General features: G+C 48.0%; 1 protein-coding gene across 1 annotated transcript; it reads right to left on the bottom strand.

The window, feature by feature from the left end:
* Nucleotides 1-35,053: 35,053 nt before the first annotated feature.
* Nucleotides 35,054-51,149, bottom strand: LOC142584244 (sulfotransferase 1C2-like). The gene is made up of 2 exons (XM_075694392.1): nt 50,717-51,149; nt 35,054-35,707 (listed from the first exon to the last, which is right to left on the bottom strand). The coding sequence occupies exons 1-2, from the start codon at nt 51,110-51,112 to the stop codon at nt 35,132-35,134; spliced, it is 972 nt and encodes a 323-aa protein (XP_075550507.1). The 5' UTR covers nt 51,113-51,149; the 3' UTR covers nt 35,054-35,131.
* Nucleotides 51,150-72,089: the final 20,940 nt, after the last annotated feature.

The raw sequence follows: 72,089 nt of genomic DNA, 5'->3' as shown, positions 1-72,089 counted from the left end.
GAGGAATAATGGCAACCTGCTGTTCATGATCTGAGAATGCCTGCCAAACGCACCCCAGCCCATTCTTATTCTTCTGATTATTTCCGTCTCAAGATCCGCATCCGGCGTCATTGCCTGCCCTAAGTAGATGTATTCCCTTACGATTTCCAGTGCCTCACTGCCTATTGTAAATTGCTGTTCTCTTCCGAGACTGTTAAGCATTACTTTAGTTTTCTGCAGATTAATTTTTAGACCCACTCTTCTGCTTTGCCTCTCCAGGTCAGTGAGCATGCATTGCAATTTTGCAATTGGTCCCGTGAGTTACTAAGCAAGGCAATATCATCAGCGAATCGCAAGTTACTAAGGTATTCTCCATTAACTTTTATCCCCAATTCTTCCCAATCCAGGTCTCTGAATACCTCTTGTAAATACGCTGTGAATAGCATTGGAGATATCGTATCTCCCTGCCTGACGCCTTTCTTATTGGGATTTTTTTGCTTGCTTTATGGAGGACTAAGGTGGCTGTGGAGCCGCTATAGATATCTTTCAGTATTTTTACATACGGCTCTTCTACACCCTGATTCTGTAATGCCTCCATGACTGCAGAGGTTTCGACAGAATCAAACGCTTCCTCGTAATCAATGAAAGCTATATATAAGGGTTGGTTATATTCCGCACATTTCTCTATCACCTGATTGATAGTGTGAATATGATCTATTGTTGAGTAGCCTTTACGGAATCCTGCCTGGTCCTTTGCTTGACAAAAGTCTAAGGTGTTCCTGATTCTATTCGCAATTACCTTAGTAAATAGTTTGTAGGCAACGGACAGTAAGCTGATGGGTCTATAATTTTTCAAGTCTTTGGCGTCCCCTTTCTTATGGATTAGGATTATGTTAGCGTTCTTCCAAGATTCCGGTACGCTCAAGGTCGTGAGGCATTGCGTATACAGGGTGGCCAGTTTCTCTAGAACAATCTGTCCACCATCCTTCAAGAAATCTGCTGTTACCTGATCCTCCCCAGCTGCCTTCCACCTTTCCATTGCTCCCAAGGCTTTCTTTACTTCTTCCGGCGTTACTTTTGAGATTTCGAATTCCTCTAGACTATTTTCTCTTCCATTATCGTCGTGGGTGCCACTGGTACTGTATAAATCTCTACAGAACTCCTCAGCCACTTGAACTATCTCATCCATATTAGTGATGATATTGCCGGCTTTGTCTCTTAACGCATACATCTGATTCTTTCGAATTCCTTGTTTCTTCTTCACTGTTTTTAGGCTTCCTCCGTTCCTGAGGGCATGTTCAATTCTATCCATATTATACTTCCTTATGTCAGCTGTCTTACGCTTGTTGATTAACTTCGAAAGTTCTGCCAGTTCTATTCTAGCTGTAGGGTTAGATGCTTTCATACATTGGCGTTTCTTGATCAGATCTTTCGTCTCCTGCGATAGTTTGCTGGTATCCTGCCTAACGGAGTTACCACCGACTTCCATTGCATACTCCTTAATGATGCCCACAAGGTTGTCGTTCATTGCTTCAACACTAAGGTCCTCTTCCTGAGTTAAAGCCGAATACCTGTTATGTAGCTTGATCTGGAATTCCTCTATTTTCCCTCTTACCGCTAACTCATTGATCGGCTTCTTATGTACCAGTTTCTTCCGTTCCCTCCTCAGGTCTAGGCTAATTCGAGTTCTTACCATCCTGTGGTCACTGCAGCGTACCTTGCCGAGCACGTCCACATCTTGTATGATGCCAGGGTTAGCGCAGAGTATGAAGTCTATTTCATTTCTAGTCTCGCCGTTCGGGCTCCTCCACGTCCACTTTCGCCTATCCCACTTGCGGAAAAAGGTATTCATTATCCTCATATTATTCTGTTCCACAAACTCAACTAATAACTCTCCCCTGTTATTTCTAGTGCCTATGCCATATTCACCCACTGCCTTGTCTCCAGCCTGCTTCTTGCCTACCTTGGCATTAAAGTCGCCCATTAGTATAGTGTATTTAGTTTTCACGCTACCCATCGCCGATTCCACGTCTTCATAGAAGCTTTCGACTTCCTGGTCATCATGACTGGATATAGGGGCGAAGACCTGTACAATCTTCATTTTGTAGAGGCGCTCAACCTGTTTATCTTTAACGCTCACCACCATCGCTCGCACCTAGTGGGCGTGATCCCAACTGACGCGTTCCTAATGAGCAGTATACTTGCATGGGCGGTACGGATAAAACTTTCAGGGGAAATTGATAAGCCAGATACCTTTACCCGCTGCATATAGTGTGGGACATTGAACTGGTACTGCGGAGTAATAAGAAAGCACATTAGCGAAGGCTCGAGAAACTGCACTTCACGCGTACTATGCAAGAACGGAGAAGTCATTCGGGAAATAAGTATTTAAAAGAACATCTCTTACATTACTTCATTACTTTGAGGAGCGTCTCTAACAGCTTTTGGTTCAGGTGAGACCAGTGATTGCCCAGCAGAGAACACATATCAACACATACCTTCGCTCAATGATTGTCAAAAAGTTTATGATATCGTGCCTTTACTGACATAGCACAGCTCCGCTTATGATTCCAGACGTCATTTGCAGTGAAGCGCCGAGAAATGCGGTCAGTTTTTTCTTTTTCTCGGATATTTGCATTTCACTCAATGTCCGCTGCACGCTATCAATTAGAATTCACACAAACGCACCGCTACACATAAAATAACATGTATCAGATCGCTGTCCAACTTGTGAATATTTTATTGTAGGAAAGAAAATGCTCGTGAACACTAGTGAAAGGTCACGCAGTTCGTGGCCTCAAAATCAGCGCAAACTCAATGCGTCCGCCCGCATGTCGCACCAAGGGTCCATAATAACGCTAGAACAACTCGTTTTTTTCCACGATGCTGTCTTCCATACGTTGTAGCTGCTCGAGCGAGAAGTGCTTATTCCACTCTCCCCCCTTGGCGTTCCTGACAAAATGATAGAGCTTGGTGTCTCCTCCGTTGCCCACTCTCGACGAGACATCCAGGCTCTTCAGTTGCTTGTCAACCTCCGGGTCGGGATGTCCGCCGAGGTTGAACGCTGTGACTTTTCTCATGCTTTCAGCGCTACTCCTTCGGACGATAGCGTCCAATTGCGTATCCACTTTTATATCACATTCTTTAAGCATGTTTCCGTAGTGTTCGCCGATAAATTTAGCCAAATGATGCATCGCGCCTCGTATGTCTCTTTACAGTTCTTCATGCGTGAGAAAGAGAACGTTCGGTTTGCCCTTGAACAAGTAAGCGACCTCCAGGTGCTCGAAGTGGCAGCCGTAAGGACGAGTGGATCATGTCAATAAAGCCTCCGGAAAGTCGTCGAAAGGCGCTCTTGGAATTGGTAGAAGCAGAGCGAAGTCATCTGCAATTTAAAAATTCAAAACAAGCACCTTTGATTCGCAATTTCATCTGCACCTGTTTTCCAGCGTACGCATTTGATGCACTCAAAGATGAAGACTTAATTAATTATAGGATTAGCATTTTTAGGATACTTCACGCACCATCTGGCATTCATGGCTGCCTATCTCTACCCTTATTCGCGTCAAATAGAGTCACAGGGTATGTGCAACTGAACACGTGCTGCACCTCAACGAAAGAAAAAGATAAACGAAAACGAAGACATGCCAGGAAAGTCCCTCCTAGAACGATCCTAATAGGCGGCGAAATTCTTGGGCGAATCGCGGTTCCCAACAAATTTTCACCGACATCAGATGGGCTGGTTACGGGAGCAGCGATTGAAGTGCGAGTGTGTTTGGAGGAAACAAAAGTTGCAAGAGAAAAAGGAGTTTCTAATAAAGCCAGCCCCAGTTAGATTAATTAAACGAAAGTAAAATTGTAATAAATTTTACATAGGCGTAATGAAGTGTTCTCGTGCGCAACGCACAAAATGTCTTGTCTCTCGCACCGCGCGAAACGAGGCAAACACAGCAGCTAGCGCTCGACAACCTAGCAGAGGTGCGCCGAGCTATATATCGCGAGAGAAAGAAGGCGGGCCCCTCACGGATCCACAAGCTCTGGTATGCGAGAGTGCCCGGGAAGGAGTTTACCTTGCGGAGGCTAGATGGAGACTAGTGGAGGGGGCTTTACCTTGGTGGTGACGCTCGCTTCCTGAAATCATGCGTTCGGGACACTCAAATATTTACACTACTGTTATTCACGAAGTAAGTTAGAAAATTCTTGCGGTAGAAAGCTCCTCACAGAGCCCCTAAACAACTTCCAACAGTAACTAAAATTTCTTATGGTGGCCCGGCGGGGCGCCCTCTATGTCGCCGCGTCTGTTCGACATGACACCTCGAAAAGTGGCATTTCCGGAAAGAAAGAAAGCAGAAGCACTGAAGTTCTGACCGTAGTAATTGTAAAGGCAAGACGCGGTAGAAAATTACCAATAGGAGTGTTTTACTGGTTCTCTCAATTTAGCAAGAATGTGCTTCTGGGATACTCCTTATATAGTACAATATGGCATGGTCAGAAAAAGCGTGCATAGAGAAGCGAGCATAAGCGTCCATTAAGAGGGCAAAACATGAGCGATATTACAAGTCACAGGGGTGCTAGCTTAGCTGCGCCCCCAAGCTCCTACTAAAACCGAACACGTAAATGTCACTCGTGTTCTTCAAAGATGTTTTCATGACTTCCCTGCGTCACCACATAGATTCTCGCTGTTAGAAACTCTTGGGACACGTGCTTCATTCGGCTTCTATACGCGTCGAAACGCCAGCGCGATCAGCGAGCGTGCTTTTCTTTCCAGGAACGCAATTTTGCAAGGTTCAAGCCGAACAGACGTCGCTACTTAACTTCGATGTTAAGTCAGAGCTTTCGATCGCTGCTTTTGGACGCCTTTGAGACAGAAATCGGTTTGCCGTTATTAAATTAATATGCGTGTCTTCGAAATTGCTTCGAAAAGCCCAACACCATAGCCACTAAGCAAACGCGGCGGGTACCTTGGAAGCAAGGATGAGGCAATTTGGAAACAAGGGTTCGTGGTCCTGCGACGAAAGTCGTCGACACTTGTTCTTTGCTCTCCGTGAAGGTCAGCCTCTCAGGGTTGTGAGACTGGCCTTTGCCGTCATTACCGCGTTGCCAGGGAGGGCGGTGCATGCTGTCACCTTGAAGTTGTTTTTCATCAAATTCCATAGGAGGTTGAATTATCTTTCGACATTGTTGCCTAAGTTGGTACCTGCCATTCATCTCAAGCCGATTCCGTATTGGGTTAGATATTTTCGACCTCTTTCCTACGTCACCGCCTGGGAACCAATGGGTAGCGGCGCTACTGATCTGATATAACACGGACTCTCCTTACGAGTGGCGCCATTGACACCAGGAACCAACTTTGATGTTATTACCTTCCTTCATGGCGCCACACGACAGATACTTACTTCCCGTAGGCGTAAGTTTTAATGCGATTACCACTCTTTGCTACTTCCGCCATTTTGAGCTTATGAATGTGTCCAGCGTCCTATGCTTATCCAGTGGTCCAAGAGTTCTAACAGCTTGCGCTAATAGGTAGATTCATGATTACAGCTTTCTTAGGCATTAGTTTCATGATGTGACTCTCGTCATGCCAGCGTCGTCAAGCCATCGTTGTTATACAGTCATCATTCATTACTTGTCCACCGACATCTAATCATTCCATTGTCTTCACAACAGCGTTGTCATCCGAGTCGCGTCAGGTACCGCTCCTGAATAAAACTTTGGGAGGCTGCCTTCGAGCACTGCATATGTGACACCTGGTCTGCGCTAGTCTTCAATGAACCTCTTCGATGCCAACTTGAGTCCAGTAGGTGTGTACCGCTTTATAATGAAGGTCTTTGACGTCAACTTTGGTAACTAGCGACGTGCCATTGGAAAGGAGCTGCTCTGCAATGACCGAAAATCCACCTTTAAGTTTATCCGATCGTGTCCGGAATCAAGCCCCCACGACACACCGGTTTCTGAAGGACAGCAACCTGACGCTTGAGGAGAATGCGCCATGAATGCTCTGCGTAGGAAACGCTCTTCAGTGAACCTCTTACCAATTAGCACCCAGTAGCCCGTACTTCTCACTGATTACGTTACGGGTGTGTCAAATACTCCAATAGAACACACTCTTTCGTGCGTATGCGCTATCGCGTGTGCCGAACTGGGTACGGAGAGAAATACCGATGGAGCACACGCCCCATACATAGCTCGTTTCGACAGCGGCAATGCGTTGTGTCGCTTTATTGATTCAATACTAAACACGTCGAAATTCGTCGTGAGGTGCGTGTCATCGAATATTTGTAGCGTCAGCATTTATAAGGTACCTCAAGCACTTCCAGGACGCTATCTATCTATCTATCTATCTATCTATCTATCTATCTATCTATCTATCTATCTATCTATCTATCTATCTATCTATCTATCTATCTATCTATCTATCTATCTATCTATCTATCTATCTATCTATCTGTCTGTCTGTCTGTCTGTCTGTCTGTCTGTCTGTCTGTCTGTCTGTCTGTCTGTCTGTCTGTCTGTCTGTCTGTCTGTCTGTCTGTCTGTCTGTCTGTCTGTCTGTCTGTCTGTCTGTCTGTCTGTCTGTCTGTGTGTCTGTCTGTCTGTCTGTCTGTCTGTCTTTAATTTTTAATAAATTTTCTATAGACGTAATGAAGTGTTCTCGTGCGCAACGCGCAAAATGTCTTGTCTCTCGCACAGCGCGAAACGAGGCAAACACCGCAGCTAGCGCGCGACAACGCCAGCGGAGGTGCGCCGCGCAATAAAAAGCGAGAAAAAAGAAAGGCGGGCCCGTGACGTATGCCTCATGCGATCCTCAAGCTCTGGTATAGGAGAGTGCAGGGGAAGGAGTTTAGCTTGCAGAGGCTAGACGGAGACTAGAGGAGGGAGCTTTATCTTGGCGGTGACGCACATCTCCTGAAATAATGCTTTACGGACCCTCAAATATTTACATCACTGTTATTAACGAAGCAATTTAGGAAATTCTTGCGGTAGAACGCTCCTCACAGAGCCTCTAAGCAACTTCCAAAAGGTAACCAAAATTTGTTATTGTGGCCTGGCGAGGGGCCCTCTAAGTCGCCGCGTGTGTTCGACATGACAGCTTGACAAAATTGGGAAAGAAAGAAAGCAGAAGCATTAAAGTTTTGTCCGTAATAATTGTAAAGGTAAGATGCGGTAGAAAATTAGAAATAGGAGTGTTTTATTGGTTGTCTCAATTTAGCAAGAATGTGCTGCTGGGATAATTCTTATACAGTACAATATGGCATGGTCAGAAAGAGCGTGCATAGAGAAGCGAGCATAAGCGTCCATTAAGAGGGTAAAACATGAGTGATATTATTAGTCACAGCGGTGCTAGTTTAGCTGCGCCCCCAAGCTGCTACGAAAACCGAACACGTAAATGTCACCCGTGTTCTTCAAAGATATCTTTATAACTTCCGTGCGTCAACACATAGATTCTCGCTGTTAGAAACTCTTGGGACACTTGCTCCATTCGGCTTCTATGCGTGTCGAAACGCCAGCGCGATCCGCGAGCGTGCTTTTCTTTCCAGGAACGCTATTTTGCAAGGTTCATGCCGAACTGACGTCGCTACTTAACTTCGATGTTAAGTCAGAGCTTTCGATCGCTGCTTTTGGACGCCTTTGAGACAGAAATCGGTTTGCCGTTATTAAATTAATATGCGTGTCTTCGAAATTGCATTTGTCCCTATTACTCATGCGCACGTTTTGATGAAATGAAATAAAACCTTTCGTCATTTCCCAATATATTGATTGGTTGATTCATGCTTTTCTCACATATTAGGTCACTAAGCAAAAGACAGGCTAAGAGAAAGTGCCATGCAGTGGGTACGTCGTGCTTGGTTTCGACTGATCGCAATTTTATCGTGCGCCTAAACCTCTTAGGCTTTCTTTGAACAGGGGCTCCCTAAGATAGGAAGCTACTATGATTAGTGTCTCGCCAGGGCGCATGCAGCAGACCCACATGGTATTGTTGCGTGTGGAAAGACCCAGACAAAAGACGCTATTTACAGGCTATTTACACTGGAACCAGGCAGCCAGGCCGACACTCGCTCGCCAAGGGCACACAGCCACTTAGTCGTCGTTCTCGCGGCGGCTCGTTTGTTGAGCATCGCTTGATCATTCCGTAATACTACCCCTCCCCCCCCCCCCGGTGGTAAAAGCAGCGTCACGGTGCTGTTAAGTATCCAAGGCGCGTGCAGAGTTGAAGGCTTGAGTCGGACGACATGGACAATGTCACTGATTGTCACAGGGGAGGATGTAGTGGGAGTGGCTAGAGCGATTTCTTAGGTGACATCGGTCACTTTGCGGAGCACGTGATATGCACCTGTGTAACAAGAAAGGAGTTTTTCACATAGGCCAACTTTACGCGAAGGTGACCAAAGCAACACAAGGCTGCCGGGCGCAAAATGGACATCAGGGTGACGGAGGTCGTAGAGTTGCTTCTGCTTGTCTTGAGACACTTGTAGACGAGCGCGCGCAAGTTGGCGAGCGTGGTCAGCATGGGCGATTGCATCACGGGCATAATCGCTAGTTGAAGCTGTGGCGGACGGAAGCACAGTGTCCAGTGGTAGCGTTGGTTCGCGGCCATACAAGAGGTAAAACGGTGAAAAGCCAGCAGTTTCGAGACGGGAAGAGTTGTATGCAAGGGTAATGTAAGGGAGAGCCAGGGTCCCAGTCACGGTGGTCGTGGGAAATGTATTTGGATAGCATGTCTGTAAGGGTGCGGTTCAAGCGCTCTGTGAGGCCGTTCGTTTGGGGATGGTAGGAGGTGGTAAATTTATGCCGTATTGAGCATGCGCGCATGATGTCGTCGATGACTTTGGCCAAAAACGTACGGCCACAGTCTGTTAGCAATTGACGCGGAGCACCATGCATCAAAATAATATCATGTAGGAGGAAGTCCGCAACATCAGCTGCGCAACTGGCCGGAAGAGCACGGTTTACGGCGTAGCGGGTCGCGTAGTGCACCGCGACTGCAACCCACTTGTTCCCTGATGTAGATTCCGGAAATGGGCCGAGAAGGTCTAAGCCGACACGATGAAAGGGCTCAGCAGGGATGTCTAACGACTGCAGGTAACCAGCGGGGAGCTGGGAAGCCTTCTTGCGTCGTTGACAAAGCGGCCTCGGCAAGGTGGACTGCGACGGCTTCCATGTGGGGACACGCCTCGAGTGCTCATATAACTGTTAGCGCAATAAATGTAAATTACACTATCGGGTCGTAGAGTAGGCAACCATTTCATGATCTCCTCCCAGGTTCATGTTTATCGAATCGCTCTCGGCTATTTCGCTGCAACAGTATTCGGTCCTAGCAGAAAGGGTCACTCGTATTTCCGTGGTATACTTTTGCGATGAGCAACACGATCGAACGAGGAATCGGCTATGGCGGTGTCTTCGAGAGAAATTTGTTCAGCCGCTGATCACGAAATCGCCGGTTTGATCCCTGTCTGCGCAGTAATGCAAGGACGCTCTAGCATTCAGGTCTAGGCGCACGGCAAATGAACGCACACATACACGCACGCACAAAAACACCGGCACGCACGCACCCACACACGAGCGTGGGAGCACGTGCACACATACACAATTAGACAATAAGAGTTTAGGGTGCCCGGGCTACCCCGCGTTAGAGGGGTAGACCGGGCACCCTAAGCTCTCATTGTCTCATTGGCTTGCGTTAGCGATAACGCAATTTCAGTGCCCTTCCTGCAGGCGAAAAGAAAATGGAAGCATATTATGCACAAGAAAAAATAAATAAATAAAACACATGTAATATTTTACAGAATGAAAAGTATACCTGGTAGTTTCTTATTTTCGATGAGATGGCGCTGACGCGTTCTTCTTTTTTTATATATGTTCCGGGAAACGTTGAGATGACGCAAAGCAGATTTGGGGCATTTGAAGCACGCACAATATTTTTGAACTTAAGCGTTAGGTGCACCTGGAGACCCAAACGCGAGTACACTATTTGGGTCTACTGCATGCGCCCTGACGAGACACTAATCATTGTAGCTTCCTATGTTAGGGCACCCCTGTTCAAAGACAGCCTAAGAGGTTTAGAAGCACGATAAAATCGCAATCAGAGGAAACCAAGCACGACGTTCCCACTGCATGGCACTTTCTCTTGGCCTGTCTTTTGCTTTGAGACCTAATATGTGAGAAAAGCATGAATAAACGAATCAATAAATTGGGAAATGACCAAAGGGTTTATTTCATTTCCTCAAAACGTGCGCATGAGAAATAGGGACAAATTCGATTCCGAATACAAGCGTATTAATTTAATTACGGCGAAAAGATTTCCGTCTCAAAGGCGTCAAAAAGCAGCGATCGAAAGCTCTGAGTTGAGAGCGAAGTTAAGAAGCCACGTCTGTTCGGCTTGAACCTTGCAAAATTGCGTTCCTGGAAAGAAAAGCACGCTCGTTGATCGCGCTGGCGTTTCGACGCGCATACAAGCCGAATGAAGGACGTGTCCCAAGAGTTTCTAACAGCGAGAAGCTATGTGGTGACGCACGGAAGTTATAAAGATATCTTTAAGGAACACGGGTGACATTTACTTGTTCGGTTTTCGTAGCAACTTGGGGGCGCAGCTAAACTAGCACCCCTGTGAGTAGTAATATCTCTCATGTTTTACTCTCTTAATGGACGCTTATGCTCGCTTCTCTATGCACGCTTCTTCTGACCATGCCATATTGTACTATATTAGAAGTATCCCAGAAGCACATTCTTGCTAAATTTAGACAACCAGTAAAACACTCCTATTGGTAATTTTCTACCGCGTCTTGCCTTTACAATTATTACGGTCTAAACTTTAGTGCTTGTGCTTTCGTTGTTTCCGGAAATGCCATTTTTCGAGGTGTCACGTCGAACAGACTTCGAGGGCATCTCGCCAGGCCACAATAACAAATTTTGGTTACCTGTTGGAAGTTGTTTAGGGGCTCTGTGAGGAGCGTGATACCGCAAGAATTTCCCAAATTGCTTCGTTAATAACCGTGATGAAAATATTTGAGGGTCCCGAACGCATGATTTCAGGAGACGAGCGTCACCGCCAAGCTAAAGCTCTTTCCACTGGTTTCCATCTAGCCTCCGCAAGCTTAACTCCTTCCCTTGCACTCTCGCATACCAGAGCTTGAGGATCGCGTGAGGCATACGTCACGGGCCCGCCTTCTTTTTTCTCACTTTTTATTGCGCGGCGCACCTCTGCTAGGTTGTCGCGCGCTCGCTGCTGTGTTTGTCTCGTTTCGCGCAGTGCGAGAGACAAGACATTTTGCGCGTTGCGGACGGAAACACTTCATTACGCCTATATTAAATTTATTAAAATTTTATTTTCGTTGAATTATTCTAACTGGGGCTCGTTTTATTACAAATTTTTTTTGCAACTTTTGTTTCCTCCAAACACAATCGTACTTCAATCGCTAATCTCGTAACCTGCCCCTCTGATGTCGGTGAAAATTTGTTGTGAACCGCTATTCGCCCAAGAATTTCGCCGCCTATTCGGATCGTTCTAGGAGGGACTTTCTTAGTATATCTTATTTTTCGTTGAGGTACAGCAAGTGTTCAGTTGCACATACCCTGTGACTCTAGTTGACGCGAATAAGGGTAGAGATAGGCAGCCGTGAATGCCAGATGGTGCGTGAAGTATTCTAAAAATGCTAATCTCATCATTAATTAAATCTGAATCGTTGAGTGCATCAAATGCGTACGCTGGAAAACAGGCGCAGGTGAAATTGCAAATAAACGTGCTTGTTTTGAATTAATAAATAGGCAGATGACGTCGGTCAGCTTCTACCAATTCGAAGAGGGCCTTTCGACGACTTTCCGGAGGCTTTATTGACATGATCCACTCTTCCCCACGGCTGCCACTTCGAGCACCTGGAGGTCGGTTACTTGTTCAAGGGCAGACCGAACGTTCTCTTTCTCACGCATGAAGAATTGTAGAGAGACATACGAGGCGCGATGCATCATTTGGCAAAATTTATCGGTGAACACTACGGAAACATGCTCAAAGAATGTGATTTAAATGTGGATACGCAATTGGACGCTATCGTCCGAAGGAGTAGCGCTCAAAGCATGAGAAAAGTCACAGCGTTCAACCTCGGCGGGCATCCCGACCCGGAGGTTGACAAGCAGTTGAAGAGCCTGGATGTCTCGTCGAGAGTGGGCAACGGAGGAGACACCAAGCGCTATCATTTTGTCAGGAACGCCAAGTGGGGAGAGTGGAATGAACGCTTCTCGCTCGAGCAGCTACGACGTATGGAAGACAGCATCGTGGAAAAAAATGAGTTGTTCTAGCGTTATTATGGACCCTTGGGTCGACATACGGGCCGACGCATGGAGTTTATGCTGATTTTGAGGCCACGAACTGCGTGACCTTTCACTAGTGTTCACGAGCATTTTCTCTCCTGTAATAAAATATTCACAAGTTGGACAGCGATCTGATACATGTGATTTTATGTGTAGCGGTGCGTTTGTGTGAACCGTAATTGATAGCGTGCAGCGGACATTGAGTGAAATGGAAATATCCGAGAAAAAGAAAAAAACTGACCGCATTTCTCGGCGCTTCACTGCAAATGACGTCTGGAATCATATGCGGAGCTGTGCTATGTCGGTAAAGGCAAGATATAATAAACTTTTGGATAATCATTGAGCAAAGGTATGCGTTGATATGTGTTCTCTGCTGGGCAATCACTGGTCTCACCTAAACCAAAAGCTGTTAGAGACGCTCCTCAAAGAATTAAAGTCATGTAAGAGATGTTCTTTAAAATACTTATTTCCCGAATGACTTCTCCGTTCTTGCATAGTACGCGTGAAGTGCAGTTTCTCGAGCCTTCGCTAATGTGCTTTCTTATTCCTCCGCAGTACCAGTTCAACGTCCCACACTATATGCAGCGGGTAAACGTATCTGGTTTATCAATTTCCGCTGAAAGTTTTATCCGTACCGCCCATGCAAGTGTACTCATTAGGAACGCGTCAGTTGGGATCAAGCCCACTAGGTGCGAGCGATGGTGGGGAGCGCTAAAGAAAAACAGGTTGAGCGCCTCTACATTCTGCACTTACAACCGTCCCTGGAAAACAACAGCTTCCACCTGCGGGCGCTGGCAATTACGATAGGTCTGTAAGACTAAAAGAGTAAACGTTTTGAGTGCGGTATAATAGAAGGAATTGCGGTGATGAGGCGCTTGGGCTTCGAAGGAACGTAAAGGAATTTGTATGTGTAATGTACGGCAGGTCGAAGAGTTAGCGTAGGAATCAACATGCGGTCGCAGTTTTTATATATATATATATATATATATATATATATATATATATATATATATATATATATATATATATATATATATATATATATATATATATATATATACATATACATATATATATGTAAGGATTGATTCCGCGCGAAAATGCAATCGTCCATTCAGACACAAGGTAACCTTGCTAGAACTCAGCATGGGTTCCAAATCTTTAGTCAGTGATTAAAACAACATTTGAACATACTAGCTCAGAGTGATCACCTTAAGGTTATTTTTCCAGAACCACCTTGGGTAGTTTTCTGAAGATCTAGTAATCTGCATGACACGTTAGCCTCATCTAATACGAGGATTCCCGAGACTTCAGTTTGCCTACCTTGCAAAAAGACACCGTGCAAGGCTTGTGCACCATGACATCATGTATTGCCAAAAGCACTGCCTCCGCCTTCCACAATGAAAGTAAAGGCAATTTCACGTGCGACACTAACAACTGCATCTATTTGGTCGAATGTTCCGTTTGTCACCGCACCTGCAACCATGTGCGACGCGACCACATACCGTGCCGGTGAACGTGCGGGTGCTGCTCGCCTTTCTCCGAAGCCATGTGAACTAGGCTTTAAGAAGCTTTTTTTTCCTTTTCCTGCAATTAGTATCGTAATAAAGGCATTTTGTCGTTTTGTAATATAGTGGTGGTGGTGCTGGTGATGTTGCTACAGGCGGGTTTAACATTGATGGGTGTTAGTTTGGGCTAGTTTGCTTTCCATAATGTCAAGTGGTGACACCATGGAAGCCGTCTGGATCCCAGCATAATGTCAACTGATCTTTTTTTTAGCTGAATAGCCGCACGTTTCCCTGTTGCGAAAGGAATAAGATGGCTGCCGTCGATTCCTCAGGCATTGGCTACTTGTTTCTGCAAGAGAGCATGGGTTAATTTGCGTACAATAAAGCTTTTTGCATGGCCGTGTAACGTTATCGACCACTTTTGGCATGTTTATGACCTTGCTCTATCAACTCTTCTTTGCTGAGGACCCGTTTTAGCGGGATTCCTTAGCTTCCGCCGCATGCTGCCGCGATTTTTGACCAGCCACCGCAAGCTAAGTAAGGGAAAGCGTACCAGTCGGAGACGCCGGCACCACCCCTTTCATCCGGTTATCGATTTTCAGCGCGCTGACTCGGCCCCATCGAATCCCTCTCCACTTGAGCGTACTCCTCGCCTCATGTCAGCCAATTATATAAGACAATCCGCTCACTGTAGGCAATGTTACTAGTTTTTAAAGCAAATAAAAGTGACCTTCTATAAAAGAGGAGAGCGTTTGATTGGTCCTTTCAGTCAACCCTGCGGGTCAGCGCCCGATACTTGCTTCGGCAGTTACGCAAATTTGACTTCAGGAGATTGGAATAAGAACATATTGAAATACTTTTTCGTTTTAGGGCCCTATGCGACTTTCATGATAACGAAACGTTCCGGCTGAATCCTGAAGCTTTTTTGCATGCCGACGTGATCTCGTCGTTAGCGACACATTATGATGAACGACGCCAGGGCTTAATTTTGTATCACGCTGCTTTTTGTTTTTGCTGAGCGTGATTTGTTCCGTTAAAAAAACCATCGTTAAATTTTGCGGCGACGGCCGCAACGCGCAACGTTGAGCACGCTCGCCAGTTTTACATACGGCTCGCAGAATGCTTTCAATGCCGCCAAGTTTGCGCGAGGTGTGCTTATTCTTTCCTTGATAAGATATTGTGGCGCAGATGAAACGCATGTGTTAAGCCTTTGCACGTGATTGGTCTGGGGTGTCCGGGTCTTTTAATCCTTCAGCCTGTGCTATTTATTACTGTTGTATGAAGGTCTGATAATATTTTACGTTTTTAAGTCCCATGAAAGGCCAAAGTGTACGAGAGTTTTCAGTCTAGTAAAAACACATGCCTCACGGTCCAATTCTCGTTAGTGATCAGAATTTGCACGAGTCTGAGTCCAATTATGCCTTAGCAAAAAATGTGTAATTTGTGAACGAGTCAGAGTCAGTTCCGTTTATTTTGCCGACCTATGCGTACACTTACGACAAATATTTGAGGGTTATTGCTCGTGCGGGAAATTCTTACTGTTTTCAGGCCACCTGTTTACAGCAGTCCTCCGTGGCCTCATGTGGTGTTTTGTACAAGTACAATGCGCCTGAACCGTTATTGTGTCGCATTAGTGTTGATGCCGAAAGAAAATCCGCAAAGGACTGCACGCTAGTGACCATATCACTGTCGATAATTTACACGGGCAATTAAGTAGGATGTCACATGGGAGAACAGTATCAGCATGTATTGAGAAACTAGAACATATTATTGTCGCCGTTGGCGCGAGTCGGAGCACAACTGGGAAACCACAGCAGGTATTACTGGAGGAAATTACTGTAAGCATTTGGGCAACTGTTTGGATATTCATTACAAGCGCGGGAATGGCAAAGAAGTTTTTTTTTACTCCGTAACAGGGAGATAGTGGCTACAAGCAGCACAATGTTAACTTATTGGACGTATAAACGTTATAGGCGCATTTACGCAGTCGTCATCATCATTATCGGTACCACCGCTGCTATGTGGCGAGAGTTGCCATCGTTACTCATTTATGGGAGAGTGTAAGTATTTTTAGCCAAAATTTGATTGTTCAAAGGTAAAGCTTGAAAAGATGCACATTCCTGTCGTCTTCGTCCTCTCTTTCATGAAGAAAGAATACCAAAGTCACCTGCATTTTCAAATTTAGAGCCTTTTCTGATACTCTATAGGAAAAGAACGACGTTTTTCACCGATGGCTTCTGAAGTTCAATAAATTTCTACTCGCACGAGCAACGATCGATATGCGCCTTTTCCCTGTTTTAGGCCTATGCATGGTTCGAAATACACTAGCACTTGAAGTTTCAGATGCCGGATGTATGAGAAGCATTTCCAAAATTTGTTTGAAGATTGCGACATGGAGCCCTTTACTGTATAGTCATAAAGTTCAAGATTTCGTCCTTGTCGCGCTGTTTCTCATACCGGACCCCATGTTAAGAATTTTGGAGTTCATTTTATTGTGTCTCGCCTTTGCACATATAGGGCACATTGCAGCCCTAAAGCCGTGTCGGCGAAACCTTGGCTTTAAGGTCCTTCTTCCAACAACACAAAGAGCTTACTCATCTTTCGAGAAAGGCCATATCACGATTTCTTATGACGTGTGGCAACACTCTGATATCTGTGGCGTTAAAGCGGTTTTAGTTATAGCGTTCGATCGCAGCTTTATTCGCCGTCAGCGCTCAACGATCCATACAGGCGCCAATCTGCCACAGCTGTCAGCCAGCGAGAGTACTGCGAAAGTTGCAAAGAAATAGCGAGGCGCATTGAAGCAAAAGAAAGCGTGTCTGGCAGCTTTATTTGAAGGACGAGAATCAATTTTGTGACGCACTCAAGAAATAAAAAAAAAATTCTCTGTCTCTCCCTTAATCGACAGGGGATGTAAGCATGAATGGAAACCGCAAAGCAAATTGGTTAGAAATGACACTAACCAAAATGTCAGAACAGGTGTAGCGCATTTTCGCAACGGCACACCACACCACACTGAAACGCACCCCCCACGCCATATTCTGCACTGGTCGATATCGACGCTGCTAAGCTAAAAGAAGAAAACGAGCTGAAGCCGGCTCGACAAACAGCGAAAGACGCCAGGGAGACAGAGCTCACTGTCCAGCTAAGAGAATAAATGTGCCTGAAGGAGGCGCCACGCAGCGTAGCAACATCACTCGAGGCGACGCAAAACTCGCACAGCGGAACTAACGGACCACGGGCATTCAAAAGAGTGCAGGCAACCCCACCATCAGGGAGAAAAGATGACTATGAAGTGTGCGGTACCCTGTATTGGCCTCTTGAACGTCGCAATTGGAAACGACAAATAAAACTTCAGCGTACCAGACGTTAGAGCTTGATTGCTATTGTAAACTAACAGTAGGATGAACTCTGAAGCAATATATTTAGTAACTTGTTTGCGCAGTAACAAGTGAACGTCATTCGGTTCATTACAAAGGGTTGGAGGCCGGAGACCGCATCTTCTGAAGTTTTTACTGGTTCTGCGGATGATTGGGTTTGGTTCCGACAACTAGTCCTGATGACGGCTCCGGCTTATCGCTCAAGGTCATTTGGCGTCCTATCGACATCCGAAATCTAGCGTAAAATGCATTGGCGTTAGGGTTCGAACTGTTCTGAATTCGTAGTGGAGCTATTGCTGATCTTGCTGCAGGTGAAGTTAGCCTGGCATACCTGGCCTGTGAATTGCTCGTCCTGAGCATCTCTCTCTGCGCCATATCTGTTCCCCTGTGTCCACTGAGCCTCACTCTCGCGGATTTGTGAGAAGTGTCGTCTGAGAGGCTTTCCTAGCCCGAAAAGCTGAGCCGGTGATCCGAATGAATTCAAGCAATTTTTCCAACTGCTTAACAACGCATTTCCTATCGCGCGGTATTTTAATTACCACATCAGAAATGTACTGTTATATTACGATAACGACCAGTACGTGCATTAAATCCTCAAAAGCAACAAAAGAAATGAGCTTCAAACTGACACCGCCACTCACAGAGCATCCGCGTCGTTGTTGTTGTCGTCGTCGTCGTCGTCGTTGTAATTTGGTTCACTTCTTCGTTGTCACTTTCTGTGGCAGCGTAAAAGGCCACAAGCCGGCTACCAGTAATACCGCGCCAGGAATATAAGCTGTTAAGCGCGCGGCAATGGAAAAGTGTAGATACCCGAGCTGAGATTCACATGCAGCATTAAAAGAAAAAAAGTACTGGCCACTGTATTTTCGTGTAGGATAGGATAGGAATAAACTTTATTTGTCCAACGGTTATTGATGTTGGTGCCCAGGGGCTAGGCTGCCAGGGGTCCATCGCCCGAGGAAAACCTTCCGAGATCCTCGGCAACAGCCCTGGGCCGCTGGACGGCACACTGCTGGTCTTCGGGTGCCTCGCTGAGGAGGGCGGCTTGCCATCTCTCAGCGAGGCGCCCCGCTTCAGAGGGTCCTGCTGTTGTCCTCCCCCTTCCTTCTTGTCCTTCTTCCTCATGGTGTTGGCACTCCCAAAGCACATGGGCCATATGGGCCCGTTCGTGCTCGCACCACGGGCAGCCGGGCGACAGGTGCAGCGCGGGCCACAGGCGGTGCAGGTGGTAGGGGTTGGTGAAAGTGCCCGTCTGCACAGACACGTTTTCGAGAACTCGTTTTACTCAGGGTTATTGCCTTTTATAACCAGCTGCCTTTCAAAACCACCTGCTTTTGGTAGCAGTTCACAAAGTGCATGGCCCGGCACGAGCGCAGTTCCAGTATGAGATAAGTCTTTGTTGTTCTTAATTGTTGTTTTTCTTACCAAAATAATAATTATATTTTTGGCCATCGCGACTACGGTGTGTGTTTCAGACTGAGAAGTCAAGGCAATTGTATTTGGAGACATCTTTGCTTGAGCCTACTGGAGGCGGGAAGGGCGGGCGCTTCTATTCCGAGATATTTATAACCTAACTTGACACTCAGTCAGCTGATTTCTATTACAGGAATCTCGAACTCGGCAGAACGTGAACGTCCCCTTGTGACGTAGCTTACTGCGCTTGCGATACAGTTTGCAAGATTCGCAGAACTGATAAAAGCTACGATCTTGCTCTCGGCGGGCGAAAACAAGCTATGACTTAATTTTCTTTTTTCCATCATGTTGACATTCTTTGACGACACGACATTGAGTCGAGATGCTCCTCCGTGCTCCAAGCGTAGTTCGTGCGTACATCAGCCATTGGATTGACGTATACAGGAGGTTGGTTAATTTATGATTGATGATCTTGAAAAGAATAGAGCTTAACGCCCTGCCATGAAGCAGCCCGTGCTTCATATATCAAGGATTGCGGCAGCCGTTCCTCGCCATCGTATAGACACTCCGCAGAAGATGAAATGAGAAATCAAACAAAGCAGCCATCCTTCCAACCCTAGACTATGGACATAGTACAAAAAATGTACGCAGCCAGCTGGGTTCAAATTCGATGCGGTGAAAACATCAATTTTCATTCCTTGTATGGCTGCGATAAGGCCAATCCAATCAACGTATAGTGTCTATTAGAGCGACAGCGGATGCGGGGTTTATTTCCCTAGACGTTAAAGTCCTTCCCTTTCATTCACAGTAACCTGCTAAGCTAAGCTGGCATCAGAGACATTCACTGAAGAGCAGCAGATACCTGCTGGCACTTATGCAATGACCAAAGTTGGCATCGAAGTAGTTCATTGAAGAACAGCACAGACTGAGTAACACATACAAAATGTTTCGAGTAAGCGTCAGAGTCTCTGCGAACAAAGGTACCTACTCGGTTGCGGATATACAATGAGCAATGTCGGCTTGAAATAGGTTAATTGAAAAGCGGCACGTATGTAGACAATGCAACGTATTCAGTGACCCAAGTTCGGCGCATGTTTAGTTTCGAATTCTGTTCCCTGAGCAAAGCATCCCGATGCTCAACCCATTGGACCACGAACTACTCAGTGTCCCAGGTAGAATACGAAATGATAATATGCAAATAAAATACACATAAAGTTGCGACAGAACGCATCTCACGATGACCGTCGGCGGTAATGCGTTAGCATTACATCAAATTAACGACACAGCGTATTGCTACCATCGAAATGAGGTATATATGAGGCGTTTGCAGCAGCTGGACTCCTCTTTCACGTGATTCCAAGAACACTCGTGACTATCTAGTGCCGCTGCCACGAAGCCTGCGCGTGGCCTCCTAAAGGCATTGCGCGGCCATGCGAAACGCGCCATGTGGCCACCGGGCTCCACTCCCGATATTCGTTATGGGCACGCTGCGCCAGCTGGTGGCACTGCCGTAAAGTATGGGAGTGCCCTCCGAAGCTTCAGGCGCGGTGCACCGGTGCCTGCGAGCGCTGGCAATCGTTCATTTGCGACCCAAGATGGTGAGAGCTTCGTCGAAGAGCGCCACATATCCAGTGAGTTCATGGCGCAGCTCACAAAAGCTTCGGAGGGAGAGGTGTTAACTGAAAACGGCAATTACCGGTGCATTTGTGGTGCAGCCTGATCATTCGTCAGGTAGGTGCCCTTGAGGAACGTTTGGGACGGGAGTTGCGATGCAGCTTACCGTAGGATAAATTTAAGGGACCTTTTTCAACACTGCAGAGCATCAGACGCACAGTGGCACATATCTAGTTACCCAAGCAGACGTCAAAGACGTTCATCGAAGAGCGGCACACAGCTACCGGCACAGCGTAGACCGAGTGGCACATTCCCAATACTCAAAGTCGGCGTCAAACAGTTTCTTCGAACCACGGTCCCAATCCTGCACCTACGTTGACCCATGTCGGCGCTGAAGAGCTTTGTTGGAGAGACACATGTATGGGGCCCACTGGCACACACTGAGAGACCTAGCTTGATCCGATGGTTGGCATTGAACCCAGTTACCTTAGCAGAGCAGCGCGATACGCTAACCATTCATCCACGGACGCATTGAATAAGGCGAAAAGTGTACTATGAACCCGTGGCGGAATAAAAAAAAACGAATAAAAATGTGCCACATATCGAAAGTCCTTGCTATCTGGATTTATTTGCCACGGAGATGGCTGTACCTTAACTACCAAACAGACGCGCAACCCTTGCACACCTTAGGTATATGTCTTATTTCCTGTGCTGAGAAGACCATGGAGCGTATGGTGCTTACGCGTCTAACCGACTACGCAATCTTTTAGCGAAAACGCTATTAACTAAGACTAGGGTGCAACCGGAGTGATAGCACATGTAACTTACGGCGTCGAATGAGAGCAAGGAAAGAGCAAAGATTAGAATAAATGACAAGAAATTAAACAAGCGTGGTCAACTACTTGCATAATCGCACATCAGGCATCTGTAGCAACGGCTACATTCTTCCGGCAAATCATTACGCACCCCTATTCGACAACTTCCCTTTGCGGGCGTCTGCTACAGCCCAGACAAACGGAACCACGCTCGCCCGTTCACCTCACCACAATCAGAAGAATGGCAGTGGAAGCCTTACGCATTCTTCTCATATTTCTGTGAGAGACAGTACTTATGGGCACATAGTGGCATATTTGGCAAAGAAAAAAATGCTGAGCTGCAGCAATTGCCGGCCGGGTCAGTCAGGCTACTCTCTCTCGTTCTCGTCTTTTCACTGTCCCTGTGCCTGTGCTGGAATGTATTTCCCTGCTGATGAAAGCACGCACCCGCATGGCACCACGATTCATCGTGCCTGACGCATGTATGGAACCACGCGTCGCTGACGTCAGGCTGGTTCTACTTAAATTGATGTGGAAATAGAGACGGGGCTTTTTCCGCTTGCCTGCGGGTTGGACTACAGTCGTCTCCGGTCTTTCGCCGATCACGCGCGGAAAGTGGCGCGCGCCGTTATGACATGGAGTCAGAAGTGATGTGATCCATCCACTTTTAAAAGCAACTGCAAAAGAGAGGATCGAGACGTCATCAGAAAAGGAGGCTGCAGTGGCCACCGCATCACCGCCGGGCCTTCAGCAGCGGCCACCGCTGGACTTCCACACTACGTCGGAGTGGCCGGCGTGGATACGGCACTTTAACGACTACGCTATGCGTCGTGCCTGAATGAGCGCCCGGAAGAGGCACAAGTACGCACTCTGTTTTATACCATGGGTCGACAAGCAAGGGACATCTTCGCCACCTTCAACCTTCCTGCAGAAGATTTGAAGAAATTTGAGCTGGTCAAGAAGAAGTTCGACGATTACTTCATCAAGGAGAGAAACGTTGTCTACGAGAGCGCTTGCTTTCACAAGCGGCACCAGATGCTTGACCAGTCAGATGACCAGTTTATGACTGCTTTACAGGTCTTGGCGGACAAATGCGACTTCGGAGAATTCAAGCAGCGCCTCATCAGGGACCGGTGCGTCGTAGGACTGCGGGATGAAAAACTTTCCGAGTCGCTCCAAATGGATCCCAAGCTGTCTCTCGCAACATCTCTGGCGAGGGCTCGCCTAAAAGAGACCGTTCAGTACCACCAAGAAGAACACGAAACTGCAGCGAAGCCCACGAATACACACCGTGCAAGCCATGTGAGGACGTCAATGTCAACACAGTGAGCTACCGCAGGAAACCGCAACGCAGCGAAGAAATCCGGCTGACATCAGCTCATTCCGAGGGACCGCGCATCTTCTGCGGAGGCAACTCGCACTCAAGGACGACAGCCTGCCCAGCGAGGAACCAGAGCTGCTTCAACTGCGCCTTAAAGGGACATTTCGGCAACGTGTGCCTCAAAGGGACTTCTTCAGGCGACCAGCGGAAGGTACGAGTGTCGTCTGTACAAAAGGACACTGTGGAGGTATTTTTGGGCGCTGTCGAGGCGCTTGGCGCCAAGGCACGCTACTTTGAGATATTGCCTAATGCCGTGCCTGTTTTCGCAAAGGTCGACTCAGGTGCAGAAGTGTCCGTAATTCCAGCATTGTTTCCGGGACTTCCCACGAGTTTGGAGAAGGCCGACGAGGTCTTGACTGGTGCTATCGGTGACCGCCTAAATGTTCTGGTCAAGTTTCAGGCGGATATAGCTTAGAGGGGACAAACTTCTCGCCAAACGTGTTATGTGGTCAGTCCTTTGCGCCCTGCACTGCTGGGTTTGCCGGCTCTCGAAGCGTTGGAAGCCAAGTTCGTTGACTCTATGGCTCACAAGGAACCCAACTACGAAGTTTGGTGCCCTCAGGTTTTCAACAACTTAGGCACTATGCCCGGGGAGTATACAATGAGGCTCAAACCAAACGCTCTTCCATTTGCAATAAGTGTACCACGCAGGTTTCCTATAACGTTTCAGGAGCCTGTAAAACAAGAACTCGAGAAGATGGGACAAATGGGCGTCATTCGTAAAGTCGAAGAGCCAACATAGTGGTGTGCCGGCATTGGGCCTGTACAAAAGAACTCGGGAGATGTAAGGATCTGTGTAGACCTTACGCAATTGAACAAGTTTGTCTTTAAGATACACATCGCCGTCTGTCGACCAAACACTGGGCTCTCTTGCCGGTGCAGAATGGTTTTACAAATTGGACGCCAATTCCGGCTTCCATCAAGTGCGACTCACCAAGGCCTCAGAAGAGCTGGCCACGTTCATTACACAGTTTGGGCGGTAGTGTTTCACTAGGTTGCCCTTCGGGATTACATCAGCTCTAGAGTATTTTCAAAGAATGTCTGAAATTCTGAGAAGCCTTCCTGGCGTCGTTAACCTGATGGACGATATTCTCATATTTGGCGACAGCAAACGCAACATGACTCTAGACTATCAAACGTCTTTGCTAAGCTGAACCAGTATAACGTTACCCTAAGTAAAGCAAAGTGTGCGTTCGGTGTTGGAAGCATAACCTTTCTGGGCCACTTTATAAGCGAGGAAGGCGTACAGCCGGATCGGGCCAAACTCAGAGCCATTAAAGATGTGAAAGAAACCTCTGATATATTGTATTTACGTAGTGTTCTGTGCATGGCCAACCACTTGGGCTGTTTCTATGCGGAACTTGGCGCAAACCACTGCCCCGCTATGGGAGGGAGCTTTTGCACAAAGAGACCAACTGGGTTTGGGGTCCTGCTCCGAATACGGCTTCTGACAGTTTCAAATCTCTTATCTGCTCAGCAAAGTGCATGGCTATGTACGATCCACGCCTTCCCACGAATATTTCGGCGGACGCCTCGTCTTATGGCCTCGGTGCCATCCTTTTCCAGAAACAACGCAATGGCGAGCACCGGCCATAGCGTTTGCTTCAAGGTAACTGGCCAAAACTGAGCAGCGCTATGCGCAAGTGGAAAATGAGGCACTTGCGTTAACATGGGCTGCCGAAAGGTTCGACGAATACATAGGAGGTGTTGAGGTGGTGCTTGAAACCGACGAGAAACCTGTTTCGTTGCTTGGAAAAATACCTATGTGACGCTTCCTGTGAGTATTGCCGCCAAGGATTAAGTGCTTCAGAATGCGGCTGATGCGGTATCACTTTCATATTGGGCACGTTCCTGCTAAAAGCTTGATAACGGCGGCAACTCTTTCAAGTGCACCGACGAAAGCAGATAAACTAGCCCGTAAACTTACCGTCTCGGAAGTGTCGTCTTTCATCAAAACATGTGTGCAAGGGTTTCAAATGGGTGACAATTTTTTTAACTGAATACGCGATGTGCAAAATACTGACGTCGTTTGTCAAGCCTTGCTCAAGTTGTGTCGCCAAGACTGGCCGAAAAAACGAAAGCTTCGCAGTTACTTACTTCCGTACTGGCAGGAATGAGCACTAATTGCCGAATGCAGTGTCATGCTGCTAAAGGGGACCAGATTTGTGGTACCTCAGTGCCTAAGAAAGGAAGTACTAGAAAAACTACATGATGGACATCGGGGCATCTCGAGAACTAGAGCTTTCGCAAAAGAATTGGTCTGATGGCCAGGCCTCCGCGAACAACTTGTGCGGCAATGAAAGAATGTGTTATATGTGCGCGCTTTCTCACCCAGAACTCGGAGCCATAGATTTCAACCCCAACGCCAACTTTCACGTGGGAACGAGTTGGGGTCGACTTGTGCTTTATTAACTACTGTCATTATCTTGTCGTGGTCGACTACCTGTCAAGGTATCCGGAAGTAGCCCTCCTTCCCTTAACAAAAACTGGTGGGGTGATGGAAAGACTAATAAGCATTTTTGCACGCCATGGCATCCCGGAGACCGTAGTGACAGACAATGCACCACAATTTTCTTGTACAGAGTTCTATAAGTTTGCACACGATTATGGATTTGGTCACGTGACTACTAGCCCTAGGTACCCTCATGCTAATTGGGAAATATAACGTATTGTGCAAACAATTAAGCGCCTTATCTTTAAATCTAAGAACCCGTACCTGGCTCTGCTTGCCTACAGGGCGACCCCAGGCATTCTTGACTCTAGTCCGGCTGAAATCCTGATGGGCTGGCGCCTTAGGACAAGAGTTCCAATGGCGCCGCAGCGGCGTGGTCCAGTGCAGCCACCGGTACTTAATCTTGGGGCCAAAAACAGTGCCAACAAGAAGCCACAAGCACGGTACAACAACAGGTGCCACAGAACCCGGGAATTGAATAAACAGCAATGGAATAAGCTGGTTATTCCGTTTGGGTAACGGACATGAAGACCAGAGGAACAGTGTAAGCCACAGCCGCTGCAGCGCGGTCCTACATAATACGCACCGAGAAAGGGAGTACGCCGTGGCGTAAACGACGAATGCTCAACCGCTTGCCAGAACAGAGGAAAGCAGAAAGCAACTACGTGTTTCCCAATGAAAGGGATTCATGCGAATTGGTATCTATGAACAGGGAGTCACCTGCGGCCTTAGCAGCTTCGTCGCCTTTATCATCAGGGGTTATGACTTCAACTTTAGTACCTTCTGCTTCAGTTCCCATGATCAAGCCTGGTAGAGTGGTTAAGCGACCAGTTCGACGCGTGATTGATGAATAAGGCTTTTTTCGTGGTCGATTACCACTCAGGGTTCTTGCTTTTTGTTCATGTGCGGGTGTTCTAAATCTCACGCGCGAAAACAACTCTTTAATTTTGCAAAGGGGGGATGTGCTGGAATGTATTTCCCTACGGCTGAAAGGGCACTCTCGTATGGCATGCCGATTTATTGTCCACGGCGCATGTATGGAACCACATGTCGGTGACGTCAGGCTGGTTGTACTTAAACTGTTGTGGAAATAAAGACGGGGCCTTTTCCGCTTGCCGGCGGGTTGAAATACAGTCGTCTCCGGTATTTCGCCGATCACGCACTGATAGCGGCGGGCGCCGTTACAACAGTGCCCTGCTTCGCTCTGCACCACTTGACATGATAAAAAACGAACTAGCCCAAACTAACACCCTCCAATGCTAATACCACCCGTAGCAACATCAGCAGCACCACCACCTCTATATCACAAAACGACAAAAGGTCTTTATTACGATACTAATTGCGGGAAAAGAAAAAAGAAAGGAAGCTGCTTAAAACATAGTTCACATGGCTTCGAAGAAATTCGAGCAGCACCCGCACGTTCACCGGCATGGTATGTGATCGCGCTGCGCATTGTAGCAGGTGCGGTTACAAACAGAGCAAATAGATGCAGTTGTTATTGTCGCACGTGAAATCACCTTTACCTTAATTGTGGAAGTCGGAGGCACTGCTTTCGGCAATACTTCATGTTGTCATGGTGCACAAACCTTTCACCGTGTCTTCTTGCAAGGTAGGCAAAGCGCAGTCTCGGGAATCCTCGTTTTAGATGACGTTAACATGTCATGCTGATTATTAGATCAGCTGAAGACTGCGCGAGGTGGTTCTTGAAAGATAAACTTAAGGTGATCACGCTGCGCTAGTATGTTACATTGTTTCTTCAATGATTTACGAAACATTCGACACCGATGCAGAGTAATTAAGAACAACGTTACCTTGTGTCTGCATGGACAATTGGATTTTCGCGTGGAATAAATCCTTCCCATTCAGCGCTTCAGCTTTTTTAGTAGCAGCATCAACAATGTGACGTGGATATTCCTGCTTGCTTAAAGCTTCGCGAAATTGTTCATATTGTTACGTTGGAAGACGCAGACAAAAAGCTATATACAAGTATATTTACAGCGAAATATGCTGCACTGGGGCCACGAGGCAACAGCCCGCGCTAGCCTCTAATTGTCGTCGTCTTCGTACTGCTCGCCCCTTAGTGATGGAAAATACTTTACCGTAGCAATATCCCCGGCGGTAAAAGCGCCGTCCCGGAGCGACTAAAGGCCGGATTCGGAAGCAGTGTAGTAGGCCTTGAGCCGACGGACGTACACGACATCACTAGATGCCAGAGTAGAGGACGAGGTTGAGCTCACAGGAGCAATTTCCTACATCACAGGCGTCCCCGGACGCAGCACGTGGTAGGGCCCTGTGTATCGCAGAAAGGAGCTTTTCTAAGAGTCCGACGTAACGAGAAGGCGACCACAGGAGCATGAGCGCACCAGTCGAAAAGTGTACGTCACGGTGGTGGGTGTTGTACTAACACTGCTGAGTGGTTTGTGAGGCCGTCAGTCGAGTACAGGCAAGCTGGCGTGCATTGTCGGCGAGGGTGATGGCGTCGCGTGCTTACTCGCTTGTTGAGATCGCAGCAGGAGGAAGTGCCTTGTCTTGGGGCAAGGTCGGTTTGCGACCATACAGTAGATAAATTGGAAAAAATGCGGCGGTGTCGTGCCGGGTAGAATTGTACGCAAATCTGACATAAGGAAGGGCAATGTCCCAGTCGTGGTGGTCCTTGGAAACATACTTGGACAGCATATCGGTAAGATTACGGTTTAACCGCTCTGTCAGGCCACCGGTTTGAGGATGGCGTGAGGTAGTCAGCTTGTGTTGAATGGAGCAGGAACGCACAATGTCGGCGATAACTTTTGAGAGGAAGTTGCGACCACGGTCAGTAAGCAGCTGTCGCGGGGCGCCATGAAGCAAGATAATGTCAAGCAGGAGAAAATCCACGACGTCAGTGGCGCAACTGGTAGGGAGAGCCCGCGCAGTAGCGTATCGGGTCGCGTAATCAGTTGCGACGGCTACCCATCTGTTCCCATAGGATTACGTGGGAAAGGGACCGAGGAGGTCTAATCCAACACGAAAGAACGGTTCCACAGGGACAGGGATCGGCTGGAGATGACCGGCATGTAGCCACTGAGGTATTTTCCGACGCTGGCAGGGATCACAGGTAGCAGCATAGCGTCGGACGGAGCGAGCGAGACCAGGCCAATAGAAGCGGCAGCGGACGCGGTCGTACGTGCGGGTTACCCCAAGATGTTCTGCAGTGTGTGCGTCATGCATCTCAAGGAGCACAGGCTGTCGTAGATGTTTTTGCACGACAAGAAGAAGATCAGAGCCGTCAAGGAGGAAGTTCGTTTGGTACAGAATGCCGCCCTGGAGGACATATGGGCGAGCGGATGCGTCGGTAGGTGTAAAGCGCAGACGCTCGATGAATGTTCGCAGCGATAGGTATCGGTACTGCTCATCGCGATGTTAGCGAAGGTAGACACAGAGAAAATGCCGTTGGCGGTAATACTGTCGGCGTCGTCAGGTTCTCCGACCGGGTAGCGAGACAGGCAGTCAGCGTCCTTGTGTAGTAGGCCAGATTTGTAGATGACAGAATACGAATATTCTTGGAGGCGTAAGGCCCAACGAGCAAGTCTTCGTGTAGAATCTTTCAGTGAGCATAACCAGCAAAGCGCGTGATGGTCTGTGACAACGGAAAAGGTCGGCCATATAAGTATGGGAGGAATTTCGCAACCGCCCAAACTAGGACCAGAGACTCACGCTCAATGATGGAATAGTTGCGCTCCGCGGGTGAGAGGAGCCTGCTGGCGTAAGCGATAACATGGTCGTTTCCGCGCTGGCGCTGTACCAGTACTGGGCCAATTCCATCACCGCTGGCATCAGTACGGAATTCGGTAGACGCAGAAGGATCGAAATGGGCCAGAACTGGAGGCGTTGCGAGAAGGTCGACTAGATGCGAGAATGCCGAGGCCTCGTTATCGCCTCACTTTAAAGGGGCGTCTGTTTTCAAAAGCTCGGTTAGTTGTCGTGCTAAGGCGGCGAAATTTTTCACGAAACGGCGGAAGTACGAACAAAGGCCGATGAAGCTGCGCAAATCCTTGACACACTTCGGAACAGGGAAGTGCGTAACAGCATGGATCTTGCCTGGGTCCGGCTGCACGCCGTTCGCGTCAACGAGATGTCCAAGGACGGTAACCTGGCGACAGCCGAATTGGCATTGCGCTTGAGTTGCAGACCGGCTCGAGGAAAAACGTCTAGCACTGCTGAGAGGCGGTCAAGGTGGGTAGTGAACATTGGGGAGAATACTATAACGCTGTCCAAGAAGCACAGGCACTTGGACCATTTTAAATCGTGAAGAAGGGAGTCTATCATGCGTTCAAAAATGGCAGGAGCGTTACATAAACCGAACGGCATCACTTGGAATGGATAAAGACCAACTGGTACTAAAAAAGCAGTCTTCTCGCGGGCGAGATCATCCACGGCAATCTGCCAGTAGCCGGAGCGAAAGTCAATAGAGGAGAAATAGCGAGCACCGTGGAGGCAATCAAGGGTGTCATCAATCAGAGGTAGGGTATACACGTCTATTTTGGTAACCCTGTTAAGGTGCCGATAATCGACGCAAAAGCGTCATAAGCCATCCTTCTCCTTTACTAGTACAACAGGTCACGCCCATGGACTACAAGACGGTTCAATAATGTTCTTGGCAAGCATTTTGCGAACTTCGGCGGAATAGCTTGACGCTCAGCCGGTGACACTCGATACGGGCGGCGATAAACAGGAGGGCCATTGCCGGTATTAATGCGATCTTTAACAGCTGTAGTTTGGGCCAAAGGATTATCTTTAAAGTAAAAAATTTCGTTGTAGGAAAACAGAACACCGTAGAGCTCACTAGCGTGTTCGGATGTCATGTCGGGCGCAGTCATTTTCTGTAAGTCGGCGATGGTACAAGTTGCCGACTGCGATGGCAGAGGAGGATCGGCTGAATTGTCGTCAACTGCAATAGATGCTGCTGAGTGATCCTCCGATGAGCAAAGCTGGACCAGAGACATCCTGCGTCGCAATACTTGTGTCATCAATCCAAAATTGACCACTGGCAGGTAGACGCAATTCGCTGTAATATATATTCCTACTCCAACCCTTCGACTTGCCGCCCTATACACATACAATTTCTTTTTCTTTTCTTCGTAGCCCAAGCGCCTCATCACCCTAATTCCGCCTATTATACCGCACTCAGCATGTTTACTCTTGTACTCTTACTGACCTATCGCAATGATTAGCGCCTGCAGGTGGAGGCTATTGTTTTCCAGGGATTTTGGGAAGTGCAGAATGAAGGGGCGCTCAGCCTTTTTATCTTTAACGCTCGCCACCATCGCTCGCACCTTGTGGGCTTGATGCCAACTGACGCGTCACTAAGCAGCCGTATACTTGCATGGGCGGTACTGATAAAACATTGCAGCGGCAATTAATAAACCAGATACCTTTAACTGGAGCATAGAATGGGGCACACTCAGCTAGAACTGCGGAGCAATAACAAAGCACATAAGCGAAGGCTCGAGAAACTGCATTTGACGCGTACTATGCAAGGACGCAAAAGTCATTCGAGAAATAACTACTTTAAACAACATCCCCTAAATGACTTAAGTTCTTTGAGGAGCGTCTCTAACTGCTTTTTGTTTAAGTCATACCTGTGGCTGCTCAGTCGAGAACACATATCAACACATAGCCTTGCTCAATGATGATCGAAAAGTTTTTTGATTGCGTGCATTTACTTACATGGCGCCACCCCGCTTATGATCCGATACGTCATTTGCAGTAGAGCAAGAAAAAAATGCAGTCAGTTTTTTTTTCTCTCGGGTATTTGGCTCTGACTCCATGTCCAAATCTCACTATGAGTTACGGTTCACGGAAACGCACCGCTACACAAAAAATGACATGTTTGAGATCGCTGTCGAACTTGTGAATATTGTGAGACGAGGTTTAGGCAGCCAGTCTCTTCTTTATTCTCCCGAGTGAGAGCCCCACCACCAGGGTCCAAAACGGTGATGATGAGTATGTACAGGTGAGAATATGAAGCGTATGAATAATGCTCACACTAATTTCCCCGCACGCGCAAGCGGCCAGCCAGGCCGCGACTTAGCCAGGAGGGGAACGCCGAACGTATCGTTTCAGGCGCGAAACGTGAACGATCTCCGAACCACGACAACGATGGTCGGAAGAAACGTCTACGGGAGTAACGCGATAGTTCATGGGGGATGTTTGTTCGTTAATAATATAGGGTCCAAGAAAGCGGGATTCAAGCTTCTCGCACAAACCGGGTGTACGAATGGGCGTCCAAAGGAGCACTTCCTCTCCAGGACGAAAGGAGACGTCGCGACGAGAGATGTCGTAACGTTGCTTGCGATCTAGCTGACTGACTTCTGTGTTGAAGCGAGCACGTTGACGGCATTCCTCAAGTCTCGAGACGAACTGTTCGGGTATACTGGCCGAGGTGTGAGTTGGGGCATTGAAGAAAGCGGCGTCGATGGTGAATGTCGGGGAACGGCCGTAAACTAGATAGAAAGGTGAGTATCCCGTAGTTCGTTGGATAGCGGTGTTGTGAGCAAAAGTCACGAAAGGTAAAAGTTTGTCCCAGTTGTAGTGGTTTGGCCCGATATACATGGATATCATATCTATTAGTATGCGATGAAATCGCTCGGTTAAGCCATTTGTTTGTGGGTCATATGCGGATGTTGTCTTATGAACTGTGCCACAAGCTCCGAGTACTTCTGCTAGCATTGTTGACATGAAAGGCTTGCCGCGGTCGCTTAACAGTGCACGAGGTGCACCATGACGCAGCACAATGGCATCTAGAAAGAAGGTGGCAATGTCGGAGGCCGAACTAGAGCGTAGAGGAGCGGTCTCTGCGTAACGTGTGAGCTGGTCAACAGCTGTCACGACCCATCGAATGTGGCCATCGCCTGTTCCGTCTTATAACGCATGGAGCCCACCTCGACCGGTTTGTTACTACTGCGGCATCCGTGGCCACACTTCCAGGTTTTGCCGACGCCGTCAGCAAGATGAAAGACGTGGCTATGACGGCTTTGAAAGGGATCAGTTTTCTGGCCCTGTACCACGACCTCGGCGTTCTGACTACGATTATTATCCACGACGTTCCCCATCTCCACAGGACTTCAACACTGCCGGTTCATTGTGTTTCCCGCGTCATCGCTCTCCATCACCAATGCGGTGCTCTTCTTCCCCTCTGCGACCGGCTACTTCGTCCTCCGATCACCGCGCGGAAAACTAAATGGTGCAGCTTCAGGAGGGAAAGCTGCATCTTTTGGACAACGTGAAACTCCTCCGGAGCGCCCGTCAAATGTACTTTTGGTGTGTGTTGAAGGTGTCCGAATCGAAGCCTTGGTTGACACAGGTGCATCGCTTTCCGTTATTAGTGCTGACTTGTGTTCTCGATTGCGAAAAGTGAAGACACCGTATAATGGCCCTCCCCTTCGTTGTGCTAATACAGTTCTTGTTCCGCCCTCCAGTGTTTGCACTACGCGCGTTTTCATTGATGGCATCCTCCACCACATTCAGTTCGTCGTGCTATCTTCGTGCACTTACGCGATGATCTTGGGATGGGACTTCCTGTCCTCCACCTCAGCTTTCATCTCTTGCCGTCAGCGAACTATTCATATGACGGACACTGAATCTTCGTCCGCTGTCAATGCTCATAGCCTGCGTTTTGTCACGTCTACCGACTGTTTCATTCCCGCGGGTAATGAGCATATTCTGACGCTGACTTCCGACACTATTATTATTGGTGATGTGTTCCTTGCACCGAGCGGTTACTGCATTTCTGGTGGGCTTAGCCTTACTCCTAGCCTAGTACGCTTTCAGGACGGTAGAGCGTTAGTCGCTGTTCATAACCCTACTTCTTCGCCAGTTGTGCTCTCCCAGGGCTCTACTGTGACATGCTTTACTGACACCGAACCTCTTTCGCTGGTACCGCTTCACACCGAATCACTACCTTTGTCTACCACAACTGATTATCACAGCGCTACCGCTGCTTTAACGGCCGCGATAAATCCCGATTTGACCGCTGCGCAGAAAGAAGACCTTCTGGCACTCCTGCACAAACACAGAGCCTTATTTGACGTCCACTCCAAGCTTCTGGGGCGCACTTCCGTCGCAGTACATCGCATCGAAACCGAAGGCAGTTCGGTTGTACGCCGCCGCCCGTATCGCGTGTCTTCCGCAGACCGGAAAATCATTGCGGATAACGTTGATGACATGCTCAAGAGAGACATCATTCGGCCATCCTCCAGTTCTTGGTCGTCTCCTGTCGTGCTGGTACGCAACAAAGACGGCTCTGTACGATTCTGCGTCGATTATCGAGCCCTTAATAAGATCACGCGCAAAGACGTATATCCGATGCCAAGAATTGACGATGCCATTGACTCCCTCCAGGGTGCAGAATATTTCTCTAGTCTAGTCCTCCGATCCGGATACTGGCAAATCCCCATGCACGATGCGGACAAGGACAAGACAGTCTTTGCAACACCAGACGGACTTTACGAGTTCAACGTCATGCCATTCGGTTTATGTAATGCCCCTGCAACATTTGAACGCATGATCGACACAGTTTTACGTGGCCTTAAGTGGAAGACCTGTCTGTGCTATTTAGATGACATCGTTATTTTTTCTACAACTTTTCGTCAGCACCTTGAGCGCTTGGACGAAGTTTTCACATGCATTTCCAACGCTGGACTCCAACTCAACACAAAGAAATGCCATTTTGCCAGAACGAACATCACCGTGTTGGGCCATCTTATCAGCAAAGATGGCGTTTGACCGGATCCCGAAAAGGTTGCTGCCGTGCTTCGCTTCCCTCGCCCTGAAAATCAAAAGCAATTAAGAAGTTTCTTGGGCCTGGCATCCTACTTCCGCCGCTTCATCAGTCATTTTGCGGCCGTGGCGTCGCCGCTACACAAGTTGCTCACGTCGGGCACTGCTTTCCCTTGGACAGATGACTGCGAACTTTCTTTTCAAGCCCTCAAGCAGGCATTAACCACCGACCCTGTCCTCTGTCACTTCGATGACAACGCACCAACTTGATTGCACACCGACGCTAGTGGCCATGGGATCGGTGCTGTACTTTTACAGCGTGATACCACCTCACGAGGGAGAGTTGTTGCCTATGCCAGTCGCGCACTAACACCTGCCGAAAAGAATTACTCGATCACAGAACAGGAATGTCTCGCAGTAGTTTGGGCAACCCAAAAATTTCGACCATATCTTTACGGACGCCATTTCACGGTCATAACCGACCACCACGCCTTATGCTGGTTGTCGTCAATCAAAAATTTGTCCGGACGACTTGGTCGCTGGGTGGTACGCTTACAAGAGTACGATTTTGACGTTGTCTACAAGTCTGGGAAAAAGCATCAAGATGCCGACGCTCTCTCTCGCTGCCCGCTGCCACTATTAGCTTCGAGCACACCTCCCCATTGCTCGCCACTTGATGATGAGACTAAGTCATCACTCCCGTTATTACCGTTATTACCTCTATCGGTTACTGACACGTTATCTTCCAATCGCGTCACTCACCTCGCCTCGTGTCAACGTTCTGACCCCTACTGCGACAGCATCATCCAACGCCTGTGCGGAACTACATCTGCACCAAATGCCAGATTACGTCGACAACTGCGACTATTTAAGCTTGACAACGATATGCTGTACCGCTACGTATACAACTCCGACGGACACCACTGGGTACCTATTCTTCCACGTTCGATGCGCACACAAGTCCTCACACTACCCATCTGCTGGCCATTTCGGATTACACAAAACATACCACTGCGTTAGGAGCCGTTTCTTTTGGCCAGGCATGTCTACCTTTGTGGCCAAGTACGTCGCTTCTTGCGTTCAGTGTCAACGGCGGAAACGACCGACTTCGCCTCCTGCTGGGCTTTTACAGCCCATTCCATGTCCCGAGACACCGTTTGCCATCGTTGGGATAGACCTAGTCGGCCCTCTGCCCATAACGCCAGCGGGTCTCACAAGTGGTGGAGTGTGCTGTCCGGTTCCTTCGCCCTCTCGCTCCCGGTCTCTCTCCAGCTTCACCTACGCTACATCCCTGGAGCTCCGCTCGGGTCGCCGCCTCTACCCAGCACCTCCACCACTTGTGAGACGAGGTTTAGGCAGCCAGTCTCTTCTTTATTCTCCCGAGTGAGAGCCCCACCACCAGGGTCCAAAACGGTGATGATGACTATGTACAGGTGAGAATATGAAGCGTATGAATAATGCTCACAACATTTTATTACAGGAAGGAAAATGCTTGTGGACCCTAGTGAAGCATCATTCAGGTCGTGGCCTCACACTCAGCACAAACTCAATGCCTCCACCCGTACGTCGCTCCAAAGCTCCGTAATAATGCTAGAACAACTCGTCTTTTTCGCGATGCTGTCCTCCATGCGTCGTAGCTGCTCGGGCGAGAAGCGCTCCTTCCACTCTCCCCTCTTGGCGTTCCTGACAAAATTATAACGCTTGGTGTCTCCTTCATTGCCAACCCTCGACGAGACGTCAAGGCTCTTCAACTGCTTGTCAACCTCCGGGTCAGGATGCCCGGCGAGGTTGAACACCATGACCTTTCTCATGCTTTCAGCACTACTCCTCTGGACGATGGCATCCAATTGCGTATCCCCTTCTATGTCACATTCTTTCATCAGTTTCCCGTAGTGTTCCCCGATAAAGTTAGCCAAACGAAGTACCTCGTCTCTTATGTTTCTGTGCAATTCTTCGTATGTGAGAAAGAGAACGTTCGGTTTCCCCTTGAGCAAGTAACCGGCCTCCAGGTGCTCGAAGTAGGAGCCGTAAGCAAGAGAGTCGGTCAAGAAAGCATCCAGGAAGTCGTCGAACATGCCCTCTTGGAATTGATAGAAGCTGAGCGAAGTCATCTGCAATTAAAAAATTCAGAACAAGAACGTTTAGTTAGCACCTTCAACTGCACCTATTTCCCAGCATACACATTTGATGCACTCAACGATGCCGATTTACCTATTACTACGATTAGCATTTTTAAGATACTTCGCGCACTTTCTGGCATCCACGGCTGCCTATCTCTACCCTCATTCACACCAGCTAGAGTCACAGAGTATGTGCAATTGAACATATGCTGCACTTCAATGAAAAAAAAAAGATGCCAAGAAAGTCCCTCCTAGGACGGTCCAAATAGGTCGCGAAGTTCCGGGCAAATAGCAGTTCACAACAAATTTTCACCGACATCAGGGAGGCTGGTTACGGGAGCAGCGATCGAAGTGCGACTTTGTTTGGAGGAAACAAAAGTTGGAGCAGAAAAAAGAGTGTTTTAATGAAAACTGGCCCCAGTTAGAATATTTCAACGAAAGTAAAATTTTTAATAAATTTTGTATAGCCGTGACGAGTAAAGAAAAGACAACTCTGTTTTTTCCTATTATTATCAATAAGTTCGTTTTTTAGCACTCATCGCAAAAGCGGGTGTTGACACCGCTATAACTTATAGTACAATGCTGCTCTTGAAGTGTGCAGAAAGGCGCGCTCGTAAAGTTCACCTGTTACAACTCGTCCTTCCTGACACATTGTGCTTTCTCGCATGTCGACGTTTCTCTGAATGCGGTGACGCGGGAAGCTTCATCGTTTCTTAACCCATCCAGTCAATAGTAGTTAGTCACGAGAGCAGATTATCATTTACTTAAGTTGTTTTCGCGCCACTGCGCTGGCCGACGGGCTTGGCCTCCGACGACAGTACCAGCACTCTACACCTAAACATTTTGTGGGCCTCTAAAGAAAGTATGTTTTGTGAAGGGTTGCAATTTCGGCACGCATCAGGCTTGCCTTTTTCGGACGCTCCCCGCACTGAATGCTTCACACGCCCATCAAGTCTAATGGCTAGCATTTAATATTGCTACACGCATGTAGTATTTGAGTGTTTTAACGAGGCGCGTGCGTTCCATCACTAGATAAGAGGACGAAGAACGAACTGAGTTTGCGCTTTCAATATAACCAGTCAGCGCTGCAACCGCTTTTGTAAATATAGCCTGTAAATAGTTGCTCGGCTTACTGACTCGTACTTCGCGGAACATTATGGTGGAGGTGTAACGTTCCCTGCCCTCGCCACAGAGTTCCGAAGCGGCCGCACCGTCGTCTTCTCAGTCAAGGCTTCCGATGGAATCACCCCGTCGCCAACTACACCTGCGGCACCAACCACAACGTACGTTACGGTTCCTAGTCTCCGTGATCCTGGGACATTTTCCGCCCAAGATGTCGTTGACGTCGACGACTGGCTCAGCATGTGTGAGCGTGTTAGCCATAGCCACCACTGGTACTCTACCACTATACTTGCCAATGTGATCTTTTATCTGGACGGGACACCGCGTGTCTGGTTTTGCACCCATGAGATCGAGGTCTCCAGCTGGAACATGTTCAAAGTGCGGTTTCGCGACCTATTTGGCAACTCGCCAGGTCGCCAACAGGCTGTGCGAAAAGAGGTTGCCAGCCGTGTTCAGTCTTCGACCGAATGGTATGTCTCCTACATGCAGGAAGTGCTCGCGCTTTGCCGGAAAATCAACGAGAAAATGATCGAGGTTCACTAGGTGGGCCATATCCTAAATACATCTCGGACGACGCCTTCAATTTGCTCTTCTATAACGCCGTTTCTACGTCGACGCTTTCGTCAAAGAAAGCCGCCGCTTCGAGGTAGCCAAAAGCCGCCGGGTCGTCCCGCAGTTTTGCCGGCTCCCAAACACCTCTGCCACGTGCTCTTTCTCCGCTCTTACCGCCACACGAGAGACGCTCACGGACACTCGTAGCGAGCGGTCGCATTCCCCCTCGCTCCGACCACAACGGCACTCGCTTCAGCCCTCGTTGTGAGAGGTTTTTTTTTACCACAAACCCTAGCTACTTGTTAACCTTCTCCCACGACAGCGCTCTTGAGCGTAGCCCTTTTTAGGGGTGCCAGGGGAGGAGGTATGTACCTGTAGCCGGCCGTTTCAGGCCTTGGTTGGACCCTGACATGGATAACACCCAGGGCACAGTGCCCTGGTTTCGTCTCGGCACGCCACAACCTCGTTCGTGAGCACTGGACGTGCTGCTTTTGGAGGCCCGCCGTATGCTAGGTTCGGAACGGATGCCAAAGCGCCTGTCACAGACTACCCGTAAGAACGCCGGCCGCAAGAATGCCAACCGCCACGCACGTGGCAAACGCCATCGGCGAGAGGCCGCCAACACCACTGCCGCCGCAGAATCTATCGCCGAGATGGAAAGCGACAGCAATGCCTCAGCGCCTTCGTCTCCGAGTAGCAGCACGATCTCCTCCTCACCGGCCACCAGCTTTGACAGCACGGAGTCGTCGCCATAGCTCAGCGCCTCGTGTAGCGGGTCACCGACCTCTAAACCCACGAGGCTGATCGCTCGTCGTCGTCTGCATCATTGCCTGCCTCACCGCTGACTCACCTTGACAACGAAACTACAACCGCAGCCGCGACGGAAGCAGCCCACCGCCATCGCTTGAATCTCCGCAACATGGCGAACAACAAGCGCACGACCCCCGCCGACGCCATGACAGCCACCCGGCGCCACCTTCCCCAGCTCTCCAGGTGGCAGCGGTTGCCGAACATTCGCAGAACAGGCCAGCTCCCTAAGCAAGCACCGACAAGTCGAACGGGGAACAACGAGAGCCCCCACTGACCAAGCCACCCACTCGTCCGCGCCCGGCAGAGCGAGAGAGAGAGGGTCAGTCTCTCTCTCGAATGACTCACGCCGGGGCCACACCTGCGACAAGCTCTCAAGGTACGAGCAACGACAGCACCCAAGTGAAAAAGGCAACGGGGCAAAAACGAATGCACTCCTCAACCAACCCAGCTATCTTGGCGCGCCCGCGCCCCAGCTGTGTTCTCGGGCTGCTCCAGCCGCTCGCTCCGCAAAGAATCCAGCAGCAGCACCCCACATCGAGCCTGAACGTCGCCCAGCACTCATTTCCGCCTCGGATTCAACCGAGCAGGCTACTCAACACAGCGCTAATCCTCCCTCACTACACAAGAGGCCCGGGAAAGGGAGGCCGCGCTACAGGCCTCTCGAGGTGATCACACATACATCATCGGTCGACGGCCCAGATCGAGGAGAACCCGCTGACACGGCCCTGTTTCGTCCCCAAGGGAAGAAAGGCAACTTCCTGAGTGTGATGCAAGAAACTATCGCCGCACAGCTCTCAGCTATTCAGGGACCACACCGCGTGCGGGTGAATTTTCGGCGGAATGTTGTCGCCGTCGACGCGCTCCCGGGGCAGAACTGTTCACATTTCCTACAAGTCCTCACCGTCGGCGATGTGCCAGTGAGGGCGAAAGCTCTCACAAAAAACACCTGCGCTGGCACCATCTTCGGTGTCGACCGCTCGTTCGACGCAGACACAATAAGAGACCACCTTGAAGCCCCCGTGCCCGTCCTCTCATGCGAACGCAGGGGCCACGACATAGCGGTGCGATTCGCCGGCAATGCCGTTCCGGCCGAAGTGCTCCTCTTCAAGCAGCGTCGCACGGTTCGTCCCAGACTACCGCGGCCACTCCAGTGCGTTCGATGCGGCTTGTTTGGTCACGCCGGCGCAACATGTTCGCGTGATGCGCGCTGCCTCCGTTGCGGAGAGTCGCACGCCACTGCCGACTGCACCACGCAGAGGCCGCGCTGCATTAACTGCAGCGGGAATCACGCGGCCTCGGAGCCGCGCTGCCCCAACTGGCAAATGGAGAGGAAGGCTGCCGTGCTGTTGTCACTGTTGCCAGAGCCTCTCACGCGACAGCAGGCGATTGCTAAAGCTCGCGCCTCATCAGACGCCATTCGACAGAAGCAAGGAGCAGCCCCCCGTCCTTCCGTGGTCGTACAACCTGGGTTGTCATTCAGAGCCCAGCCGGCGGAGCAGGCGCAAACGCAACAGCCCACTACCCCCGCCGCCTGCGATCCAAAGGATGCAGTTATTGCGGCCTTCGCAGCAGCACTGCGGGTCCTCATAGAGACAACAGTGATGGACGACACCACTCGGCAAATGTGCGCCGCGGCCCTTGCAGCCAATCAAGCCCTGCCCCAGCATGGATAGGTGATCTCCGAAACGTCGGCCGCACATCCTCCAGTGGAACGTCCGCTCGATGCGCCGCCGCCACGCTGAACTCGCCGAGCACCTCTCACTACACGAATTCGACGTGCTCGCGCTACAAGAAACTTACGCGCGTCCCGGTGAGTTTAACCTCCCCGGATTTGTGGCCTATCACAGTGCCACCGAATGCCAGTCGCAGACCTGCAGCAAGGCTCATTGCTGCGACCCGCTGCATTCTCCTGGACGGTCCCGCGCATCACTCTATGTTCGTGCATGTCTCGCGCAAGCCGACGTAAATGCCACCGACATCGTGACCAGTGCCATCGAGTGCGTGGCCGTGACTGTACATGTTGGGGATGCCGACACCTGTGTCGCTAGTGTTTATGTTCGGCCCGTGCATCGGTGGGACAGTTCGTGGTTGCGCTCGTCGCTCACATCGGGTGTGACTCTGTGGTGTTGGGTGACTTCAACAGTCACCACACAACATGGGGTGCCCGCACACCGAGCCGCGAGGTAGGGACTTGCTCAACTCCATCCTCTCTGCGGGCCTCCTACTTCTCAAAACCGGCAGTCCCACATTCGTGCACCCGGGGCGCACGGAAGAGCACCATCGACTCGTCGCTTGTGAGCGAGGGTTGCCACTACGAGTGGCGACGTAGCCCCGACACTCAGGCTCCGATCATTACCCGATCTCCCTCGAGCAGCACGCTGCAGCCCACGGACCATGGCGCTCCTACCGTGTCTCGACACAGTTTCGGAAACTCTGTGCCACGCCCCCTACTGCGAACAGATTTGCTGACTCACGTGACACGTTGTGTCGGTGCCGCCCCGAAATGCTGTTCTGTGCCTTCGAGCTGTCCGGCGCCGCGCTGAACATCGAGCCATCAAGAGCGACAGGGAAGATGATTGGACTCTCTACAATTGCCTTGATGCTGTGTGCCGCCGTCATGCCAGGCAGCGGCGCAACCAGAGCTGGAGCAGTTTGTGTGTGTCGCTCGACGATACGCGCAACAGATCGCGCCCGTGGCGCATTATCGGCGCTCTCCTTCCACCAAAGAACCCTCGCTATCCCGCGCTTTCCATCGCGGTCGGACAGGGCTTGATCGCACAGCAGCTCGCGGACGCGTTCGCCGCCACTTTTGCAGCGCTGCCGCCGCTGCTTCCGCCGGATGGTCCAGTTTTCGAGCTTCCCGAGCTTCCTGAGCACAACAAAGCCGCTCTCCTCGTGCCTCTGCCTGACTTCCCGATGAACGGAATTCTGCAGCGGGTGACGGCACCTTGCACGGATGACTTCACCTTGAGCGAGCCTCGGATCGTGCTCAACGCTCGGAGGCGACGTTCTGTGCCGGGCGCGGATGGAATCACGTACCAGACGCTGCGAAACATCGACGACAAGCAGCTCCCATCGCTTTTGGAGGTGTACAACCGTGTCTGGCGCACCGGCATCGTCCCTCCCGAGTGGAAAGAAGCAACCGTGGTACCTCTCCTCAAGAGTGGCAAACCGCGAAGCAGCGTGAGCTCCTACCGCCCGGTTTCACTCACGTCTGTCGCCGGTAAGACACTCGAAGCCATGGCCCTTCGTCGTGTGGAGTGGATTGCAGCGGCACTCGACGCATTCGCTCCTGAGCAGAGCGGCTTCATGCGGCTGCGGGAAATGGGTGACAGCCTGGCCGAGGTTGTCGCTACGCTCGAGCAGGAGGCGGGCCGTCGCGAGGCCGGCTACCTCGTTCTGCTTGATGTACAGGGCGCCTTCGATGGGTTGCCGCATTCTACGATCGTCAGTGTGCTGCACGAGCTCGGCATCACTGACCGGCTACTCGACTACGTACGAGCCTTCTTGTCTGATCGCATGCTTCGGGTGCGGGTTGGAGGGGCTGCTCAGCCGGCCGCGCAGTGTGTTTTCTGGTGTTCCGCAGGGCAGTGTTTTGAGCCCCTTTTTCTTTAATCTTGCCCTCGCGCGACTTCTGGACTACAACCCAAAAGCGATGCCGCACGAAGTACGGGTGGCCATCTACGCTGATAACATCGCCCAATTTGCGACTGGCCCTACTGAAGTCGGCTATCAGGTGCGTGCATCCGTCCAGACTGCAATCGACGCGGTGGACCAGTACATGGGAAGCATCGGCCTCCAGCTGTTGGCGGCCAAAACAGAGTTACTACTGGTACACCCACGAGGCATACGAGCACGCTCCGAAGCGCCACCGCTGACTCTGCGCCGTTGCCCTCTCTCGTGGCGCAAGAGCGTCCGTTACCTCGGCCTGCAGTCGACTGCCGCGTCAACTTCAATGCGGCCGTCTCCCACACCTGCAAGGAATCAAGAAAAGTCGCCAGCGCCGCGCTCTCTCTTCTCGCGCGTAGACACGGATGCACGCCGCAACCCGCACTGTGCGTGTACAACTCTTCGGCCACATCGAGGGCGCTCTACGCCCTCCCCACCACCAACACTCGAGCGGCTAATTGGAATTCTATTGACATGGCGCACCGTACGGCGGTGCGAGAACTATACGGCCTCCCTCGCTCCTCCCAAGTAGGGGCGACACTCGCGGACGTGGGCAACTGGCCGCCGTCCCTTCGTGCTCGAAAGCTGGCGCTCCACCACATTGTGAGCCTGAAGCGCTCACCACAGGGCCAGCGGCTCGTCTGCAGACTCCACTCCCTGCCGAACTCGTGTATGGGCAAGCGCGCCACCGAGTTCTCAAAGCTCATCGGGTCGCCGCCACAGTTCGCCTCCCTGCCGTACTACTCCAGTCTGTTGGATGTGAACATCGGGGTGCCTGGCGTCGCATCAAAGCGCCGAACTGCGGTGTACGCCATGAGTCAGGAGATGGCCTCCCTACTGCACGAGTGACTGGCAGGATGACTACTCGTCTACACCGGTGGCTCGGTGACGCCGGACGGGTCCGGTGCTGCGGCTTGCACGGCACCGGACACGTGGGAAACCCGCCAGTGCCGAATGCGCTTTGCCGCGTCGTCGACAGTGGCCGAACTTGCCGCCATCAATCTCGCTGCCGACCTCCTTTTGAAACATCCGAACATTGTGTTAGCGGCCATTCTGACTGACTCTCGTGCGGCGCTTTGCATGCTGGCCAGGGACTACGTCGGAGGGCCCCTTGTTGTTCGAGTTGGCTGCAAGCTGCGACACATCGTCAATCAAGGCTGCGACTTGGCGCTGCAATGGATACCCGCACACATCAGATTGCCAGGCAACGAGGAGGCTGACTCCCTCGCCAAGGCGGTGCATGGTGAGCGCTTTCCCCTCACCCAATTGGTGACGAGCTTCGACGTGACCAAGACAACGGTTCTGCGCAGCCTAGGCCACTGCGCAACACCCTGATCGGCGGGTCGCGGCGGGAACGCCCCCGCGGCTGCTCCCGCGTGAGGGCCTCCTTCGGGCTGACTGCGCCTTCCTTCTCCGCCTGCGCATCGCCTGCTACAAAACAGCGGCATGCACACGCAGGCTCACGGGAACCGGCAGCCTCGTGTGCGGTATCTGCGACGACGTGGAGACCCTGAGCATCTTCCGCGTCACTGCCCGGCGTTCGAGACCGAGAGGGAGGCTCTGTACGCCTCCTACCACCGATGTAGCTTGCCATCCACCACCCTGTAGTGCCTACTCTTCCCCAATGCTAACAGTTCCATCACCAAGCGTGCATTTTCGTCATTGATGGAATTCTGTGAAGCAACACACCTCAGAGTGCGGCTGTAAGCCCTGCAAACGCTTAGCTACATTGTCTTTGTTTTACTATTATGGTCTCTTTCTCCTTTTTACTTCCGGTCTCTCTATGCTTCATCTTTTTCTCCCCATACCCCTTCCCCGTGCGGTGCTGTTGAGGTGTCCTCCTGTGAGAGACGGTTACGGCACTGCACTTATCTCTTCCATTTCTCATTAAAAATCGCTTCACACACCGCCACATGATCGTTTCAAGAGAACGTCACACGTATCGTTCGCCGTGAGATTAAAACGGTGAGTCCGGCCCCCCTTCATCCACGACCCCCTGATGGTACCTTTGACCCAGCAGCCCCCACTATTTCCGTTATTCCAGCTCTTGTGCGGCAAGAAATTGCTAACCTTGGCATCCCTACCACCTTCTCTGCCTCCCGACCTGATTAGGCACCTATTTCCATGTCCACGATTTGTAATGACCAGTATTTCGCTCCCAGACCACGCAATCCTACTGAATGGCGAATCCCAGAAGCGAAACCGATCTGCTTCCGCTGCCACCGCGTTGGTCATGTATCCCGACACTGCCGCACCACCTGGATTACGCCGTAGTGGAGTTCATTCCCTGCTCCTCGCCCATACACCGTCGCTCGCCGTTATTCACCTCACTTTCTGTACCCTACTTCTGATGCCCCTGACAGCCGCTCCTCCGTGCGATCGCCGTCGCCTCAGTCGCATCGCTTCCCCTCACCCCAGCCTCGCCGCTTTTCATCGACAAACCGACAGACGGAAAACTAGGCCATGCAGCTCTTAGAGGTAGTGCTGCACCACGTTCGTCCTGTTCAGATCCTCCGTTGACGCCCCTCACCGACACGAACCTAATTGCAGTAGACGTAGATGGTGTTCCATTGACGGCATTAATTTATACCGGAGCACAAGTATCCATAATGAGTGCTAACCTACGATGTCGCTTTAAAACAGTTCTTATGCCTGCAATCCCTCAAGCCGTACGCGTCGCCCATCGCGCCACTGTTGCCGTCAGGGGTATATGCACTGCTCGCATAGGAATTGCTGGCCACCAAGTTCCAGTCCTGTTCATCGTGCTGACTCCTTGCCCTCATGACCTAATCTTCGGGCTCGACTTCCTGAAGACGCATTCTACCCTCATTGACTGTACCAGCGGTACGCTGTGCCTCGAGCTTCCTCTTCTTTCAAACGTTCGCCCCGAAAAACCGAACACCCTCTGCACTACAGCATTTGTTCGCTTACCTCCAAAAGCCCTAACCTTCGTCGAATTGGACTCAACGGCAACCGTGCGCAACGGTGACTATGTCGTCGCACCTATTCGTGATGTACTCCTGGCACGCGACATCTCTGTGCCACACACCGTCGTAACCCTTGCCGCTAATCGGATGTGCCTCCCCGTTATCGATTATGGCTTGACGAAGCAAGTGTTGTCTGAAGTCATAGCGGTGGCCACGCTCCGGTCAGTAACAGACTACCACGTCTCTGCTTTTGCAGCTGACGCGTCTCCAGATCATCCTGAATACCCGCAGGATGCCTTGAACGTCGACGCTCCATTACGTGCCATGGTAACTCCGGACCTCGCACATGACCAAGCAGCCACGCCATGTCGCCTTTTGCTTTTCTACCGCGACGTATTTGACGCTGACAATCGACCACTTGGCCATACGTTCCTTGTTAAGCATCGGATAAACACTGGTGATGCCGTTCCCATTCACCGCCGCCCGTAACGCGTGTCCATGGCAGAGCGGCAAGGTATTCAGCAGGAAGTAAACAAGATGCTCGCCAGAAGCATTGTGGAGCCCTCGTCGACTCTTGGCGTCGCCGGTCGTGCTCTTCAAAAAGAAAGATGGCACGTTGCGTTTCTGGGTTGATTACCGCCACCTAAACCGAATTACTAAAAAGGACATATAACTGTACGGCTTTTCCTGTACCTCAGTCTGTCAAAGACGTCCGGAGTTTTGTGGGGCTCTTTTCTTATTTCCAACGGTTCGTGAAAGATTTCGAAGAAATCACTCGACCACTCACCGAACTTCTGAAGAAAGACGTCCCTTTTACGTGGGGTTCCCCTCCGGCTGCCGCATTTTCACGCCTTATCATGATTCTCACCAATCCACCGGTCTTGGCCCATTTTGACCCGTCCGCACCTATACAGGTTCGAACCGATGCCAGTGGTTACGGGATCTTATCGCAACGCCAACACGGACACGACCGCGTTATAGCTTACGCTAGCCGGCCGCTGACAACTGCACAGCGTAACCATTCGATTAACCAGCGCGAATGTCTTGCTCTCGTCTGGGCTGTTTCAAAGTTCCCCCCATATTTAAATGGCAAGCCCTTCCTAGAAACCGCAGACCATCATGCGCTCTGTTGGCTTTCGTCGCTCAAGGATCCTACTGGTCGGCTCGGTCGTTGCGCCCTCCGACTACCAGAATATCCCTACACCGTGACTTAAAAGTCGGGACAACTGGAATGGGTAGCGAAAGAGGCAATCTGCGTCCTGGTGTTGGCACCAGGACGCACATTGGCTCTTTCGCTACCCATTCGAAGACGCGACTTCTACGTCTGATACTAACACCGACGCCTGTGTTCTCTCTGTTTTTCCACTGCTCCATGCCGCCGACGAGCAGCGCCATGACCCGTCCTTGCGTATCATAATTGACCGCCTGGAATCGCCACTTGCCGACCGTCCCTTTCGCTTATTCACGCTTCAAGATGGCGTACCCTACCGTCACAACGTTCACCCCGACGGCACTGAATTCCTCCTTGTGATCCCTAAACACCTTCGCTCGACGGTTCTCCACGAACTTCACGACCTCCCCACGGCCGTTGTTTATTTGTTTCACGTACCTACGACCGGATCAGCCGACGCTGCTTTTTGCCAGGGCTTGCTTTCTCCGTTCGAAGATATGTAGCTGCGTGTGAGAAATTCCACGAATGCAAAACACCATTGAGGCTATCTTCGGGTTACCTTCAACCACTCCACATTCCCGCGGAACCATTCTTTCAGGTTGGTTTGGACTTACTTGGCCCTTTTAACCTTTCTACCTCTGGGGAACAGGTGGATCGCTGTGGCCACGGATTACACCACGCGCTACGCCATCACTCGAGCGCTTCCTCGAAGCTGCGCCACAGGTGTCGCCGATTTTCTTCTTCAAGACGTGATTTTATTACATGGAGCTCGGCGACAACTTCTCACAGACTGTGGCCTGACATTCCTATCAAACGTTATCGCGGACATCCTGCAATCATGTGCCACGAGGCTCAAGCTATCCACGTCATACCATCCGCAAACAAATGGCCTCACGGAGTGTCTCAATCGCACTCTCACAGACATGCTCGCGAAATATGTCTCTTCAGACCACACTGACTGGGACCTCGCTCTACCGTTTGTCACATTTGCTTATATTTCCTTGCGCCAAGATACAACCCGTTATTCCCCATTTTTCCTTCTGATCGGCCAAGAACCAGCACTGCCCCCCCCGACACAACAATCCCTGATCACGCGGCACCGACCAGTGAATACGCACTTGACGTCATCGCCCGCTGTGCCAACGCAAATAAAATTGCCCGTGACTGCCTTCTGAAATCCCAAGAGAGTCAAAGGCGTTTGTACGGCCGGCGACACCGAGACGTGCAATGCCCGCCTGGTTCTTTGGTGCTTCTATGGTCTCCGTCGCGTCAGGTCGGCCTGTCAGAAAAACTGCTGTCTCGTTACAGAGGGCCATACCGAGTGCTTCATGCCATGACTCCGTTCACCTACGAGATCGCCCCTGAAGCCTCATCGGCTTCCCAGTCCAGTGATATCATGCACATTACACGACTGAAGCAGTATCACCCTCCCAGTGATGACATTTAGACGCCCCGGGATGTCGCTTCTGCCGCCGCGGGATCATGCTACGGGCGTGTGGTGTTTGATTATTCAAACGAGGTGCGTGGGCGCCATCACTCGAGAAAACAGGAGGAAGAACGAACTGGGCTCGCGATTTTTATCCAAACGGTCAGCGCTGGAACCGCTGTTGTAAATATAACTTCTAAACAGTTGCTCGTCTTACTGACTCTTTCTTCACGTAACAATAAACAGCTCTAATGGCAGGCTACCAGAACGAATTTCGCACTTTGGAGAACAAAAGTACGCCAGTTGTGTTTTTAACGAATATAGCGTCCAATTAATTTTTCTTCCTCCGCAAGTGTTCCTTTGTCACACAGATTGCGCTAAGCCCCATCAACCACTATGCTTTTAACGTATGGATTTCTATGGAGGCTTCGCTACGAAGTATATTTACATTGGTCCCTCGATCAGAGCCATTGAAACGCACCCAAAAGCTGTCGTTTGTTAACGCTGTTTGTTAACAAATTATGGCGGAACATATCTGCAATGGCGGCCCAACGCAGCGTCACGCTACTTCCAATTGATCTTTACGAAACGGCCCTTCTTGTGACCCTCCCCACGGCATCTGCCTTCAGCCACCCAGCAAGCTGACATGGCGACTATCTTGCATCGCCAACTCACATGCATGGAGCAAAGAAACAAAATGGGAGAGTCCCCGACGTCACGTTTTTTAAGCCGAAAAAGTAGTCGTGTTGGTGCGCCATCATTCATTGCGCCTCCAATCAGCTCGCCAGAGCACATAGGCGCGAGTCTTAACTTGCATTGCTACGTACTTTCGGGAGGGTGTGCAGCCGGCGCGTGCCAAAACAAAGCCTACGAAACCTGTGTTATTAAAGCAGCAGCGCTCCTGCTTTGTTGGGTGGCACGTTATTGAAGACGGCGCAGACTCGAGCCACGATTCCTTGACTGTTTCTGTTGCCAGCTGCCTCACGCCGCACAGATCCAAAACACAACTGCCTAGCTCACACGCCACGCTCCATAGTCAGTTTATATTTGCAAATATATTGAGCTGTGAGAAAGACACTGGCTGAGAAAAATGTATCTGACTTTTCAGAGGCCTAGAGCAGCAGCTGGAGCTTCAGGAGCGCGGTTGCTATGGCAACGTTCAAGTATGGGGTACCAGTCCCACTGCTCCTTCGCAAAAAAGAGCACGTGACTTCCCTCACACATCCAGCACGTCCTTGATGGCCGGGGCCTCTCCTGCGCGTTCCTTCCTCCATGCTGCCACATATTGGCGAAATGGCAGATGCATTGCACTGGCTCTGCCCGCTGCCGCTCACTTACTTTTTGAAGCGCTAACATCCGAATGTAGCTGTGAAGGACCAGAGAAATGTATTAATCGATAAAATTTGCAACTCGACCTCACGTTTCATTATCTTCATGAAAACGAAAACTGCATCTTGCAAAACTCCCGTTTCCCAGCGCAAACTGGAAGGGGCAGCACCTTTCGGCAGCCAATCAGAGAGTCAACATGGCGGATAACGGCGGTTTTTTGCCGCCATGCGTGTCGAGAATAGAGCCTCTGGCTTCTGGCTACGTTCTCCACAAAATTACTCAGATACAAAATAAGTGATACCAAAGTGGGTGGATTGCAACCAACATGCGTCACCAAGAACACAACACCTTTATGAAGGTCAACGTTTCAAGAATTTCTAGTGATGCAGTATCGAAGCTTGCATGGGTGTCCATACTTTCGGAAAGTGGATGCTCATTGACAGATCGTGGCTTTTAGCGCCATGTGTATGACGTGGGAATATTTCAGGCGTAACAAAAAGGATGTAACGTCATTTACGTTGGAAACAGAAGCGACGACATTAGGATAATAAAGGGCGCAGGATTTTTTTCGTGACCTGCCATTGGAGCTCTATTTTTAAATGAGCCGCAATTCGAGTCGGTCAGCATTTCGAGCCTCTGACCTGGAAAGCACTGCAGCAAAATGTAAGCTGTGTGAGTGTCAGAATAATGGCTATGCATCGAACATAATTTCTTTACACGTCAAAGGCGGTGTTGGGTGCTGAGTTCTGGTGGCGTCGTCGTAGGCCAGGCTTGTCGGCTAGCAGAGACGCACGAAGGCAGTTAACAGCTATACGGCGGCATTAACTCATTGCTTTTGACTGAACACGTTGAACAACAATGAAACACACCACGCCAACAATAGGCCACCAGAAATTGGACAAGCGAAGACAAGCAAAGCAGCACATGCGAGAGGGGCATCTTTTGCAGCTTAACTGTACATGCGCGCTTTCAAGAGCTCCATTCCACTGCATTTGATAGCGACGTGGACTACGCCTTTAAAAGTGGGGTCTCAAAGAGATGAATTTATTTTAAGGGTAAACTAAAACTGTGCTGCATTTTGTATCCTGGCGAGAGGTATATAATATTCTTTAGGAAATTTATTTAGTTGAATGCAATCAAAGTACGGTTCTGTTTTATGTAAAGAACAGTTTTCTCATCCAGGAGTTTGTTCTTTATTAACCCAGTCATGCTTCAATCACTGCTCTCAAATGTTGGGGACAATTGGTTGGGGACCGCTTTTCACCTTAAGCTTCGCGAACCATTTGAATCGAGCTTGGTGTAATAGGAAGTTGTTCAACGCACCGTCATCTTCATTACCCTTGTAGGTGTCGAGGCTGCCGGCCATGTTGTCTTCAAGATAACTCAGTGATAAAAAAATACAAAATTACCTTACTGCAACATGTATGTTCGTGACCAAGAGAACAATTCCTTTATTACATTAAATTTTGCTAATTTTTCTATGGTTGCTTTCCAGACATCTAGTTAGGCGAGAAGAGCAAGGCTATCACCATGTCGTGGATTTGCGGCCTGACGAATGCTTGACGTACGCGCATGGTACAAATTATCGGGGCAGCCCGGCATAAAATACTTTCGTGAATAATAATCCCTATAGCATAAAAACATGATTGCTAATTCCACAACCGACATAAGAAATATTGCGGATCGTACTAATGTACCGATCATGTCCAAAGGATAGATGGGCCGCGAAAAATTATTTATTTTTTCATTTATTAAATAATTAGCCAATTTATTTATTCATTGTTTTAACTACCTATTTATTATTTTATAGATGGGCTAGTGATAATAACTTTAGGTCGCCTACTTCTTCCCTATTTAATATGACTAATGAATAAGCGATGATGTTTTCTGGTATAGAAGAGTTCGCATGAAAGGCGAGGCAGTAACTCGTCAATAAAAAAAAAATAAACCAAGTGCTAGAATATTATACGCTGCATTTCTCGACACTCGCTTACGTGATGGTAGAGGGACACGCAGACGTCCCAAGGATTGCGGGCCACGTAGACATACTTCGCCTCTGGGTTCAGCATCTCCACGCGCAAGGGCAGGTGAGTGCAGAACGTCCGCACTGGTGCGCTGGTCTGGTGTTTAGCAGCGTCCACGTGGTATTCGATAAATGGGGCCCTCTTAGTGAACTCCTCGTACGTGTCCAGCGGTTTCCCGCCATTGAGTATCAACTGGATGATGTACTGGACCCAGTGGGTGCCGCTTTTGGGAAATGACACTTGCAGCAGGTCGCCTTTCTGGGCCACAAACTGCAGAGCATTCCTGATGGTTTCCGGGGTGGCGAATGGACACCTCGGCAAGCCGTCGATGATTTGGGCGTAGGGTTTGAGCCGGTTGGGAGCCATATCACTTCCGGTTTCACGTTTGTAGCAAAATATATTGGTCCTGCGGATATGAAAAAAGAAGATAAAACATTGGCCAGTTTGGTATACTATATATTCTTATCCGAGCCCAAATGTCAGTAATTGAACAGAATAATTCTTTGGTAAAGAATAAAGTGCGTGGGTTGGCTTGACTTTGCTTGCCCTAATGGGGTGAAAACAGGTGTTTTTGGTAGGTTACGCGAGAATTTTTAGCTGACGAAGCTACGGCCCTGAATATTGTATGTAATGGATAAACGAAAAGAAGAATGAATACACTTTTCACGCATGAGTGTTTATAGACACGCTTTATGTCGTAAAAAAAGATATAGATTGAGAGAATCAAAGTTGTGGAAAAAATTATACCAACTTTGCGAAAACACGCTTTTATCTACTGATAAATAAGTTACGAGACATAGAAAATGCTTTGACTTCTAAAAGGAAATGCCTTCAAAAAAATCAAAACTGTTTATGGAACAGGTCTTACATTACAAAAATGTAACTGCAAACACTACTGGTGGGTGTGCAATGCGGAGAAGCAGTTCCTCAAAGGAAAGCCTAGCGGAACGTTGAATACCTTGCAGGAAACCCTCGTTTTCGGTTGAGTTTTCGTGTCACTGTGGCATTTCTTGCAGTTTCTATAAGTCTCCAAAGCACTTGAAACGACAGCAAAGACGGGCCGAAGCAAAAACCAAACTTAATGGGCGGCGGCCACCAATTTTGCGGACTAATTTGTGTTGTCGTCGCTATCAACGTGGGATGAAAAAGCACGATCCTCAGACTCGATGCCGCTTGAGCAATTGATAAAACCAGCCGCAGATGCAGCGGAAACACGAGATCCGCGATCTTTCGAAGCGTGCGCGCCGGTCCAGGAGACGGCCATTTCTCGTTTGTTTGTTCGTTTATTTAATTATAGAGTTAGCACCGAGAAAAAGGCCTTGATAAGAGTGAGAACAGAAATTCAAAAATATACAAAATATAGCCACATGTCGAACAAAACATGACAAGACAGTACAATCGTAATATCCATAAACACTGTCATTCGGTAAGCAAAGACAACGTACCCTTCTTTCAAGTGCATTAGGAACAAGAACATATGCTAAGACGCATTCATATCACAGAAGATAAGACTCTAAACCAGTCGTAAAAGTACTGACGGTGAACTACGACGACTGAATTTGGTAAGTCATTCCATTCTTTATTCAGCTTCAGAAAATGCTACATTTGAATGTGTCATTCCTTGTAACTGGCGACTCTCTCTATAAACTATGCCTGAGTTTAGAGCGTTGATTTGGCAAAAGTGAATACACTTCTGGTAAATTAATTCTGACCTTATTAGCAATAATTAGAAATAAAAATTTTATACGTCAAACTTAGTCCTTACTTCTAAAGCGAAAAGATTGCACGACTCCATAGTTTAGTGGGAGACTGCACGCGCTAATATTTCGAATATATGAATGTGGACTCCAGTCGTTGAACTCTGTCCACATTGTGGCGGTTAGTAGCTGTGTGATGTCGCATGCTATCTTAACATATTCGACAATTCGCCGTATTAGTATCCTTTATGCCAACCTTTCACTTCAGGAGTTGCGCTATGCCATCCTTCACCTAACGCCCCACCGAAATTTATTTGCCCTGATACAGACTTCATTAATGTGTGCGTTCTACCTCAAGTCTGGAGTAAATATTGATCCTAAATATCTACATTCTGTTACTCTTTTTAGTTCATCTGCCCTTTATTATGCCAGTCTAGCTTTTTTCTAAATTAACGTTGAACATTAAATGCTCATTTATAATTCGATCCTACTATGCATGACTCTGTCGCCTGCACAAAATCTTTGTGCAACGGTTGCATCAGAAGGTAACCATTAATAAAGATCAGATATAAAGGAGGCCGAAGAATACTGCCTTGATGCACTCCAGACGTACCCGGCTTGAACCTGCATTTTAGTTTAGTTGCTTCAAAATACTCCTCACGACACTGGAGGTAGGAAGCAAACCACTTAGAAATATTTGGGTTTCTAAATATTTCATTTTTTGCTGCAATAGTTTAGGATGATCAACTTGGGCAAATGCTTTGGGAAAATAAAAAAAATTGGTCAATCTGTCCTCGAGTATTTATTGTTGTGAAAGATCGTGGTCTTTCAGAACAAACTACGTTGCTATAGAAAACCCCTTACGAAAACCATGTTGCACTGCTGATAATCAATTGGAAGTTTCCGGATAATTTTAGACATGTCTACAGACTATTTTTTTTCAAGTTGTTTTAAGCAAGTGCTCGTAAGAGAAATGGGTCTGCAGTATAACAAGGGTATCATCACAAATTGTTGCCTAAAAATCAAACATACTGCATGATTGAACTACCTGAAACAGTAATTTACGAACTGCAAGCAAAAATCACTGATCGCCTTGAAGCCTTACGCTGCAGAAGCGAAAACAAAGCTCGAATTACTCATGTTGTTCCTGCATTGCTTGCAAAACATTTGCCCTTGTTTCACTTCTGGTACTTTGGAATATATTGTTCACAGATGGACCAAAGGAACCCGACTTTACCAGTAGGCTGGCGTGGAATATTTGTTCAGTTTGGATATTAAAGGTACTGGATAGTTAATTTGCGCATAAGGATACAATAGTTAACCTTTAATATTCGAATTAAGTTCGACACCTTGAATATTCACCTGCTCATAATTATCAGAGTTCCATAAAACATAGCAGAACACCTATTCCCATGCAATCACCTAAATTCAGGGGCCAGTCAACCCCACCAAATGGTCAAACTGGGAATTGTATTTGTACCTATCACAGCATTGGTAAACAATATCATTTCAGTTTTTTTCTCTTTTGTGAAAAAGCTACCTGTAACCTATACATTTTGTATTACTATCAGACAATTAAGATATATCCTTTTCGATTACTGGTACGTATAAGTTATATAGTTCAATAGATATGGTAAATGGGAGGTAGTTCTATTTAGCTGCATAGGACCAAGGCGGGACTTTTATAATTCTTAATACAAAATATAATTATCTTTGTATGCGTGGTCATAGGAACATAAAACGAATCAGCCTGGATAGACATTGCGTGAACTAATGCAACATGTACAAGGAAAGGTAGTCGAGCTCATCATCTGCTCTTTGAATGTTTAGTGAGTCTGAAAGCAAAAAGCCTTGAATAGCTTAAGATACCCATAATAAACAAATTACTTTTTTATCATATATAAAGTAGATTAGCAAAAAGTAATGAGTTGATGGTGCCTTCCTGGTCAAAGATGTTACCTCCTGACGTCTAGTTAACCAACCAAAAGATGTTACTTTTTGCTCCTTTATATGCCTGGATCTGCAATGTCTTCTCAAACCTTCGTCAATATGGGATGAAAATGATATGGCGCTCAACGTAAAGGTGCTACGGAAACTCACCAGGAGCATCAATATTGTAGATTGGCGAACGAGATACTGTCGGCCAAAGCATTAATGCGCTTCTTACGTTTCATGAAGTTTACGATGCGCGCATACAAAATTGTATGTGTGCATAGGAAGATATTTTTTTGTGGAATCTCGAAACCACGGCAATATGACGACTACTTTGGCTACAGTAAGCTTCTGTGCTTGCAAAAATGGACAAACTACCACATATATTTTGGATTGGTGGCTACAGTGATCGTTTAAAAAAAAGTAACAGACAAAAGAGGAAGATGTGAATTGTGACTTTCCTCTGAAAGGGCAAAGTGCCTCTAGTGCGCAGAGCAGTCGTGACGATGGCTTCTGCATGAATGAATGTTGTGGGCACATAGATAGTCTTTGCGAGTTGTCACGTCAGTAGTTAAATAGGGACACAAGAAAGCCTCGCAAAGTATGAGTCAAAGCATCCGTACTTTCAACATCGTCTTTTGAAGCGAAGCTTTCCTTGCTTCCACCTTTGACTTTCCAAATGCTGCTTCTTTCGTAGCAGCCATCTGAACAACCGCGTCGAGGGGTGGTTTAGAGCGTGTGTGTTCATGACAGGGGCGAAGCAGAGAGCAAAAACGACGCGATAAACTCATTTTGATCTTTGCAGCGCGTCGAATGTGCAGAATGCTTTCTGGCGCTCTCTGTTCGTCACCACATTATCCTCTTGACAGCTACAATTATGCACGATTCTCCACAAAACATTGCAGAAATTGCAGCCTTACGTTTCTACTAATGTGCAATTCTAGAGATTAGCTAGGTAGAATGGTAGAGAGGAGGGGGAGAAGAGGTAGAGAATAGGTAGAACTGAAGCAGTCACGAAAAAAAAGTCAATAAGAGCTTTGCCAGTTTTCTCTCGCCGTTTTGATTAAAGATGGGAGAGAAGTTTGGGAGGAGATGACGCAGGAAGACAAAATATAAAAAAATTAAATTATGGGGTTTTACGTGCCAAAACAGCTTTCTGAGGAAGGCAAGGAAACAATATAGACACGACAGCGGTTGCCGGCAAAGGGGATAAAGTTAAGTTCAAGTCACGTACGTTGCTGCTTTTTTTTTTGAAAAATGTGCACCACGCATATTTGTAAAGCTTATAATAAATAGACTGGGCGCACAGAAGCGGGCGAAATTAGAGTGCACCGTATGGTCTAGGCGACACCAGGGATGTGGTCACACTTGCTATCAACACTTCTGTGCCCACCGCGGTCATTTTGCTGTATGGTATATCTCAACGTCGCGGGTTTCATCCCTACGATGGCAGCCGCATTTCAACGGGTTCGAAATAAGAAAAATAAAACAACGCTCGTGCACTTAGAGTTAGGGATATGATAAGGAACACCATGATGTCAAAATTAATCAGGAGTCCGCCAATGCGGCGTTCATCATAATCCGATTGTGGTTTTGGCACTTGCAGCCCCATAATTCAATTAAAGTGTAATTCTCCTGTCACGATGCGATGTGCCATGTGAGACAATGAATCTGCTCAACCCTCTCAGATAATATATAGTACGGTGCACAACAACACCTAAAGCAAACACTTCCGCTGTGTGTTCTATATGATACACCGACAAACAGCAGTGGTAAATTTGTATGTGCTACCTGAATGATGTCGTAATTTTTGGATGCACATTCCAGGAGCACCACACTCGTCTGGCGATTGTGTACGACTGTATTGAAAAGGCTGGCCTTGAGCTCAATTCCCCCGAAAAATGCCATTTTGGCGAACGCTATAGTGTAGTGCTAGGACATCTTTGGGATAAGGATGGCATCAAACCAAACCACAGAAATCACTCGGGCAACCTAACTCTGTCAAGCTACTTTGTAGCTTCCTAGTGCTCTGCTGATATGTGGGGGGGTTCATACCCGGTTTCACGAATGTAGCTAACCCTTTGACGAACCTTCTGGGTAAGAACACTTCGTTTCAGTGGACCCCTGAGTGTGAAGCTGCTTTTCGGCAGCTGAAGTATTCATTAACTTCACAGCCCACACTCCGGCACTTCGATCCTTCGTCAGCAACAGAAGTTCACACAGACGCCAGTGGCGCCGGCATCGGTGCCGTCCTCGTTCAGCGCTCTAGAAGCAACGAACATGTGGTCGCGCACGCTAGCCGTTCTTCATTGAAGCCTGTACGTAACTGCACTGTGACGGAACAAGAGTGTCTAGCAGCAGTATTTGCGGTACAAGTGTTTCGCTGGTAGGTCTAGGGTCGCCTGTTCAGCATCGTCACAGATGATTACTCTGTGTGCTGGCTGGTCAGTCTTCGTGACCCGTCCGGGCGCCTCGGGTGATGGGCCCTTCGTCTAAAGGATTATGCGTTCACTATTTTGTACAAAAGTGGCCGTCGATACGCGGTCGCGGATTGCCTTTCTAGGCCGCCACTACGTACGAAATATTGGGGAGACGATAACATTGATCTCCTTGTCACTTCCTTTTCGCCTGACTTTCTCGATGCCTTGACATTCGCCGCAGAGCAGCGCAAGGACCCAAGCTTGAATGATTATTTCTCTGTCATACAAGGGCCTATAACGTCAGGACGATTTTGCGTCCGAGATGGTCTTCTTTACAAGAGAAACTTCTCAACGACGGGAGCACGCTTTATACTGGTGGTTCCGGAGTATTCCTACACATATGTCCTACGCGTTACCAACAATGACCCGGCCTCAGTTCTCTTACACTCTAAGGCAAAAGAGAGTCAAACGGGTGTGTGGTTCGTCCCTTAAGGGACTAAATGAGCTGCCAAAACCATTAATCCCTTTTGGGACTAACGGGGCGATGTCTAACCGATAGTCTCAATGGACTAACGGTACCAGGTTTAACCGTTAGTCCCAATGCCGTTGCACCTGACGAGATGAACGGTTAGTCCACATGCTATTGCACCTCACGAGATGAACGGTTAGTCCGCATGCCATTGCACCTCACGAGATGAACGGTTAGTCCACATGCCATTGCATCTCATGAGATGAACGGTTAGTCCACACAGATCAACAGCGAAGATGATCCATTTGGGATGATTTGTTGATCCCCAGGGATCAAGTTCAGGAATTACAGCTAGTGGACTAAACTTGCCACTTTGTCCCTCGGCATGCTTCGTATTCGACGACGTGCAATGCAATTTCCGCTTTAAATATGTACTATGAATATTTCCAAAGTGTTCTGCTACTTCAGCAGACGCCGGAAATAGGAGGCGAGAAGTGACTATAATGAAAAATGCAATGAAATATGTTTTACTAATACATAGTATACAAGACCGGCAAAAAAGAATAAAAGAGCCTGATTAAAATGCACGCCTGGCCAACAAGTAGGTAAATAAAGCAATACATGTCTTTAACAGAAGACATTTATGCAAATATGAATGTATGCAATGACATGCTTATTTCTCAATTAAAGCATGCTTTTAACACGGTGTATGCAACACGCGCTAGCGGCGACATGTGCGCGTTGCTTGGTACATCCAAAAGTTTAGCGATGACTTCCAGCGTTTTGTGCACCCCTTTTGCAAGCACGATGTCGAACACCCAATAAAGGGTGAACAATGTTGACAGTGCTTCTGGCAGCGTGTTCTCTTCAATCGCAATATCCTCCAGAGAGACCATAAAGGGTGTCGAATCCCATGCATCAACACTGCATATCACGGTAGGCACTCTGTGCGTAGTGCTCCTGTCCTGCGAAAAAAGAATTTGCAAATACCAATTGACACAATTTGTTAGATGCACTGATTTTAAAAGAAATAGCAATAAGTGAAGATACCCTTGCAAGTAAATGAACTCGCATGTTAATATATCTGCAAGGTGAAACAAGCATGAGCTCACCATTTTTATAGACACTGCAGCATTTTATGTATGGCAGCAACTAATTCTGACGAGGCTCAAGAACATCTGTTGAATTATTACTGCATCGGCCTTGGATCAAATAAAATCTCTTGAGCATGCCGAGTTCAGGTGAAAAGAGTGCGAATGTGTCCCAATGCCATATGTCCGACTAGTTTGCTGTGCACTATATTTTTCTTCTATAAGGCTTGTTTATTTCCAAAATTTTGGTCGCTGTCTTTGCCTACAGATGCCAGCTCCGAGAGTTTGCCATGTGGGCAGTGCAGCAGCTGCACCAAAGGCCGCCATTATAGGCTCTGTCATACAGACCCCTCCGTGTTTGAAGGCGCCTTTACATCACGATTTTCACTGTTGCATTGCAGCACCCAACTAAAGAAGAGCACGACTTGTTTATCATTATGGTTATCATCATCACTAACAAACGCCAGAGGTCTCAGCTGTCTAGCGGCAGTCAGTGCTACCGTTTTCCAGTCGGAATTTAGCTTTTCTATGTGTGTGTATTGTGTATGCTGGTAGGCATGTTAAGGCTTGATAGGAGCATTGCTTACGTGTTAAATTCAATTATGGGGTTTTACGTGCAAAAACCACTTTCTTATTATGAGGCGTGCCGTAGTGGAGGACTACGGATATTTCGACTACCTGGGGTTCGTCAACGTGCACCTAAATCTAAGTACACGGGTGTTTTCGCATTTCTCCCCCATTGAAATGCGGCCGCCGTCGCCGGGATTCAATCCCGCGACCTTGTGCTCAGCAGGCCAACACCATAGCCACTGAGCAAACATGGTGGGTGCTTGCATGTTCCCTTGACTACATCACGCTACAGAGGCAACGCCAGCGACGTGCTTCATCATGCTTACATTGTTATTACTGTTATTACAAGTTATTAAGGTGCTGACGATGGTAACCCAGTGATGCTGCGAGCTGAAGAGGCAGATCTTTTGACAGTGCATGGGGGATTGAGTGGTAAATCTGCTGTTAGTGTCCCTCAGTTGCAGAGTGGCCAGTGCACCACCAAAGAGCACCACCACTTATTCCCTTTGTCCGCACTGCCTTGCCATTTGCAATGTCACTGTCGTTCATGCCGCCGTAACCCAATCTTCAATTATACTATTATCCTCTCACGTCATCGCAACGAACTAACAAGAGAAATAATTGAAACATTCCATGTGTACAGATTAAAGGAATAATGCATTAGCCAGGCTTTAGTGACCCTTTCATCTAAGGAAATTGACTACCTTGGTCACACAAGTTGTAATGCAGCGTGACATTATGTGTTCTTTTCATTATTTAACCTGTCTCCTCAGTTTCTTTTCTTTCTACATTTGTCTTGTTTCACATACTCAGTTCTCCATTTTATTTATCACGCCGCTTTGTACACCTACATGTGCAATCTTTTTCTTGCATACTGATCCATTTGCATGTACATAAGGCTTCTGTTCAATAAGTTTGTTTGCGAGTACAGCACACGTCCTGTCATTTTCTGTCTTTACCATTATGTTTAGCAGTGCTGTCCAGTTAAACTTGTGGAGCACAAGTATAAATTATATAAACAACCAAAAGAAAATAATCGCTTAGTCACTAGATTTTCACTTTTTCTTTCCAATGGAGCAAACCTTACTAACATTGGAGCAGTGGTTGCCAAGAAAAACTTTTTCCTTCCCATATATTTAGACAGGATGTTCAGACTAAGGCAAGGCAAGTCACTGACACACATGGACATTTTCTCTCTGAGGAGCCCCTGCTACTGTCTTGACCTGTCACTAGCTATACATAAACAAGACTAGGAAACAGCGAATCTTTGAGGTAACTTAGATAGCCTTCACCTCCACTTAAGGGTGCTAATACTTGCCATAAAGTAGTGAATTGAGCCTGAGCCTGAGCCTGAGTCTTAACCGTGCTAAAGTGGCGTCGTTTACCCCACAGCTCAGTACACTTTTACTTTTACGTTTTACTGTTTCCAGGTGTGTACTGAAAGGAAATGAGGATATAAAACAACCACGGGTGTTCCTTCATAACTACATTATGCGACAGCGTTAGAAGATTCTAGGAAGGAGTAGAACAGCTCGTCACCATTCGCACTGGAGGCATTTTTTTTATCAAAAAGAATGCCTCTAGCTATGTGCGGCATTGAAGGATCCACAAGCCTGCACTATCTCGAGCACGATTTTATGAAAGCCATTTATTCGACACAAGCTTTCTTGTGTCGCAGATTTTCTCCCAGTGATGCGATGGTGTGCATGCCAAGCAAATGGTGGATGGCCTCTCAGTAAACAGTTGATTGTGGCAACCGTGCTTTTGTCTCTTTTGTTTGTGTATTTTTCTGCCATATTGCGTTACACTACTGCAGTTGAACGCCTACATTACTTTACCAGCAATTGAGCAAGCCTGGGAAAGTGCCGAAATGTCACAATGAGCTGCTGTCGCGTGACCACCTTCAGCATCATGACACATACGCCTACTTCCTTGGAAATGAAACCAAAATTTGTTCATAGCAATGCTGTCATGGGAAATTGTTTAGGCTGTTTTGAGGCTTGTGTAATTTTTTAGGGTTTCAAAATTGAAAACCTTTATTGCAAACATAAAATGAGGTCAAAAATGTCATGCCAGTACTTCTTTGTGTTGAAGTTACCAGTACTCGCTCACTTCTTTTAGTTGCAATTTAAGTTTGTAGATAATGACAAAGTCATCTGGGACATCTACAAATACTTTGAAGTATTCATCATACACCTGTTGCAAAAGATTAAGAAAAGAATACTGCTGTACTTATTCTTCATTCAACAGCGAAGTATTGTTTACTGCAGCATTACGGGTCACTTAGATTTCTTTAAGGCGTCTGATATGGCACGGTGATTGGAACAGCGGCGATTATGGCCAAAGGGAGGAAATGACCGCGCTTCGCGACGGGTAGCCACTGTGGCCGCACAACTAAATAAGCCCACTCTGACGTGATACTTGAAAGCGTGGCTTCGTTTCGCATGCTGCCTTTTTTGAGTGCGATGACAAAAAGCTGGCATGTCGCAATCTATATCCGGCCTCGACATGGTAAAACCAGCGTCCTTTCGAATGCGGCACAAAAGTGCAAGGCTAGCTATCTCCTGCAGCGCCCGCATCATGCTAATGAAAGCGAGGTTGAAATCACCGCACCGACTGATGAGCGCCTACAATGTAACGATGCGAAGCCATGCATCCAACCAGACGTTCATTTGAGGGACCGCCAGTCGTTTGTGCGCAGGCGTGAGTAAGAGCGGGCGTGAGCGGGAAAGTCTGGGGGCGTTTGCTCCTTGAATATATGACTCTGCCTAGGCACTACGGAGGGGGTTCCATAGCGCGTGTTTATGCGTTTGTCCCCTAGATGCTGGCATTGCGGAGTGCGGTCGAGTTTGTTAACGCTCCACCGCTGGCTGCCCGCTCGGTGAGGCAGTTGGTACGGACGCCCCATTTGGTGATCGCTGTGTCTGATGGCGCAAGGTTCTTATTGGTGTTGTATAAGTCGCGGGTCGCTTTTTTCGTCGCGACGATAGATTGGAGTAAGACACGTTGTGGGGCTAGTTGGTGCACAGCTTTCAATAGATTAAGTGCCACTAGTGACGGCACACATCAAGGAGTACAGACAGGACAAAAGGCGCTACTTGCCACTGTTGATTGAAGTCAAAGGTGGCTGAATATATAGCCATGAGGAGAGGGGAACGAAAAAAGAGGAACACTGACTATGTGAATTCGCACTAGCGAGAACACTGAATATATAAATGAAGGGAATCACGTTTAATCTAAATCTAAAACCTATCTAAAGAAACATGCTTTCCTTCGTGTAAATGTTCAGAGACAGGGTGCTGACACAGGTGTCCCCTGTTTTCTTAATCTGGTTGGCCTCCAACAATTCACGTGCCACAGAATTCTTACCTCTAAACACGATTGTTGTATCATGAAGCCTTGCTTCACACACTTGTTTATTCTCATTCCCGTTGGCCTTGCAATGAAGCGCCAAGTTTGAACCATATCCATTCTTCAATGAAAGGTTATGGTCCCACAGTTGTTCATTTATACATCGGCCACTTTGGCCGATATACTCTTTCCCACACTTCAGCGATATGCAGTCCAACGCACACTCCAAGACTGTTAAACGTGTAATTGACACTATGTGCCTCGAATATGCCCTGAAAAATCGCGCTGTCATAAGGCACAAGCAAACTTTGACAGCCAGATTTCGAAGTTGAGGAAGGCTGGCTTTCCTTGCTTAGTTTTAAGCGCAGTTTCGGAGGCGTTATTGAAAAGGTGAAAAAAGAAAGAAAAAAGTGAAGAAAGTCAAACAGTCGAAAAGAAAGCTAAACCAGTGGTGATACCCTATTCTCATAAAGTTGCGCATAATCTTAAACACGTCGCCATAATATACAAAATTCCTGTGGTTTTTTCCGCGCCCCGAAAACTTGCTACTTTGTGCCGCCTGATTGGTTCAGATGACTCTAAGAAAGTAGCATGTTCTATTAAACATATGAACCCTTTTGTTAAGTGTGAAGGAGGGGTCATGTACCGCATCCCGCTGAAAAGTGGGACAGAGTATATCGACCAAACTGGCCGATGTACTAATGAACGCCTGCGGGAACATAACCTTTCATTAAAGAATGGATATGGTTAAAGCTTGCCGCTTCATTGCAAGGCCTGCAGGAATGAAAATAAAAAAGTATGTGAAGCAAGGCTTCATGATACAGCAATCATGTTTAAAAGTAAAGATTCTGTGGCGCGTGAATTGTTGGAGGCCAACCAGACTAAGAAAAGAGGGGACACCTGTGTCAGCACCGCGTCTCTCAATATTTACACGAAGGAAAGCATGTTTTTTAGATAAGTTTTAGATTGAGATTAAACGTGAATCCCTTCCTATATATCTTCAGTGTTCTCGCATGTGCGCATTCACATGGTCAGTGTTCCTCTTTTTTCGTTCCTCTCTTCTCATGGCTATATAATCAGCCACCTTTGACTTCAATAAACAGTTCCAAGTAACGCCTTGTCCTGTCTGTATTCCTTCCTGCGTGCCGTCACTATTGGCGCTTCATTTATTGAAAGCGATAGATTGGATATTTTACAAGCCCTGATCCAGGACGGCAAATGTAATTGGCAAACGGATGCCTTAGGCGAGCACATGAGGTTACAATAAAGCAGGCGGCGCAGGATATTAAGCTAAGGCACCCAAGGGGTAGCGGGGGTATCAAAGCAGGAAGCAGGACAGCCCGTGGGTTGGGGCCTCTGCGAGCCCCTACCCAGGGACCAGTCCGGGTTCTAGCTTTGGTGTCCCCATTGCCGCTTTGGTGTGCTGGAGGCACCGCCAATAATGCGAAATAATGACACGTTGTTACAATTAGTAAAAAGCACGATTGAGCAAATAAAATTTCGTCCAGCCGCCAACTTGTGACGCTAAGTTCAGCACTACCGCACACCGTGACTTCGCCAACATCAGTCAGAACTTCACTTCTGAAGGCACGTCGGACAGACTTTCTCGCGCCTTCGCCGCTGGTGTCGAGTCAGTCATCGTCAACGGCGGCCTTTCACCGGCGGCCTTTCAACCGCGGTTGCTGAGGCACTTTGCCTTCTAGATTTTTAATATATGCGGTCCGGGCTCTAGTATTGTCGCTACTGCTCCCACAGAAACATCTGTGTTCCGTGATGTTATTTACAAGGTACATTGCCGTAAGACGCGAGAAAGCTATGATCCGCCACGATCGAGTTAGCACGAGTGCCGCAGGTGCCGGACATTCTGTCCGACACAGCAGTGGCCAAATCGGCCGTCAGTGCCCGTTACTTGACCTATTTTACTACGCCAGCAGCCCACGTCCGAGCCTAAAAAAACGACCCCACTCCGCAACGCCGGCACGCCTAGGGACTAATGCCTACATAAAAACCTCCTCCGTAGTGCCTAGGCAGAGTCATATATTCAAGCAATTCAAGGAGCAAAAGCCCCCAGAATCTCGCGTCCGCTCTTACTCGCGCCTGCGCACAAACAGCTGGCGATCACTCAAATGAACGTCTCGTACGTATCCAGGCATCCCTGCACAATAGCACTTGCATGGTCACCTTGCACCGTGATAACCATAGGCCACTATCACGTGCAAAATAGCCTTATAAATAAAAAATATCACTCCAAACAAGAACTGATTTAAAAGTTACGAGAAATAATGACATTCAGTGTTGCAACTGCAGCGCGAAATTCAAATGAAACCATGAACAACTTTATAAGTATAGCGTTCTCGTCGCGAAGCAATTGACAGACTTAAAAAAATGAAATAGCTTCAAGCAGCACTAAACGCTAAACTGGTATATAGCACTGTTGTCTAATAGCTTTACCGCAGCGATGTCGTAAGAAAACGCAAGTAACCGTTCTTTAGGCAATCACACAACCAACCTTTGCAAGGCCTTAATAAAGTACTACAGCACTACATTATGCTTCAAGTTCCTTTTATGGCTACTACAGCACTTTCTTTTTCCTTCTCACTGCAACAAATTTCATGGGAATCGGCTTCAACGAAGGTTACAGGCGGGAGCGCGGTTACATACATGCATGTATTTTGAAGATATGACGCTTCTTCGATTATGACCGCGACACTGCACGCACACAAACTCGGCACGGCGCTCCTCCCAGACAAAGCGCAAAAATGCGTTGAAAGAGCGATGAATTGGGCTAGTTGCTGGTTCTTCATAGTTTCTTCTTGCGCTGTGTGCTTATGACGAGGACGTGAACAAAGACGATGACAATGGATTGCGCGCAAACCGTTCGTAGTCGTTTGTCTTTGTTCCTGTGCTCCTCAATAATTAAGTACACTGCGCGAGAAGATACTATGAAGAATTTTTACCACAATGAGGAAAATATTATGTATCATCAATCGCACTGCGTACACGTACCGTGAGCTTTAGCTGCGCTGATCGACATTCGCCAGGACGCTGGATGCCTGCAGGTTTCCGATGAGCTCTTGCCGTGTCAATGACCCGTCGAAATGAATGACGAACTTCTTCTCTCGAAACTCAACAAGGGATATTGAGGCCATGTCTGAATAAAATATGCGCCAAAAGCCCGCAAAACCAAAGAAGTGTGCAGGACGGTAACTTGACGTGCGTACCGTGCGGGTAATGCAGAACTTTAGGCGGGCTATCCCAGGTGGCCCCGGGCCTGCGGGGTTGGCTCACCACGGAACCGGTATGGTATGGTATGGTATGAAGAAGTTTATTTAGGTCCTGAGGGATCAGTCTGGGACTGATGCGGGTCCCACAGGATTATACGAACGTCTGCGATGCACTAATTCTTCACGTTTTCTGCTGTATCGCAGCACCATAAACTACGCAAAAACCATGTGCTCAATATTTCATATTTTTGGAAATATTTGCATGCATGTAATGGTGCGTATAATAAAGTTTTACACGCGGCTAGTTAGTTTCGCTTTGTTACCTGCTTGCGCCAACTGCGCGTTGATCGAATGAAATAAAGTTATTTCCGCTATTTCTTCTACTTCCCATGTTCGTGCCTGCACTTGGCTGCAGCTGTAGTCGCAAAGCACGCGATAACGACGCTCGGTGTAAACCATTCTCTACCTGCCGTCTTAGCGTATGTTTATGTGCATAAGACTTCGCCGAAGAATTCGTGTGTGTGTCTGTGAGTACGCGCGTGCGGACATCGTTTGTGTGGGCACGTGCGCAATTTACACCATCAACTTTTCTCTTTCTGGCCGCCACAATATGCATAACTGCTCTATATATGCACATAATGCATGACCCTCAGTTCACAGACTGCTCTCCTGGGCATATGCTTGCGTGTTAGTGGCAGGAATATATTTTTGACATAGCACATGTAGTAATGGAAGCTATGTACTGTCCAAGGTGCCCACATTTTTCATTTCAGTTTACAAAAGTGGTCACACACATAGGTGTGCCACATAGTGCGGAGCCAAATTTTCGAATATTTTGTGGCATTGATGGTTGTGCCAACACCTACACCAACTTTTCGTCGTACCGTTCGTCCTTGCACCGTCAGCACAGAAATGTGCTTGAGGAGTAAGGCACAAGCCTCCAACGGACGCACCAATCACAGGAAAGTGAAGAATCTTTGGCACCTTTGGAAAATGATCCAGTGTTGGTAGAAAGCATCAGGGTGGAAGAGAACTCAACGCCTATTGGCAGTACCCTGTTCGATCATGAAGGAACTTCAATGCTTCAGGAGACTGATTCGCCAAGTGATGGGTATTGCTCCTTCGTTCAGCAAGCAAAATCTGCTATATGGAGGTTCTTCTTCAATGTGACCGAGTGTCACAACTTGCCACATGCTGCTGTCGAAAAGCTTTCTTCAGAACAGCACTTCGTTTTTGAGATTGTGTTAAAGGCCTATGCAAATGAGATCAAAATGCCAGAAGTATCATCAGCGTTAAATGATCTATTGACATGTGAATTTTTGCACGACATATTCAAAGATCTTAGTGACAAACGCAAGCGTGAGAGATATGCAAAGGAGAACTTTCCTTTTGTTGCGCCTGAGCAACATATAGTTGGCAAAAATGCAAAGTTTCATTAGGCACCTGTGCCAAAGCTTCTCCGTGCACTTTGCAATGTTCCCGACATTGCCTCTCATTTCACAACTCCTAAGTTCGAACCGGGCGTGCCTGCTTTATACAGAGACTACACTGATGGTCTTGTATATAGAGAGCCCCTACAATCTCTCATATCAGAGAGCAGCACAAACAAAATTATGCTTTTGTTTTATTCAGATGAAATTGAAGTTGTCAGTCCCTTGGGCGCTAAACGAGGTGTGCATAAACTTCTTGCCGTGTACTGCTGCTTGCTGAACATCCATGTGACCTACAGGTCTCAGCTTCACAACATATACTTGGTTTTGCTTGTTCGTGATGCTTATGTCAAGAAATATGACTTGACTACTGTACTGCAGCCACTCATTGATGACTTAAAGGAAATGTATGATCAAGGGTTCATGTTCAATGTGGGGGGTGCCATGAAACAGGTCCAAGTGCTTGTATTCAGCTTCTGTGGCGGCAATCTCTCAATGAATCGTCTTGGGGGCTTTTCATGTTGCTTCACTAGCGGCCGAATTTGTCGATTTTGCATGATCTTGGCAAAACAGTTAGCAGACTTGACAAGTGAAGCAATGTGCCAGGTACGCACTGCCAGTTGACACCAGTCGCATCTTGAAGCAATTTCTGTTAACAGCCTTGTTAAGAGACGTATTTATGGAGTGAATGAGGTATCAGCCCTGCTTCAACTCCCGTATTTTAATGAAACTCGCCAGCTACCACCAAACATCATGCACGACAATTTGGAAGGTATAGCAGAATGTGTGCTGCGCCAGGTACTTCGATCACTTTTCTCTAATGGCTTAGTCTCTAAGCAAGACATTGAGGAACTATCCTCATTTCAATATGGTCCTAGGGATTCGAAAAAGAAACCAGTGCAGATAAACATCTCGTTTATCACCTGCAATGCCACACTGAAGGGCACAACATCGAGCAAGTGGTGCTTGCTAAGATTTCTTCCTTTAATTCTAGGTGGCAAAATTCCTGAGAACAATGATGACTGGGAAATACTTCTAAAGTATCGTGAAGTGATGGACATAGTATTTGTTCCACATATTCCTTCCAGTCAACTCGCATACTTGGATGTGCTTGTACAGACATTTATAACAGAGTTTTCTAGAAAATATGGCACGACCGCACTCATTACGAAACTTCACTTCAAGGTTTATTCGTGAAGTTGGGCCATGAAGAACTTTTGGTCAATGAGGTTCGAGGCCAAACATCAATATTTGAAAAAAATTGCAATGAGAGTAAACAACTTCAAGAATTTGACCTACACTCTTGCAATGCGCCATCAGCTAAAGCTTAGCTACCAGTTGCACAGCTTCCAGCTTTATGAAGGCCTCCTAACAGGACAAAGCAAGCCAGTAGTTTGGAGCACACTACCACAATGCACAAAAGATGTCCTGCCAGAAAAAATTTTTCAAGTGAAACGTGCAGCAATTGAGCATTGCAGCTGCAGTTGTGGAGCCGTACTCGTTGAGAAAAGTGGTGATGCCCCTAAGTTCTACGAAATTGAAGCTCTCTTTGTTGCAAAAGGAAGTCTTCATATTTTAGCGAGAAATTTAATAATAGAGGGCTAGATCGACACAGGTTTGGCTACTGTATCAAAAGGTCTAATGAGCTTACGATGCACACTCCTGCAGATAAGTTTCAGTACCATCTCCTGGACATTTATGGCGATGGCAACATCGTTCCTAAATGAGAGACCTGGTGAGCAAATTGTAATGATACCACAGCATTTATTCACCGTTGAACTAGTTTGTACATTAGTTTTTAACTTGTCACAATTTTTTCTTATCCATATGTACCTGACCTACACTTGTTTGAAATGCCTAATGAACATGCATCATTTATATGTATATAATATCGTGCGACTGCATTGTTCTGTACTGTTTTGCGATACTGATGTCATTATATCCTTGTGTACGCCAGTATAATAAGTGTTGAAGCTGCAGTATTGTGTAGTTTACATTTAGTTAGGTTGCATTGTTTCACCTTGTTATTATGTAGCGAAATTTCTATTATATGTGCTATGTATGTCTAACGTGCTCACCTGAGTTTGTACTTTACTGTTTTACCGTACCTTCTCATTATTGACTAATCCTGAAGTGCAGTGATACCAAAGCCTGTGTTTTGTTAATTGGTGCTTTAACCTTGGATGGGTGCAGCCAATTGCTGTCGTCTTGGCTAAATAAAACCATTGAAGTAACTTATTCGTCCGCATGTACAAAATAGAGAATCGTTGTGCATGTATTTTGTCTTATACTTGATTAAGGCTGGAAATAAAGCCATTGTTTGGCAAAATGAACGAAGGACAGCCAGGCTTAGACACAAAATATATTTTCGGTATCAGGTTTACTCACACCAAAACTTACCATTGCTGGAAGAGGCTGACCTTACTCGGATGTAGAAAATCACTGGGCTCAATGCCCCTCAGACTCTTGGGCTCCCTGATTCTAACTCTGACTGGTTGAACTTTGGCTTACACACCCATTGATTAAGGGACTAAAACCCACTCACCATGTTGATTTCACACACTTAACCTTACTCTTCATATCACTGCTCATGCGTTCCAGGTATAGTACACTCACCCACAAAAGTTTACAGATCACAAGATCGCATACAACATCGGATTTTTGAGCAGCCTTTAAAAGTAAAAGTAGCCAGTCAAATCACTCCAGGTTTCTGGCCCATATGTTAGGGCCGCTAGAATGTACTAATTGTACACCTTTCTTTTTAGTGATAATGGTAAGCTTCCAGTAACGATCTGAGAGTGTCTGCCGTATGCACTACAGCCCAATTTTATTCTTCTGTAAATTTTCTTCTCATGATCAGGGTCCTCTGTGAGTAATTGTCCTAGGTATAAATGTATTCCTTTGCATCGTGGCTATGATGGCCACATAGCACGTTTTTGCCGCAAGCACCAGCAATGCGAGCGTCACGGATATGACGCATACGAATGGGATGACTTTTCGCCCGGAGCTACATTCCAACGTCTAGGGAGCCTGCATGACCAACGCCATCCTTATGCTCCACTGCGCGGCGGCTCTCCATCACCTACTGCAGCATTAGAGACGGTTCCGACGTATCGTCCTGCGAGACGCCGCTCACCTTCGCCGCTCTATGTCCCCACTTCTACCTGCTTCTCAATCCGCCGAGCGTCGTCCGGAAAACTGAATTATGCAGTTTTTGGACGAAAAAGCTGCATCGAATGACAGGACAGAAATTCCTCCATCACGTCCGTGCAATATGATATTGGTTTTAGTAGAAGGTGCACAAGTCGAAGCTTTGATAGACAATGGTGCTAGTGTTTCAGTTATTCATCGTGCATAGTGTTTGCAACTCCGGAAAGTTACAACCCCCTACGATGAACCTACGCTACTCGCTTCTCAAGGGGCCGCCATTCGACCTACCGCCATGTGCACTGCTCGTATTTACATCGATGGACTTCTGCATTACGTGCAATTTGCAGTGTTAAGTTCGTGTGCCCAGTAGCTCATATTGGGATGGGATTTTGTTTCTGCGGCCTCCGCTTCCATCTGCTGCAGGCAACACGTTCTCCACATGACCGACAAAACCTATTCACTTCAGGCAGATGACGCACCACTTCACTTGCTTGCTGGAGAAGATACCACGCTACCACCTCGCCATCAAAGCATTGTTACTATCACTTCTGATTTCATTGACTGCGGCGAAATGCTCGTATTACAATGTTCACGCTGTCTCGCAAGAGGGATAGCCTTTGCATTTGGGCTGGTTCGGTTTGATCATGGCTCTGCACTGCAAACCCGACATCCTAAAAGATTCTCATCCCTAAAGGCACTACATTGGCTTGCGCCACTGAATCGCAGTCGATCTCTGTTGTTTCCTTTAAAGCAGCTTCCTCTGAAATTCCTTGTACTGGACAGGCCGCCTCTCCTTCAGCTCTTGCAGCTGCCATCAGTTCCGACCTGACACCTTCGCAGTCACAACCGTTGCTTGCTTTGCTCCAAAAACATGAATTGTGGGCGTTTATAAGCTATACTTTTTCATCTGTACATGATTATCATCATGTGGGGTTCATATGGCGTTCTTCTTCATCATCGCTTGTGGCGCTCGCCCGTGTGTGATCCTTGCTTTGGGCGTGGTCTGTTTGCCACATCTCCGACGGGTAATAAACGTCGTGATAACTGCTGCATCACAAAATTAAGTTTTTTTTCTCAAATTCTGTGATCATAAAATTTTGTGGGCAACTGTGCATGTCACAAACACTGCAACCACTTATATCAAAGAAAATATCTTGTTGCAGCAAAACCATGTTACATGGAGCTGTAGGTGTTGCATGGTATGTTCTGGCAGACAGAAATAACCTGGAAGGTGTCTTCTAGCTTTGATTGGCCTTAAATTATCTATAGGTTGCAGTACACAGGCTATAATTACTACCATTATGCGAAGAGGTAACAAAAACACCTATAACAGCAAATGGCGTGTCCCTCACAAAGCCGGTACTGCATGCAGCACTTCACGTGCCCAGCAATTTGTATTTTTAATTACAGGTTAAGCAATGGAAAGAAAATGAGGCTGACTTCCTGTAGTGATTTCTGCTGCTAAAAGGCATTTAGCTAATCCGCACATGTGCATCAGGCAGTCCAGCACAGCTAGGGAGTAATGAAAGTAGCAAGCCTCCCTCTGTACTCATTGATAAAGTTTATTACAATGATGCATAGCCTTCTCTTGTCTGAAATCCATGTTTCCATCAAACTTGAGTTTAACAATGACGACATTTTACTTTCATAAAACATACTTTTCAACTTGGTACATTGGGGTCTTTATTTACGCCAAATTTCTATATTTGCAGCTTTCATATGTGAAAAGTGTAGTGTGAATTTTCATTACTGAATTAACACACTTGAGCAAGCACATCTCTTTGTTATGAGTTGTACATGTCTGATTTGGCCAGTCTCCTGCTGAAGCATTGTGCACCGCTATGCCCGAGTGTGTAAGATCAAGTCGTAGCCACGGTGGCCAGATTTAGGTGGGGTGAAATATAAGAATGGTCATGTACCGGGCATTGGGCGCACGTTAAAGAATGAAAGGTAGTCAAAATTAATCCAACATGCCCCACAACAATGTGCCTCGTAACCATATGGTGGTT

The sequence above is a fragment of the Dermacentor variabilis genome, chromosome 6 (assembly GCF_050947875.1).
Source record: "Dermacentor variabilis isolate Ectoservices chromosome 6, ASM5094787v1, whole genome shotgun sequence".
Classification (NCBI taxonomy): Eukaryota; Metazoa; Arthropoda; class Arachnida; order Ixodida; family Ixodidae; genus Dermacentor; species Dermacentor variabilis.
Note: the sequence above shows the minus strand (reverse complement) of the source record. Positions and strands in the feature narration are given on the sequence as shown.

Bases quoted from the DNA above. Each gene is read 5' to 3' on its own strand.
- LOC142584244 (XM_075694392.1), bottom strand. From the start codon at position 51,112: ATGGCTCCCAACCGGCTCAAACCCTACGCCCAAATCATCGACGGCTTG. The intron at 35,708-50,716 runs GTAAGCGAGTGT...TTTTAATTGCAG, and splicing joins GCGTGTCCCTCTACCATCAC to ATGACTTCGCTCAGCTTCTA.